The sequence below is a fragment of the Osmia bicornis genome, chromosome 10 (genome assembly GCF_907164935.1).
Source record: "Osmia bicornis bicornis chromosome 10, iOsmBic2.1, whole genome shotgun sequence".
Classification (NCBI taxonomy): Eukaryota; Metazoa; Arthropoda; class Insecta; order Hymenoptera; family Megachilidae; genus Osmia; species Osmia bicornis.
This window is the reverse complement of record NC_060225.1, coordinates 478,768-550,856: the sequence shown is the minus strand read 5'-3', so window position 1 is coordinate 550,856 and position 72,089 is coordinate 478,768. Positions and strand designations below refer to the sequence as shown.

Below are 72,089 nucleotides of genomic sequence, written 5' to 3'. Positions count from 1 at the left end.
CGCCTTCTTTCCTCTTTCCTTCTCGCCCCTCTACAGCTACTGCTCCCCTTCTAGCTTTCCCTCTCCCTTTTCCTGGGCCCCCTTCTCGCTCCTTTAATTCCTCTCTCCCCCCTACGGCCGTTTTTCATCTTCTCTACTTCCCTTTAGTTTTCGTCCCCTCTTCCCTTCCTTTGCTCCTCCACCTCTTTCATCCACGCTTCCCCCTCCCCTCCTCCTCCCAGCAGCTCTCTCACCTTGTCTTGTCATCCTTCTTCTTTCTCCCCCCCTGAGGCACACCTTTCCCATACATGCTCCCACGTCTCCTCCTCCCCTCCGCATACTCTGCAAACTCTTTTCTCCTCCTCTTCCCAGTATTTTGCCTCATTTCCCAGCCTGAATCTGGCTATCCTTCTCCATCTTTCCTCCTTCCATCCTTTCTCTAGATATCTCGGTATCCTTGGCTCCTTTACCACTTTATACCATTTATTGTATTTCGACTCCAGTATCTTTTCCCATCTCTGTTTCTCTTGTAATTGTTTATTTCTCTCTTCGATCTCTTCGTATCACATCTCACCGCTGCGCCTTTTATCTTTTAGTTTCACCATTTCTATTCCCCTTTCCGTGAAGAACTTTTCCCTTTCCTTTTCCCAGTTGTTTTCCCCTCACTCCTTGCCTCGCTTCTTATTATCTGCTCCCAGCAGTCTTTGGCCAGTTCCCCACCTCTCCCCTCCCATAATTTCCTCCCGTATTCCCAGGCCAACTTTCCTGCCTTTATTCTCATTTTCCATTTTTTGAACTCCTCTCTGAGCAAGTACCCTGGCGTGCGCCAGTCCGCCCCCAACGTCCATCTGAGGAACCTCTCCTGTAACCCTTCTATCGCCTTCCACTCCCTCCAACCCCACACTTCTGCCCCGTATGCTATGACCGTCCAGACTAGCCTGTCCCATAGCCATAACCTTTTATTCCAGTTTTTTCCAAATCTTCTGTTTCCAATCCCCCAGACTTGTCTCATCACTATACCGGCTTTTCTCACTCTATCCTTTACATGAGCTTCGCTCCCTTCATTTCTCTTAAAGACATATCCTAGATACTTGAACTGGTCTACTTCCTCTATTTTCTTTCCTTTCCATGACCAGTTCATTTTCTTCCATCTCCCTGCTCCTTTTGTAAACCTCATTATCTTGGACTTGTCTTGATTTAGATCGAGCCTCTTCCCATCTAGGTATCTTTCCAGCCTTCCTAACATCGCTCTCAGGTCTCCCTCCTCTTCCGCCAATATCACTACATCATCTGCATAAGCCAGCGTATATATTTTCCTCCCTCCGATTTTTACTCCTCCTATCCCTCCCTTTCTGAACAACTGTTCCATATCCGCCGTCAGCAGGTTATACAAAATCGGACTTAGTAGGCACCCCTGTCTCACTCCTCTCGCTGTCCAGAATGGCTCTGTTGTTCCTTCACTCGTTCTTACTCTACTTCTGGTCTCTCTTAGTATCTCTTTTATTCTTTTCCTTAGCCCCTCCCTTACCCCTCTTTGCCTTAGCGTTTCCACTAGTACTCCTCTATCCACTGAGTCAAAAGCTGCCCTTAGGTCAATGAAGGCTACAACCTTTCCTCTTGTACTCTTAACTTGTCTGTTCAACAAATAGTTCAGTACATAGATGTTGTCGGCCGTATCCATCCCTCTTCTGAAACCCGTCTGGTTTGGTGGCAGTAGCTTTTTCTCCTCTGTTTCCTCTCTCAGTCTTTCCGTCAAAACCGCTGCGTATATTTTGTAAAGCGTGGGCATTAGCGTTACCCCTCTATAATCACTGGCCCTTGTCCCATCTCCTTTCTTCTTAAGGAGTAACACCACTGTAAATTTTTCAAAAAATCGATTTTTTTTTTATTGGCTTAAAAGATGCTTTGAACCTTCTAGAATATGGGGCAAAAGCGTTATTACCTGAAAGAAATTTGTTTCCTTGAAATTTCGAGCTTTTTCCCAAGCGCGTCGAACTGCTTCGAAACGACTACCGGTGTCAAATTAATCCCTGTTGGGAAGGTACAACCTAATGTCCTACCTTTTGATTTCTAACTTCTCTAATAAACAATGGATGTCTTCAGAAAATAGCAACGAAAGCTTTAATGCTACCGTTTGGAATTTGGCTCCAGAATGTTATTCAAGCGGCAAAAAAGTCTTGAAAATAGCGACTGATATTGCTGTGTGCAATTTTAATGATGGCCTGGCAAACATTCTCCAAATTATGAAAGCTTTGGAGATGGATATTGGTGTCCAATCATACAATTTATGTCTGGAAGCCGACGCTAAGCGGATCAACACCGCCGAGCGCTCCTTGACAGATGCGGCAAAAGAGGCACACTCTACCTTACAATCTTCGAGGAAAGAGAATGAGGAAGAATATTTAAACATGGAAGGGCAGCTTTATGTTCCTAGGATAGCAGATTAATGATAAAAAATTTAAAACAGTCGAATTTTTCATTTCTTCATGTTCATAACACATTTCAAAACTTTAAACGCCTTTTTCTCGAAACATGATTTTTCAAAACGGCACGCAGCATAACTCGAACAATTTTCATTCTTTTCATTCGAATTTTTAACAATATCTTTAAAATAACATTTCAAAGAGAAATACGTACGGGATTTTCGATAAGTTAATTTAAATATTACTTATTAACAAATGATTGTCCTCTTTTTAGAGAAAATTGAACGCTTTTTATTCAAATACTCACCAATCACACAAAAATCATCTCACACAAAAATTCTCTAGCTATAAGCATGTAGATTAAGTGATATTTTTTTCTTTCTCATAGATTCAAATTTGCACCGGCTACACTGCGTGCCGCAGAGCGCTGAAAATTAAACATGCCTTGCTAGAATGGCTTCAGTGCCGCCATTTTTTAATATTTCTCAATTAAAATTTTTTTTTAATACCTCAATATATGCTTAATAACTGCCCCCAATATTATTATTCTATTACCTTTCCTTCCATCCAAGAAAAATTGCCAAAAAAACGCTTTTTTTCGGGCTGTTACAGTGGTGTTACCCCTTAATAGGGGCTATTATTCCTTCCCTCCATCCTTCCGGCCACCCCTCCCCTCTCCAGACTATATTACACATTTCCCAGGCCCATTCGCATACCTCCTCAACTCCATATTTCCATACCTCATTGGGTATCTCATCTCTTCCTGTCGCCTTCCTATCTTTTAACTTTGCTATGATTTTCCTTATCTCCTCTTTGCTTATTTCTGGTTCCTCGTCCCCTTCCCGTTCCCTTTCCCCTCCCAAAACTACCTTGTTCTCTGTTCCCCCTAGAAGATTCATGAAGTGTCTCCTCCATTCTTCCTCTTTTATTCCTGTTTTTACCCGCCCTCTTCTTTTTCTCTCCCTATTTATTATCTTCCACACTTCTCCTTCCGTTCTCGCTTCTTCTGCCCCTTTAGCGAATTTCTCATTTTATTTTTCCTTTTTTCCTCACACATTCTTCTGTACTCCCTTTTGGCCCTCCTGTAGCTCTCCCCCTCCAGTCTATTAGTACCTTCCTCGCTTCTCTCTTTTTCTCCATGCACTCCTCTTGCCTATCTTTATTTCTTCTCTTCCTTTCTCAAGCCCTTTTCTAAATTCTTCCATCATTAACTCCATATCCTCTTCTAGTTTTCCCCTCCTCATTTCCCTCCACGCGATCTCATTTCTAAATCTTTTCCTTCCCTGCTCCGACCAGTTTTCTCTTGACACTGGTCTTCTTTTCTCCTCTTCCTCTTTCCTCCCTCCTTCCTTTCCTTCCAGTTTCACTATCATCGGTTGGTGGTCTGAGTCAATTCTGTCCCCTATCTCCAGCCTCTTGATCCTCTCCTTCCCCGCTTCTTCCGCAATTATGTAGTCAATCACCGTGTTCCCTCTTGTCCCTGTGTACGTGAATTCTCCTTCTTCATCCCCGCTGATATTCCCGTTCAGTATCTCCCACCCTGTCTCTCTCAGTGCCTCTAACAGGACTCTTCCCTCTGCGTTTTGCTTTTTATCCTTTGAGTTTCTTTTCCTCTCGTCCTCTTCCTCCATTCCCTTCGCACCTTACCCTCCTTCCTCCTCTGTTCTCGCGTTAAAGTCCCCTCCTATTATCGTTATTCTTTCGTCCTCTATATCTTCCATTCTCCTTCTTAGCTCCTTCATCTTTTCCTCTATATCTCCGTTCACGTACACCTCCACTACCCTCCATTTCTCCTCTCCTCTCTTGAACTCCGCTGTCATCATCCCTCCCTTTCTACTATCTTCCCTTCTTTCTCCATTAGAGTATTCTTTCTCCTTCACTCCCATCAGCATTCCTCCCATTGCCCTTCCTTTTCTATTTTTCCTTTCCGCCAGCTGTGCTTCCCACCTGTATCCTTTTGGTAGGCGTTCTTCTACCTTCTCCCATCCCTTCTGTTCTAACTATGTCTCCATTAGGACTATCACGTCCCACTTCTTAATTGTCTTCCAGAAATCCTCGTCTTTATTTCTTATCCCGGCGCAGTTCCAGAATCCTATTGTCCACCCCTCGTCCACTTTCTTTCCATCGGTTTTCTTCTCTTCCCTCTCTCCGCCCTTCCTTTCCCCTATCTGTCTTCTTCTCGTTTTCTGTTTTCCTTTTCTCTCCTCCGGCTTTTCCCCTTTTTTTCTGCCCTCCCCATCTGTCAATCTTCCACTTACATCATCCCATTTCCACCATTTCCCTTCTATTCTTATTTTCCTCAGGTCTACCCATACATGTTTCCCTTTCTCTCTTTCCTCCCTCGCAATTCTTCTTAGGATCCATTGGGTTCTCCTCTCCGCCCATGTTAGATCCTCCTCAATTCTTGCCTCCCTTCCTTTTAGGGCCTTTTTACCCTCCATAATTCTTCTTTCAGGTCAACCGTTTTAATTTTTAACTGTACCATGTTGACCTCCTTTCCCACTTCTGTAGGCCCTACCGCTCTTACCTCCTCTATAGCTTCTTCTATTCCTATTATTTTTAGAGTTTCTTCCGTCTTTTCTTTCATCTCTTCCCTTGTGGTTTTGATATCTCTAATTATCACATCCTTTCTTCTCTCCTCTCTCTCTCCATTTTCTTCTCCATTTCTCTTCTTTGTTCCTCCCACTTGTCTTCTCTTCTTTTCATTTCCTCTTTCAGCTTCTCTATCTCGCCTCTTAGGTCCTTCCCCAGCGTCCTCATGTTTGCATCCATTGTCTCCATCTTCCCTCCCAGTTCTTTGCCCATTTCTTTTATTGACTCTATTATTTCTCCTGCTTCTCCTTTCGCTTCCTTTCTTTCTTTCTTCTTCTCGGGGGATCTCCCTGTCAAGCTGCTCTTACTGAACATCCATTTACTTGATCGGTTCTTCTCCCCCCCGTCTTTCTCTCTTTCCTCCTTCTCTCCACTTTCCACATCTCATTTTTTTCTATATCTTTTCCAGGTTTGACATGTGTCCTATAGACTGGCTTCTGTCCCTCCTCAATTCCTCCACATTCGACGGCCTACCTCTTTTCCTCCTTTTTCCGGTTTTCCGGGCTCATCCCTCGTTTCCGTTTCTTTTTTTTCTTTCGCTGAGTCTCCCATCCTTTTCTTCCGTTCCTGTTTTCTTGCTCCTATTTCTTCATTACCGGCCGTCCCGCTTTTCCTGTTCTCTTCTCTCTCACCTCACCCCAGGTGTCGCTCGTTTCTACCACTTCTTCCCGCTTTCCGCTCTTTCTTTGTTATCTCTCTCCTAACCTCACACCCGTTAGCTTTTTCTAGCCTCCTTTTTATCCCCTTCTGCTTTCCCCTTCCCTTCTCTTGGATTTTCCCGCCTTCGTCGGGCTTTTCCACCTTCTACCACACTATTCTAATCCTCGCCAAAGCCTTTGCTTTTTAATCTGCACCACTTATTATTTCACGAGCACCTGACACGTCTAACCGCGACCGTTTCCAATATGGAACTCCAAATTAAAAATAATAATTAAATAATTTTTAATAGATTAAACTACATTTTGCAGTATACCCACGCGGAAATGTAAAGAAATAAATAATTTAAATAGATATAACAATAATTGATTAATAAACAATTGTAAAATACAAAATAATAATTTAACAAATATCAGATAGAAATAGTTAAATGTAACCAGCCGCGGAACCGGTGAAGCGGAACGTCATGCTTGATTGGGCGCGCCGGTACAAGAGCGATCTGGAGAGAGGTTAAATCTAATCAGTCTTATCGCGACCACCGAAAGATACGGATCGAGCTGTCGAACATATACCAGTACGGGTTGACACCATGGATATTCGTGCATGGATTTAACAGTAGGCACAAGTTTAGAATATGGGATACGCCCCACAGCGGCATGTCCTATATCTTTTTGTAGTTTATCACATAAGGTGTCCATATATGTGGTTCATAAGTGTCACAAATTTTTTGTTAAGCGTCACAATACTTTTCTTTAAAAAGTAAAATTCCAGCCCTTTCTCATGTGCCCTGCTTAAGAAGGAGCGCCTCCTATTGTAAACAATAGAGGGGGTCATGGGGGACACATTGGTGGTGGTTTCACTTGTAGGAGGGGTGGGAGTCAGGCGTTATAGGGAGGTAAAATATCAGAACATTCGAAATTTATGAATGAAGCATTGATCTTTTTTAACATAATAAACAACCTTTCTTATATCTTTCTTGCAACTTTTTTTTTCTTACACAGTTTTGATGTCCTTCCATAATTGTTCACAAGGATAATTGGGTTAGGTTAAGGTATATCCTATGGGGTGGGGGTGCAAGGGGAGAGAGGCCTTCAGTTGCGCACAATATGATTGCGCGCTATCGCATTGCGCACAGCTCCTTTGGACACAGTATTATTGGGCACATTAAGAATTGGGCACAGCTCTATTGCGCACGTGCAGAATATCGGACAGCTCAGTTGTTTCTGAATCAATTATTGTTATATCTATTTAAATTATTTATTTCTTTACATTTCCGCGTGGGTATATTGCAAAATGTTGTTTAATCTATTAAAAATTATTTAATTATTATTTTTAATTTGGAGTTCCATATTGGAAACGGTCGCGGTTAGACGTGTCAGGTGCTCGTGAAATAATAAGTGGTGCAGATTAAAAAGCAAAGGCTTTGGCGAGGATTAGAATAGTGTGGTAGAAGGTGGAAAAGCCCGACGAAGGCGGGAAAATCCAAGAGAAGGGAAGGGGAAAGCAGAAGGGGATAAAAAGGAGGCTAGAAAAAGCTAACGGGTGTGAGGTTAGGAGAGAGATAACAAAGAAAGAGCGGAAAGCGGGAAGAAGTGGTAGAAACGAGCGACACCTGGGGTGAGGTGAGAGAGAAGAGAACAGGAAAAGCGGGACGGCCGGTAATGAAGAAATAGGAGCAAGAAAACAGGAACGGAAGAAAAGGATGGGAGACTGGGTAGTCTCCCCATATGGGTAGACCTGAGGAAAATAAGAATAGAAGGGAAATGGTGGAAATGGGATGATGTAAGTGGAAGATTGACAGATGTGGAGGGCAGAGAAAAAGGGGAAAAGCCGGAGGAGAGAAAAGGAAAACAGAAAACGAGAAGAAGACAGATAGAGGAAAGGAAGGGCGGAGAGAGGGAAGAGAAGAAAACCGATGGAAAGAAAGTGGACGAGGGGTGGACAATAGGATTCTGGAACTGCGCCGGGATAAGAAATAAAGACGAGGATTTCTGGAAGACAATTAAGAAGTGGGACGTGATAGTCCTAATGGAGACATAGTTAGAACAGAAGGGATGGGAGAAGGTAGAAGAACGCCTACCAAAAGGATACAGGTGGGAAGCACAGCTGGCGGAAAGGAAAAATAGAAAAGGAAGGGCAATGGGAGGAATGCTGATGGGAGTGAAGGAGAAAGAATACTCTAATGGAGAAAGAAGGGAAGATAGTAAAAGAGGAGGGAAAGGGAGGGATGATGACAGCGGAGTTCAAGAGAGGAGAGGAGAAATGGAGGGTAGTGGAGGGGTGTACGTGAACGGAGATATAGAGGAAAAGATGAAGGAGCTAAGAAGGAGAATGGAAGATATAGAGGACGAGAGAATAACGATAATAGGAAGGGACTTTAACGCGAGAACAGAGGAGGAAGGAGGGGAAGGTGCGAAGGGAAAGGCGGAAGAGGACGAGAGGAAAAGAAACTCAAAGGATAAAAAGCAAAACGCAGAGGGAAGAGTCCTGTTAAGCCGGGTATCCACCGGTATCAAACGCCCGTATCGTATCACCGTTCCGAACCCTTTTGAATAGGCAGGCGTTGCCTCGTTGCATGCAACGGCGTGCTGCGACTCGGACAACATTTCTTCGTTCCTTGATAGAAACGGTTAGGCAATAGGACTGGGCCACTACAGGCGAGGAGTTTCGTTTTGCTGCGTGCCGTTCCAAAGGAACGGAGGCAACGGACCCATCCGAAAAATTTGTCGATTCTTTGCCGTTCCATCGAAGGAAAGGTTCATGCGTTTGCACTTGACATAGCGTTTCGTGCCGTCACTTGGGTTTCAATTTATTTGAAATCTGGCAGAATTATTGGATTCATTTCAAAATCGATGAAATTATTTATGAACTTAATCTGATTTAATGTAGATAAATTTTATCGTCTAAATATATTGAAACAGATCAATTATCTTCGGTGATACGCTGTACATAAAACAGCAATGTTAATAATCACCTGTGTCATTATTGAAAAAGGACAATGTTAATTTTGCAGAGATTTTTCCGTTGCCGAGTATCGAAAGTTCTATTGAGCTGTGATACGAAGGTGAAAGAACGGGCCGATCTAAAAATTGTCGGTTTTTTGCCGTTCAAAGGATAGGTTCGGAGACCACTTGAAACGTAAAAACAACATACCCAGGCGAAGGCCCGAAATGCTATGTCAAGTGGAAACATGACACTTGAGGCACGAGATAATATGATTTGGAATTGGATATATCAGTGAGATAATACTAATGCAACGACTGAACTTTGTTATTTTCCTTTTTTTTCTTAAAAAACTGTTACCAAGATATTTGTGACGTTTTTCGGATTAAAATGATACCAAACACGATATGGTTTGGATAATTACACTAAAGAAACAGCATGCAGCAAATCGAAACTTCTCGCCTAGAGGAGTTTATTTCCAGACACGAAGAACTATTGTCCGAGCCGTATCACGCCGTGGCATGCAACGAGGCAACGCCTGCCTATTCAAAAGGGTTCGGAACGGTGATACGATACGGGCGTTTGATACCGGTGGGTACCCGGCTTTAGAGGCACTGAGAGAGAGAGGGTGGAAGATACTGAACGGGAATATCAGCGGGGATGAAGAAGGAGAATTCACGTACACAGGGGCAAGAGGGAACACGGTGATTGACTACATAATTGCGGAAGAAGCCGGGAAGGAGAGGATCAAGAGGCTGGAGATAGGTGACAGAATTGACTCAGCCCACCACCCGATGATAGTGAAATTGGAAGGAAAGGAAGGAGGGAGGAAAGTGGAAGAGGAGAAAAGAAGACCAGTGTCAAGAGAAAACTGGTCGGAGCAGGGAAGGGAAAGATTTAGAAATGAGATCGCGTGGAGGGAAATGAGGAGGGGAAAACTAGAAGAGGATATAGAGTTAATGATGGAAGAATTTAGAAAAGGGGAAATTTTACGAAATAATGCTAAAATATTTTTGTCCAGCTTTACAAGGCCAATGCAACAATAAAACTGTTGTACTTTTACCAATGTGTTAGCGATGGCTTATTTTTAAGGGTCGTCGAGGGCAATTAACCCGACTCTAGTTTGCTTCCGTACGCTTTATGATGGACACTTGGACTGCGTGAGGTCTTGAAAGAGGGTGAGTGAGACTAAACAGGCCTGGTGATCGAGGATGGCTGATGACCACCTTGGGTCTCTCAGCTATTAGGAATCAAAGGATTGCTTGTTTGAATGGAAACTGTTTTCAACAGGCAAGCGGCCCGCAGGAAAGTTCTTTCAGAATCGCCTGCAAAAACTGCTCAAGGCCGCAGGGTGAAATTACGATAGGTCTGGGCGCTGTGCTTTCGGAGTTAGAAAAATTGAAGTAGGCAAACGGTTGAGGGAGGCCATATGTATTTTGTCAGTGCGTTTCCCCTTCAAGGGAAAGTACTCAATCGAGCGTGGTGCCGTAAACAAAAGAGTATATATACTGTCGAAGACGTCCTCACGATCGAGGATTTTTGGGACAGCAGAATATCATTGTGTACGGTCGTCGTGTACGATTGTGCGAATAAAAGTTGAACATTTTATACGCCCACTATTATTTAGTCACCCGCTCGGTTAGTCTTACAATAATGTACTTCATATAGTTTGAATTATATTTATTTATTTATTTATTCAGAATATGCTGCGAAACTATTGACTGGAAATTAGGTGCTTTATGATGTTAGGAAAAGCCCGTGATTTACATGAAACCGGACAGTTTCTTCCTATTGAAAAATAAAGTAATTTACAAACTAACAATAATAATAGAATAAACAACATTGAATCGACTCCTCGGCTGCATGTAAATGATGTGTACGGACGCAGAATCGACACCTCGGCTGGATAAATGTAACCTTTGAAAACACAGAGCCGATACCACGGCTGGTTTTGATTTCGATCTCTCTGGCTTTTCGCCAACTTGTAACATCAATTTTAGCAAGTAATTACAATTCAAACTATATCGTGCTTGGAATCATTTTAATCAGAAAAATCTCTCCAATGCGCTAGTAAAAATTTCAATGAGAAAAAGTCAAAAATAAAAAAGTTTTATAATTGAATTCGTATTACTAACACCGAAACGTTTCCGCTCCTCGCTTTGAATCCTTGGATCTCTCGCTCCTCCACTGTCTGTCCCTTTCTACGTTCACGCTTGGCTTGCGCCGCATGTAAACACAGAATCGACACCTAGGCTGGAATGCAACCACTGTGTCCCAATCTCGGTTGCATTTACTCAGCCGAAAAAATCATTTATAAGCCTGATTTTTTTTTATGGAAAAGGAAATACGTTTACGTACGCCCAAGACTAAGGGAAAGCTCGGGCAGTGTGGGGCTCATACCACCCAGAAGGGGTGATATACTACCCACTAAAACCTCTTCCCCTGCACTATCTTATTACTACCTTATTCTATCGAGAAGGGCGACAGTCTATTATTTTCAATAATATTTACGAAGTGATATCTCAGCCGCTGTATGTCATGGGAATAGTTTTCTAAGCAAGGGTTTCCACCCAAAACTATAGTAGTGATGTATGCCGCCGCGTATACACCACAACTGTAACAATCCGGTTGCGCCTGAACTCTTTCAAAAAGTATATCCTTTTTGCGAATATGGGGAAATCGTAACGCAATATATTTTTTTTCTTCCTCTACGAGCTTCTCATATGCACTGCCAGGTAAACTATCGTATACATGGAGTTTGCGGCCGTTGAAATAGATACTTCGCCAGTGATCAGAACAGTTACCTCCAATTATTTATACGCTTTTGTCACTGCGACAGGGATTGATACATTTTGTAAACTGTAAGTATAGGACACTTTGAGTTTCAAAAGGAGTAGTTTCTCTAACCACACGTAAAAATCGATCTAACGATTTATCGTTTAATTTACTTCGCACAGGTAGTACATTTTTCTTTACGTCAATTAGGGAACAAACAGCAGTCTCTAATATATAGTATAGTACAGCATCGTCTGTGCAGTTTTCTTCCTGGACTGAATGACTGACAATGACACAGTCGCTATTTACTGTTTCAACGGTCATATTTGATGCTTCAACACTGTTCTGTGTCATGTTTTCATATTTATGCTTTTTTGCGATTTTTCTGTTAGATTTTTGAATAGATGCGTCTTCTTTTGCGTCTTCTATTGTGGCGGCTGTCCAGTATTTCCGGAAGCATGCATTCTTCGTAGAAACGCGTTAGGAAAGGTTCCATATGATTTGCCCAAAACGCGTCGTCCCTATTTACGCGGATCATATGTATGCTTTTAGGTGTCCAAATAGCGAAAATGCAGTACTTCCGTTGCGTTACATGCAACTGACCTTGTACTTGGTAGAAATACTGGTGCTTGCTATTCATTTCTTGTATATCTCTCTTATCGAAGATGTTTCGTAAGTGACGTATTGTTTCTATTGCGTCTATCGCTGTCAAATTCTCAGCAGATTGTGGGCATTTCAGTTCCAGTAAACCGTCATCTTCGATAAGTCCATCAGGAGATGCACCCAAGTATGGAATGTCGCGATCAATGAACAATCCACAAGTTCGAATTCTTGTTTTCATTGCGTTCGCCACGTCTTTTCTTGCAATGTGTTCTTTATCGCGGCCGTATTTCATAGCAGCGGTATCGACAGATGGGGGATATAAAATGTTTTTTACCATTGCTACGCAGGACGTTGTTTGTCTCATGCGACACACTGCTCCAAAATTCGAAGCAGTTAGCATTTCCTCCTTCAAAGTTCTCCATAAATCTGAATCGTTTTTATCCGACTTCGAAAAGGAGGAGGATACTCAATTCGATCAGTATATTTGTTGGCAAGCATGAACACACCTCCTGGATATCGACGAGAGCGCCCCCATGCGGTACAGAAAAATCGGCAATGAAAGAAGGAGATCGTACACGTTTACTTTTCTTAATTTAATGTATCTTTCAAATTACGTTCAATATATATTATAAAATGAAATACAAGTGTATCAACGCTCATTCAATCCTATCAATCTGATAGCAGACCGTGGTTGTAGAATTTAAGGATCGAATGAGGTAAGGTGCGATTAGAAAAAAATAAAAGGAAAAACTAGAGGTTAGCGTGCATAGAACGTACTAGAACAATTAGACAAGATGGCTGAAAGCAGCGTCGTTCCAATTAATAAAATAGAACTTCTCACAAATAATAATTATTATGTATGGGCTTTGAAAATGAAGGCAGTATTGAGAAGTAGGAAACTATATAAAGAAATAATAGAAACCGAAGAACCGCCAATAGTTGCTGACCCAGAATCAGCTCCTGGAAAAATTAGAACGGCGTGGGAAGCCAAAAACGATGAAGCGTTCAGCCTTATAATATTAATCTTGTCAGAAGAACAAGCGGGTCAATTTCTCAATGAAACATTGGCCAAAAATGTGTGGGAAAGGTTAAGACAGAGGTTCTCAGGAAATGCAGAAGACCGAAGAATAGATGTGGGCCTTGAATTGAAGAACATAAAAATGACCAGTCAGGAAACGGTACAAGAGTATATCACCCGTGCAAAAAACATTGCATCCAGAAGTGCAGCTCTGGGGCAAGTAATATCTGATAGAGAACTCACCTTTCACGTAGTTAGGGGGATACACCCAAAAATGGAAAAGACAGCTAGTGTGTTGAGAACACAAAGGTCACTAACACTTGAAGAAATAGAACAGGCTCTATCAGAGGAAGAGACACGGAGTCCAATGCAGAATGGCTCTGTGAATACATGGAAGGGTGAAAAGGCATATCGAACCACTGAACGCCACAGTTCAGGATGTTTTATATGTGGTAGAAGAAATCATAAAGCTAAACAATGCTATTATCGACAAGAGAAACCTAATGTGGTTACTGAGAGAAATAATGATTCAGGGAATCAAAGAAATACATACAACAGGCGTGGTAACCAAGGTAAAAGAAATGTGAACCGTAAAGAGCAAGCACATGTAGTGACTAGGGGTGAAGTAGAATTCTCATTTAACGCATGTAGTGTGGGACAAGCGAACGAGAGAAATGTAGAATTAAATGAAGATTGGACTATAGATTCAGGGTCGACAGCTCATATGACCCCACATAAAGAATGGATGATAAATGTTACCCCGTATGACACTGAGATAAACCTAACAGAAGAAAATAGATCAATACATTCCAAAGCCAAGGGTGATGTTAAAGTGAAGACTTTGACTAAAGAAGGTGAGAGACATATTAATATAGAAAACGTTTTATATGTGCCTTGCTTAAGAACCAACTTATTGTCGGTGAGCCAACTAGTGAGCTCAGGAAATAGAGTAGAATTCAACACAAATGGAGTCAAAATAACTAGCAGGGAAGGAATATTGCTTAGTGAGGCCAGAGAGATCAGTGGTATATATGTGTTACCTACTATTGGAAAAACAAAATGTTACTTAATGAGAAAAATGGATAGCTTAGAAGAAGAGCAACCTAGAAATGAAGAACGCAGTCACAATAGCAAGGAATGTACTGTGAATGGGAAAATGCTGTGGCACAAGAGGCTAGGGCATGTTTGTGAAGCTTACATGGACACGATGAAAAGGAAAGAAGCTGTAAGGAATCTGACATACTTACCAGGGAAACTTGAAGACTGTGAGGCATGCACAATGGGAAAATTGGTACAATATCCTCACAGAGCACTGAAAAACACAACTTCAAACGAACCATTGGCATTGCTACATATGGATGTGTGTGGCCCATTGCCGGTTCCATCATTGGGTGGAAGCAGGTACATTTATGTTATAGTGGACGACTATAGTAGGTACACAAGCGTTTATTTTCTTAGAACAAAAGATGAAGTGTTTGACAATTTTATGGAATACATGAATAGATGTGAAACTGAACTAAATAGAAAGATTAAAGGAGTGAGATCAGATAATGGAACTGAATTTATAAATCAGAGGTTTGAGAATTTGTTTAAGGAAAAAGGCATACAGCATCAAAGAACAGTGCCCTACAACCCAGAAAGCAATGGCGTGGCTGAGAGAACGAATCGGACGTTACTAGAAAAGGCAAGAACGATGTTATACGATGCGAAATTACCATTGAAATTCTGGGCTGAGGCAATAAGAGCGGCAGTGTACTTGAAGAATGTGACACTGACCAAAGGAGGGATGGATCTAACTCCAATGGAAGGATGGAGTGGTAAGAAACCTTCAGTTATATATCTCAAGGTATTTGGATGTCTAGCATTTTACTACGTTCCAAAGAATCATAGAAATAAGTTAGGAGTTAAGGCCAGGAAAGGCATATTCGTTGGGTATTCAACCAGTACTAGATCGTATAGAATATATGACCCTACAGATGGGAAAATTTATGCTTCAAGGACAGTTAAGTTCAAGGAACAGATACTAGGATCTACACTCTTAGAGAATCAACACGAATCCGATAATGATATTGCCAAGTTTAGATATGAAGCAGATGGTATCAGCAATATAGAAGAAGACGACGAGTGTGACGAACTCGTAGTACGTAATGAAAATATAGATCAAGATGACAATAATGGAAGCGATTATGAACAAGAAGATCAAAGTGAATTACCAGCGCAGACGCATCAGATTGAGGATGGGCAAGCGGAAAACCCAGCAAGTAAAGGAAGACCTGGCAGGAAACCGGGAAGTACAAAGGAAGAAATACAGTTACGACGTCAAACCGAAGCACTGGAGGAAGAAGAGAGACTACGAAAGGAAGGTGTCAGATGCTCAGAAAGGATAAAGAATAGATGTATGCAAGCAAATATAGAAAATTACAGAACATCTGCTGTTATACCAAAGGACTATCAAGAAGCTATGGAATCTGAGAAGGTTGAGAACTGGAGGGATGCAATGCAGGATGAAATGGAATTGATACATGGCCATCAAGTATGGAAACTGGTACCAAAAGAGAAGAACATGAAGGTGGTAAAGAGCAAATGGATCTATACAGTAAAGGAAAATCTGGATGGTAGTATTCAAAAATATAAAGCCAGACTGGTGGCGGTGGGTTGCTCACAAAAGGAGAGTATCGATTACGATCAATCGTTTGCCCCTGTAGTCAAGTTAGAATCATTTAGATGCTTAATTACCATGGCAAGTATTAAAAAGTTTCAAATAAGACAGTACGATGTCAAGACGGCGTATTTATACGGTACATTGGAAAAACCGGTGTATTTAGAACAACCCAAAGGATTCATTGATGCAAGACGTCCAGATTATGTGTGTCAGCTGCAGAGGAGTTTGTATGGGCTACCACAATCAGGCAGATCGTGGAACGAAAGGTTCGACAAAACTCTCAGGAATATAGGATTAGAACCGATACCAGAGGATCCCTGTATCTACAAGCTAGAAACTGGAGGTAAAACGATAATATTAGGAATTTACGTAGATGATTGTATTGTCATTGGTACAGATAATTTGATTATAAATGAGGTAATGTCGGAGTTAGGGAAAGAGTTCAAACTAACTGAAACCAGAGATGAAATAAAATTCCTAAATATCAAAGTAGAGAATAGAAAGATGGGGTTCAGCTTATCACAAGAAGGGTATATTGAAAAGATGTTAAGAAAGTATGGATTAGAAGAATGCAACATAGCAAGAACTCCGTTGGATGCACAGCAAAATCTCGATGACTTCCAAGGATCACCACTAGCGGACAAAACTCAGTATCAGGAGATGCTGGGATCATTGATGTATTTGTCAGTGGGTACTAGACCGGACATTTCGTTTGCAGTATCGAGATTGTCCCAATATAGCCGTGAACCAAGGAAGATGCATTTGATGGCTCTTAAACGAGTATACAGATATGTAAAGGGAACCAAAGATTACAAACTATTTTATGATGGCAAGGAATCAGAATTGACTATAAGCACGGACGCCAGTTGGAGCACGACAGCAACGGCAAAATCTTTTGGTGCATATTTGGTAAAAATAGGCAATGCAATAGTCGGCTGGAAAAGTCAAAAACAAAGATTAGTCGCTTTGTCTACGTGTGAGGCAGAATTAATAGCAATATGCGAAGGAGTAAAAGAAATAAGGTGGATGTATTCATTACTAGACAGTTTGGGAATGAAGGAGGCCTGTAAGATCCCAGTGGTCTTGAAGACAGATAGCCAATCCGCCAGAGATTGGATTAAGAAGAACAATGTTACCAATCGGACCAAGCATATGAATAGAAAGTACTATTTTGTAAGGGATGAAGTGAAGAAGGGGAATGTTAAAATCGAACTGGTTCCCACCAAAGAAATGGAAGCAGATATCCTAACGAAGGGCTTAACTTGTGAGAAACATTTATCATGTATTAAGGTGATGTTTGCAGATATACCAGGGACGTGTGTCCAAAGGAGGGGATTGTTGGCAAGCATGAACACACCTCCCGGATATCGACGAGAGCGCCCCCATGCGGTACAGAAAAATCGGCAATGAAAGAAGGAGATCGTACACGTTTACTTTTCTTAATTTAATGTATCTTTCAAATTACGTTCAATATATATTATAAAATGAAATACAAGTGTGTCAACGCTCATTCAATCCTATCAATATTTTTTTTTTTTTAATTATTATTATTTTTTTTTTCCTGGCTTTGTTCACCGATTACTCCGAGATGAATGGACCAATCGGGATGAAATATTTGGCGTCTTGTAGGATGTCTTCCGATTGGTCCCGTTATAAAAATATTTTGCATTTTTTTATTCCTAACGACTTTTTTTCCTAAATGTAAGTTTGCTGATTACTCCGAGACGGATGGACCAATCGGAACGAAACCTTTTGCTTCTGGTAGAGTATGTCTCCCGATTGGTCCCGTTATAAAAACATTTCGCATTTTTTTATTTCGAACGGTTTTTATTGCAAAAAAACGGGAAGTTTCTAATCTCAACATAGAATGATTTCAATGATCCTTTATTATATTGTCGGGGGGATGATTCTGAGCATCTTTTTCATTATGCATAATTAACGGAAACCTTTAGTTTTCGAGATATTCGTGAAAAACTATTGTTATTTTTTCTGCCTTCGTTCGCCGATTATTCCGAGACGGATGGACCAATTGGAACGAAACATTTTGCATCTTCTAAAGTATGTCTCCCGATTGATCCCGTTAAAAAAACATTCTATAATTTTTCATTCCGAACGGTTTTTTTTGCAAAAAAACGTACTATTTCATGTACGTGCGGTGTATGTTCACCGATTATTCTGAGGCCGATGGACCAATCGGAATGAAACTGTTTACATCTTGTACAGTACAACTCCCCATTGGTCCCGTAAAAAAAATATTTTGCAATTTTTTTATTCCTAACGACTTTTTTCTCTAAATGTACGTTCGCTGATTACTCCGAGACGGATGGACCAATCGGAATGAAATCTTTTGCGTCTTGTAGGATATGTCTTCCGATTGGTCCCGTTATAAAAACATTTCGCATTTTTTTATTCCGAACGGTATTCATTACTTCAAAATACATTCTGGTTCATGTAATGCACCGATTGCGATGAGAGTTTTCACATTTCGTAGATCATTCCACGATGATTCCATTTCCCAAAATTTATGTAACTTCTTATTGTTAATAACTATTGTTATTATAATAAAATGCCTATTCTTTAGGGTTACGCTCCAAGGAATATACCGATCGCGATTTTTCAAAGTTGTGCCTGCAAGTAAACTTCGTTTCTTTACCAATTGGTTGCTAATACGGTATCCTTCGAATACTGCTCGTTCCACTAAAAAGTGTGAAATAAAATAATTTTTAACAAAAAAAAATCCGACTTCGAAATGCACTAAAAAGTATAAAATAATTTCTATTTCATTTATATCTGTATTCCACAGCTATTAATACAATCTACTTAATCGTTAAATAGGATACTAAATATATTTCAAAGTTTTCGAAGGCGGCGCAAAATTAAAAATACCCGAACAAACGGTGCTGCCAATAACGATTTGATTGTGGTATGGCAAACTTGGTAATTAATAAATCGTAAGAGAAAAATTATAGGTCCGGCTGAAAACATTTGTAATTGTAACGATTGTATCAGAAATTGGCAGCACTCCTGATGTACATGCACTATACTGCAGTTCACGAGAGACCATACTTAACTCGCGCCGCTCACCAGGTCTAGAGAGATTTTTAATAACGTGTGTTATTCCCTTCTCCAGTTTGCTTCTTATTGTACTTTGCGATCATATAAATGGTGGGCAGAAATATATGACGTACGATAACTGAAAACCGGTGATGGTATTGTAAAGTTTCACAATGCAATGAAAATTCTATTATTTTCCGGAAAAAAATGATGTGAACGCAAAGTAAGAAGCAAGCTGTAAAGGGGAATCACACGCACTATTAAAAATCTCCCTAGACCTCAGTAGGTCACTAGCGGAGCGAGTTAAGTGCGGTCACTCGTGAACTGCAGTATAGTTAATTCGCAATAGGTATATTGATTCCCATTGAATACTGTTTACTTGAAATTATCAAATGGATCATTTGTCACTGGTTGCCGACACCTGAACTAGGATCTTCCTAGTAGAGGAAAAGTTTTTAATTTTGCGCCGCCTCCGAAAACTTTGAAATATATTTAGTATCCTATTTAACGATTAAGTAGATTGTATGAATAGCTGTGGAATACAGATGTAAATGAAATAGAAATTATTTTATACTTTTTAGTGCATTTCGAAGTCGGATTTTTTTTTGTTAAAAATTATTTTATTATCCGACTTCGAAAAGGAGGAGGATACTCAATTCGATCAGTATATTTTTTTTTTTTTTTTCTCTATCTTAAGAGGCCAAGGCAATTGGTTAAATATTGTATATTTCTTCAGCTACACTCCCAAATGATTGAAAATTGTATTAGGAATCGTAATGGTATTAAGAAAAAAACGCGTTTACACATTTCAATATTACCCTTTTTATGAAACTATGTTAGATTCATATAAAAATTCTTCAGGGCTACCTGAACAACACGAACTGACCAGTCACACTTATAAATACATTTAGCATTCATTCCATTGAAATTCGTTCCATTTAACAATGCGTTCGAATAAATAATACGTTCGTTTTGTACGTTATAAAGATACCTTAAAGACATGAATTTGAGATGTCTTTACAACGTTCGTTTCGTACCTTGTAAAGATGCCTTAACGACATGAATTTCAGATGTCTTTACAACATTCGTTTCGTACCCTGTAAAGATGTCTTAAAGACATGAATTTCAGTTGTCTTTACAACGTTCGTTTCGTACCCTGTAAAGATGTCTTAAGCCAGGTATCCACCAGTATCAAACGCCCGTATCGTATCACCGTTCCGAACCCTTTTGAATAGGCAGGCGTTGCCTCGTTGCATGCCACGGCGTGATACGGCTCGGACAATAGTTCTTCGTGTCTTGAAATAAACTCCTATAGGCGAGAAGTTTCGATTTGCTGCATGCTGTTTCTTTAGTGTAATTATCCAAACCATATCGTGTTTGGTATCATTTTAATCAGAAAAACGTCACAAATATCTTGGTAACAGTTTTTTAAGAAAAAAATGAAAAATAACAAAGTTCAGTCGTTGCATTAGTATTATCTCACTGATATATCCAATTCCAAATCATATTATCTCGTGCCTCAAGTGTCATGTTTCCACTTGACATAGCATTTCGGGCCTTCGCCTGGGTATGTTGTTTTTACGTTTCAAGTGGTCTCCGAACCTATCCTTTGAACGGCAAAAAACCGACAATTTTTAGATCGGCCCGTTCTTTCACCTTCGTATCACAGCTCAATAGAACTTTCGATACTCGGCAACGGAAAAATCTCTGCAAAATTAACATTGTCCTTTTTCAATAATGACACAGGTGATTATTAACATTGCTGTTTTATGTACAGCGTATCACCGAAGATAATTGATCTGTTTCAATATATTTAGACGATAAAATTTATCTACATTAAATCAGATTAAGTTCATAAATAATTTCATCGATTTTGAAATGAATCCAATAATTCTGCCAGATTTCAAATAAATTGAAACCCAAGTGACGGCACGAAACGCTATGTCAAGTGCAAACGCATGAACCTTTCCTTCGATGGAACGGCAAAGAATCGACAAATTTTTCGGATGGGTCCGTTGCCTCCGTTCCTTTGGAACGGCACGCAGCGAAACGAAACTCCTCGCCTGTAGTGGCCCAGTCCTTTTGCCTAACCGTTTCTATCAAGAAACGAAGAAATGTTGTCCGAGCCGTGTCACGCCGTGGCATGCAACGAGGCAACGCCTGCCTATTCAAAAGGGTTCGGAACGGTGATACGATACGGGCGTTTGATACCGGTGGTTACCCGGCTTTAGAAAGAAGTGGATGGCAACGCAGGTCATGCACTGGGACCATGGGCCATTCCCCCACCACGCTACGCACGAAACAAAACTGAAACGCCAACGCTGTGGCGTTTTCCAATTCCACTGGCAGCGACAGTTCACTGAGTGCATCGAACCAGTGAAGATGAACAAAATTCCAGTGGAGTACCGAACTCCCAGTAAGTGTTTTCTTTTCATCTTTACTTCGTGATTGTCATTGACAACTACATTCTGTGAGCATTTGTAACAAAAATATTTTTTTCGACATTTGCTTTGTTTCATATATCGGATCATCGGAATTGTCACATTTTCAAATTGAAATAAAACGCAAAGTATTTGAATTTTGTGTCGTTACTTCATTTTAATACAAAGTCTATTTTATGACAAATTATAAAAAACAATATCATTAAACGGTCCTTCTTCATCAGTCGCTATTGATGAAATTGAAATCCACTTGTGTCAAAATATAATGAAAAATTGAGTGAAACGCATCCGGCTCGTGACAAAAGCTGAGGAGGACATTATAATATTGTCTTTGATAATGTCATAGTTTGGATAACTGCATATATTCGTGCGATAACTTGTGCAGAGAAAATTTTTGTCTTCCGGATTATTTTTCCATGATACATTGACACGGTCCACTTTTCTGTCAACTAATTTATTCGTATTTTGTAATTCAACTCAGTTCAATACATGTAATTGTCAATGAACATTCATAATTTGTGGATAAATACATTTGAAATTTCTCTGCAGTATTATTTATGTTTTACAATCTTTTTTTAGAGGTCAAAACAGGTCCGAAAGAACAGGAGGCTCCGAAAGAACCGGAGGATCCGCAACAACCGGAACCTCAGCGGCCGGAGCCTCAGCGGACGGAGCCTCAGCGGACGGAGCCTCAGCGGACGGAGCCTCAGCGGACGGAGCCTCAGCGGGCGGAGCCTCAGCGGGCGGAGCCTCAGCGGGCGGAGCCTCAGCGGACGGAGCCTCAGCGGACGGAGCCTCAGCGGCCGGAGCCACAACGGGCAGAACCGCAGGTGTTGCAATTGCAACAACAACTGCAGCAGCGTGTAGTGCAGCTGGAGCTGCAGCAAATGCGGGGGCATCAAGTGCACCATACCGTAAGTCGTATTTTTACTTCCCTGTTCGTATATTATTTGTCCTATTCATTATTTTTATACATAATAACATAATATTTATTTTTTCAGCCGCAACGATCGCAGTCGCACCGGCCGCTACGACGGCAGCCGCACCAGCCACAGTATATCGTAAGTCGTATTTTTACTTTCCTGTTCGTACGTTATTTGTGCTATTCATTTTTGTTATACACAATAATATAATATTTATTTTTCCAGCCTTACCAGCCGCAGCCGTACCACTCGCAGCCGTACCACCCGCATCCGAATCCGCATGGTGATGTAAGTCGTTTTTTTTACTTTCCTGTTCGTACGATCTTTCCGGTATTCATTGTTTATGAATAATAACATAATATTTATTTTTCCAGTCACAAAGGGCCAAGCAGTTGATGATCAGAAATTACAGGCGCAAAATTAATCGCCTGCGAAGAGAAATGACGCCACGGCCACCGACGAGATACTGTTAAAGACTGCCAACCCCTGTGTTAAAGTTCGGCACGCCAAGTGGGCCCAGTGGGCCTGGAGTACGATCGGTAAATAGGAATGATGGATAATGTAGAATAGTGAGTTACCCATTGTACCCCCGAAAAAAACTGTTATACCACCAACGAGATGATTTAGCTTTGTCACAGTACAATAATTATCTCGTCGGTGCTGCTTGGGAAACAATTATATTTTACCTTATAATTGTATTACATTCTAATTGTAATACAATAATACAATTATTGTAATAATCGATACTAAATAAATAAATGAAAAATAAAAATATTTGATATCTAACATTCTGAAAAAATACAAGAACTGAATAAAAAATAATTCGAAAATTACTGTTATATTTATAAAATAATGATTCTTAAACGAAAAATATCATTTAACTGTTAACAGAGACTCGTCTCTTAGCAGACTGTTAACAGGTGGGCATTTTTACCTTTTTCACAGGTAGCGGAAGTAGGCATTTTTAACAGAGAATGACATACTAAGCGCTTAGTATATTCCCTTATTCTGCCATGTGGTGAACAGAGTCGAACGTCCCAAACGTTTGAAAGTTCGCGTCCTTGCATACCCCGCGCTGACACTGGCGCACTCAAGGAGGGGCCAAGAGGCTCTAGCACCCCCCAAAGAAAAAGGAAGGGGAACAACAGAAAATTTTCCAAAATCTGTTCCAAATTAAATTAATATTACTGTTTATGTTACATATTAATAACACTGTTTTTTGTATTAAAAATATTTTTATTCGTTCAACTTAGCTATTTCCAAGAACAAATTCTGAGTGCGTCATTGCCCGCACATACCCCATCATGACCCATCATTGACTGTCCTTTCTTTTTCAAAGTTTTATGGCAAGACTTTATAACAGAAAACAGACCCCGAATATTCTGAAAGGTCGCAGACTGTGTCAAGCAGTGGACAAATTTGTATATGCTATTGTGGTAATTTTAGATATTTATTTTTTCGTGGAATACAAATCTAACACAGAAAATACCGTGACTTAGTTACTTTTACAATTTTTGCTAATAGCCGGATTGCTAATAGAAATAATAATAGCATCGACCAGATAAAATATCATCTCATGTCTCATGATACAGTTCAGCACCGAACCTCGTCGTTGGTAAACTCACTGATTCTGGTTCTGTTTCTTACTGCGGCCGCAATATATTCTAGAGGGCGTTCGAAAACGTCGACTTTTTTCGCCGCCGCGAACTCCCATAAGGCTGGCAGTCTTTAACCCCTTGCACTATGCGGAAACTCGGAAAAAGCCAGGCCAAACATGGGGCGCCCGAATGGTGGGGATAGCAGCCGAGCGGCGCAGACAGAGTGTCAGATTGCGAGTGCGAGAGAGACTAATTCGTAATCTCGATCACAAGTTAGACTCGTGATATTCAAGTTTGACCTAAAATTTTCATCAAGAGTCAGACTCGTCAAAATAGTGCAAGGGGTTAACAGTATCTCGTCGGTGCCACGGCCCAGCCGCGGCCGCGATCGCGGTAATATCAATGGAGATGGTCGTGGTCGCGGTCGCGGCTCTAATGGTCGTAATATCTCTTTTTATTTATAATGTTTTTATTTTTAAGAGTATTATTATTTTTATGTATATTCTATGTTGTTATTATTATTATTATTATTATTATTATTATTATTAGTTTATTTGATATTTTTTAATTATATTTTTTTCTACATATTTTTTCCCATTATATAATATTTTCCGCTACTTATGTTGTAGTCATTTATTCCCTTATTCCTTATCCTGTGTACTGCCGTCAGTCAAATAAAATATTTTATTTTTTATTATATATTTTGTTTACAGTTAATTTAGTACCCGTCCCTTTCCTATATCCCCCAAAAAAGGAAAAGTGTGAATTATGTATATATACATTCATTTTTCACAATCGTGACAAATGTTTATGGTATCTTTTATTTTTTTTATTGAATAAAGTAAATGCATTATCAATTTTGCAGAATTTTATTTTATAATTTATCATTTTCTTTTTATTTCGTTCATAGTATTACAATTCATGTTATTCAAAAACAAATATACTGCGTTCCTATCACATTTATATAGTTCTTATTCCTACACATTCGTACTTCGGAAAAACATTTGATACCACTTATATACATATATCGGAGTACCATATCGGGACATATTATTTAAAAAAAAAAAACTAACCTTAGGCATTCGATTTGTAGGAATATTCTTCCCTTGGTTATGTTATATTACAAGAAATGTATATATAATATTTGGGTGAAGGAGTTATGTTATTCATACATTTCCTAGGTGATGTATGCAGTATCGTATTGTATGCTTTGGCGGTGGCGTACATAATATAGCTATCGTAGCATCCGTGTGTCATTTAGATGTATGCGAAAAGTGATGTAGAATAGCATGCCGTTAGTTGGATGCAATAACTGAGGTGGCGCTTAAATCAGTTTCTGTTCGGCCTAATTTTCGATGAAACGTTGACTGTTTTACCGACGCGGAATTCAAAGTTCGGCCTCGACGCTCGCATCACCTTAAGGGGGTAGACACGGCACGTGACCTCTCCGATTCGAGACGTCGGTATTACAGTAGTGTAATAGTATTTATCTAGCCTAACCTAACCTACGTATAAATCAAATGTGTCTAATTCCTTGAGAATTAGTAATAAAATATAAAACATAACGCAGTGTAACTAAAAAAATGGATTTTACATGGTATACCCTATAGAAACGGAAGACGATATTGCTACGGTGTGAACGGCTGTTCGATACTTTACGATGACGGTTGCTACAGCGAAGACAGTAGTGTTAGTTACGTCTGTATATGAAAAATTCTATGTATTGTACGAAAGTTTTTAATTAATATCTCGGAAACTAATAGGAAGCCGAAGATACCACTTTATATTTAGGGTCGTCTACCTGCTCCCAACCAACCCTCCAAATTTCATCTTGATCGGCGACCGGTCGTATTCGGAACTACAGCCATTATAACTAGTAGTATTATTCTTGAGACTGATTAATTTTAAATAAAAGACTGGAATTTCGGTTTGTGTGTAATCAAGCTGTGTAAAAACGTTATTTTTCCTGAAGACCGTGTATCATCTGTTGGTACTGTAGAGGCCACGTTTTACTACATTCCGCGAAAGCCCCTACAACCTCTCCGATTCGAGACGTCGGTATTACAGTAGTTTTTTCGTTGGGCCTGGAATGGAGCCACTTGCGTGGACTGTTACGAATTTGAAAGGTTTAATTCTCAGCTAGTGTGCGCGCAACACGATCTAGGAAGGCAACAGCGTCTCAAGTATTTTTACAAACACATTCAAACGCTCATCTCGCCAGAGGCATCGCGACAATACGGCTGAAGAACAAAAACGAAACATTGGCGCGTGTTTAGAGTGAGATGTACGGTGATCGTGCTATTCTTCTTTGAACCTAAATGATAGAATTGTCCTGCTCCGGTAAATTCTGACTGACTGAACGCGTAGATTTTATATAGCACACCATAGCACGCCTCGCTGCTGAAAAATATATGCCTACTCTGAAGAACCGAAGGAACGTGTAATCTGAGAATTTTTGTAGAAAAAGTTATTAGCTTATTTAAATAAATGTTATTTAATTCATAAAAGCATACATGGTGCGTCGCGCAATTGGGACTGGTTATATCCTGAATTTGGTAAGAGATATGAAAAAGCTGTTCGTGTAAAAGTTCAATGGTATGATAATGTTTATTTTTCTATGACTGTATTTTCTTCGTGAATGCAACGATGCACTAAAAAAATGCAGATGCACTTTTTATTTAAATAGAACTGCATCAACTCCTTGGAACATTCTACATAAAAAAGTACTATTAGAATAAATGGAGAAGCCACGGCTCCTTCTCTCCTTCTCTCCCCTCGATACTATTTCCTCTCACTATTTCGCTGACGCGCCTATATCTAACAGTACAATGTTTAAAAAACTAATATTTCGTGAGATATCTCATACTTTTCATATATCTTACCATTCAACTTTTACATCAATAGCTTTTTCCTATCTCTTACCAAATTTAAGATACAACTCGTCTCAATTGCGTGACGCTTGTATTTCGAGAAACCTATAGTAACTTTGTTTTTACGAAACTAATAAAAAATACAAAGGAGTCAATATTCTGAGTGAATGCAAATAATTTAAATAAATAAATATCTCATATACAACTTATATAAACGTTTGCAGAATTATTGCAAAGAGGAGGTATATTCTTCTCTTGTTATACCTCCTCTTTGAGCGAGATTTGTTATGGGGCGCTGTGAAAATTCCAGGCGGTCGTCAGTCAAAACCTAGCGAAAAGGGACAATCTCAACATTCAGAATGAGAGAAGGACAGCATGACTGCAATGCGTCTCACTCAGCGTTCGGGCGTTGTTGCCTTTTTCGCTTGCCTTCGCGTGTTCGCAGCACAGCTCGAGTGACGTAATCAAGCTAACGCCTGATTCTGACTACTATTCCAAATCGGCAGCCTTTTTACTTAGGCGCCACCTTATAACTACTAGCTGAACTAAATTTGTCACATGACTTGCTCTGTATTATCCAGATAATGGCGGAACTCGTCTGTGGGAATGCAATCACGGGAATCGGTTATTCGTCTTTATATGAGAAGATCTTGAGCTGAATAAGGGTTCATTCGAAAGAGGAAGGTTCAATGCAGGGCGGTCTGGTCATGGTTCAACGAGATTGTGTCGATATTTAATAATATGAGTGTCCAAAGTAGAGGAAGAATCGACAAAATACATCCGCAGATTCGAAGTATTTTTTAGGCCACTAAAACAGTTCTGTGACTCAAACGGTGACCAGACCGCCTTGCATTGAACCTTCCTCTTTCGAATGAACCCTTATTTAGATCAAAATCTTCTCATATACTAATACTGGTAGTACTGATTTACTAATACATATCTTTTCAAAGTATAGAAATTACAGCAATTATTTTTAATTATTCCTCTTATTATTATTCTTTTTTATTCTACCGACTATTGTATAAAACATATAGTAAGCGTATATGTATCTATATAAATATGCGTATGTATGTATGCTTTTTAAAAGTGAAAAGTTTAAACTCAAAAGAAGGGTGGGCTGAAGAACGATAAAAAACACTTTATTCTTTATTTTATTTCATTTTATTTTATTTTTATTATATGCGATTAAAATTAAAAGTAGCCTGGGCCATGCAAGCTCCTCTTCCTCCTCTTCCTCCTCTTCCTTCTCTTCCTCCCCTTCCTCCTCTTCCACCTCTTCCTTCTCTTCCTACTCTTCCTCCTCTTCCTTCTCTTCCTCCCCTTCCTCCTCTTCCACCTCTTCCTTCTCTTCCTACTGTTCCTCCTCTTCCTCCTCTTCCTCCTCTTCCTACTGTTCCTCTTCCTCCTCCTGCCCCATATTTTAAAAGCTTCATCGCATACATTGAAACAGTATACTCATACCAATAAAGACCTACGCTAATCGATCGTAACAGTACATACCTGCTTTTTATACTTGAAGGCGACCCCCCGATATAATTTGTACTCCTTCCACCACGTGGTGGATGATTCGCTAGGGTCTCTCTTTGGAGACGAACTTCAGGATCCTTCTCGAGACGAACTGGGTGTCCGTCTTCGAGACGGACGCCGTGTCCCTCTTCGGGACGGAGACCGTGTCTTTTCGATTCCCGACGACATCCCGGCAGTCGGTATGCTGCTTTCCCTGTTACTCCCCTAAAAACAAGTCAAAGAAATAATGAAACTATAAAATGGATTTGAAATTGCAGTAGAAGAGTATACGTTTATCAAGGTTGTACATTCGGGTATAATATAGGCTGCCTTCGGCCAAGATTTACCGCAAGAGGGGAATATTCACATTTATAAACGCTGGAATTTCTAAGTTCAAAGGCTTTGAAATGCAAACATTTCCAAAATTTGTAATTGTTACATTATCACATTTCAAAATATCTGTATTTTCAAATGTCTAACTTTTGTGATTTTAAAATTCAACTACATTTCAACTAAAGGAAACCTATATTGCACCCGAATGTATATATTTTTTCTAGACATTTTGCAGGTGAATTATAAAATAACTTTATTATTCTACGTGAGAACGAATACACGAATCTGTGATTGTAAATAAACCCCGGACACTCAAACAGTCACAGTTGGCACAATACATTTCGCACACAAAATTATAACAATACTGTAACGATAATGAAACTTCACTCGCAATATGTCTAAATACCGTCTTAGGTTGAAAGTAAAATGTAGATGTGTATCGGTTATTATGAAAGTGGCGCCAATCGACATTAAAAAAAGAAATAAATTGAACTTTATGTTTATTATGTATCATGTTCATGTAATACGTAATAAATTCGCTAAATCAACAATGTGTATCCATCACCCAATTCATGATACGATAAAAGATAAAATAATTTTTAACAAGAAATGCAACCGATTTCAAAATGCACTAAAATGATGAAAAAAATAAGTGAAATGTAATAAACGGAAAATTTTGAATTAGACCACTTTCATATTACCGGCACATATAGTGAAAAAGACAGGAGTAGTAAGCAAGAAAGTACTTACGATGTTCACTTCTTGACGGTCACTTTTTTTCTGACGATCGAGCTTTTGCTACCCTCAAAAGTGGACAAGGCCCAAACTATCTTTCTCACTCACTCAATATTTTGTATTTCACTTGCACCAAGGACAGAGGGATACGTCAGCGGCCCGCGTGAAATTTCGGATGCGCAAAGATTTGAAAACGTGCGGCGTGCCCGCGCATACTTGCGGGGTGTTCCTTCGCCGTTAGGGAAGTGGGAAAGGATAACTGTAGAACGAAATATGAATTGTTCCCTAATAAAGTCCTTGATACGTCAAAAGTATACGCACAGGGTAATTGCAATAGTTTTTTTCAGCACACAAAAATCTATAAGAATCACTCAATAAAAATTACAAAATCAAATAACTATTGCAATTTATCAAACGTTGTTGTAGGTGGACGATTTTCACTGTGACGTTCATTTCGGACATGATTCTATTTGCAATGCCATATCTAGATTATTATTCCACAGAATCTTTTGCTTTTACATTATATTATGTAGTTATTTATGTAGAATAATTTCATATGCGCAATCGTTGTATTTTATTTGTATTTATTATTTTATTTATACTAATATACACGACGATTTTCACTGTGAGTGACTGTATCTGTCCTTTTCTCCTTATCTTTCGTTCAGCCTCTCAAGATCTACATCTAATGCAGTGAGAACGAAAGCTGATCAGTTTTTCGTCGTTCGCACTACGGCAAAGACGCAGAAGGCAATCGAGTTTTTATATATGGAACATTCATAATTTGTGATTTGTTTCATTTCTGCGTAATTTGTAAGAACTGTGTGATAAGTGTGTGCGACGTGCGATAATTCCATTGGTATGGAAGAAAAAGGAAGGCGCAGATACAGACAAACGGTTTTTGAAAGGCAATACAAAAAGGAATAAGCCTAATTTATGTACAAAACGTTTGTCCAAAAATAAGAAGTGGCGACAAAGGTAAGTTATGTTTTAGGTACACATATTCTATGCTATGCGTACCGCAATACATGTCATTACTTGAGCACTATTGCTTCAGTCATTGTTTTCCCATTTGTAACGACCCAGAGTGAGTACGTCACTGCACCGACTTGTAGGGAGAGCGGTTCCCTTAGAAGGCGACTCGTATTCTATGTGTTAGGGATTATAGGTTCGTGTGGTGTGCGGTTAAGGAGTGAAATCCAAACACTAATGTGCTAGAAACCGAATGAAAATATGTTTATTCAAAAATAAAAGGTAAGTGAGTTGAAATATAATATAAAAGATAAAATAATTTTTAACAAAAAAAACATCCGACTTCGAAATGCACTAAAAAGTATAAAATAATTTCTATTTCATTTATACCAATATTCCATAGCTATTAATAATATCTACTTAATCGTTAAATAGGATACCAATTACATTTCAAAGTTTTCGGAGGCGGCGCAAAATAATCGATAGCGCTAACGCGAATGCGGCGTGGTCTTCCTGTACAGTCAATACTCTGTTTGTTTTCAACAATGATTATGGAAACTAAATTCCAGAGGTTTGTGCTAGACCGCTAAAATCCAGTTAACCTTTCCTATGGGTCGCAATCGGTTTCTGGTTATACCAGAGCTGTGTTAATTGCAGGCCGTTCAAGGAGCTCCGCTCCTCGCTGGCTCTTTACACTTAAACGTAGGCTTAGCGTAACACCAGGGTAACACGTTGCGAACCGCGGATAGGAGGTCCACTGATCTGCGGTACTGCACGCCACCAGTGGAAGAGTAGGAAATAGCTGTAGCTCGCGCTCTATCGCTGCCTAAACAGTTCAGCGCAAGCTTTTCTCTACTGCTCAGAGTATTGTCTGCTTCAGGTCGAGGCCTGAGAAGATCTGCAATGAAACTGTGCGGAACGCCTCTATTTATACTCAGATCTTGCTGAGTCGGCACTTTGTTTCCGCATAGAGTTTTTGGGGTAGCTGGGTTTTTCCCATCACGTGGTAGTCCAGCATCCCCACTCTAGAATACTACCCCACCGTATGCTTACTGAGGCACGTCGCAACAACCCTGAGGAGTCGAGTGAGGGAGGAGCACCGTTCAATAAGTTGCAGGAGGAAAGGATGTTGTTCCACGGTGGCAACGTGGGTAACCTTAGGTCTTTCTTCTAAGGCTGCGTCTGGATGAGGAGTTGATTGCCCCGTCGGCCACTCGTGAGGAGGCGCCCTTAACCAGTCCGGTCCAGTCCACCAGAGGGTATGAGCCTTCAATTGGGTCGGTGTCAGACCTCGAGATGCGCAGTCCGCGGGGTTGTCGCGCCCTGAGATGAATTTCCAGCGAGCGCCGGGTAAGGCGTCTTGAATTGCCCCGACTCTATTCCGCACAAACTCCTTCCATCTCGAGGGATGATGACTGATCCAAGTCAGCGCGACAGCAGAGTCCATCCAGAGGTGCACCGGTGCCGAGGAAAGCTCGAGGGTATTCCGTACATACTGTGCGAGCCTTGCGAGCAGGAGAGCGGCCGTCAACTCTAACCGAGGGATGGTAAGTCTCTTGAGGGGCGCCACCTTGGTCTTGGCGCAGACTAGCGACAGGGTTGCCGACGATGTGGAGGACGAAATCCGAAGGTATACAACTGCAGCCAGCGCATGTTTTGAGGCGTCCGAGAATCCGTGAATCTCAACTCGACCCTCCGGGGTGAGATTGAGCCACCGAGGAATGTGGAGATCTGCGAGGTCCTGTAGCTCTGTCCTGAAGGTTGTCCAGCGGAGAGCCGTTGTGGTAGGGAGTGGTTTATCCCATCCAAGCTGTTCCAGCCACAGCTCCTGGAGGAGAATCTTCGCCCGTATCGTAAGGGGTGCGAGGAAGCCGATCGGATCAAACAGGCGTGCGACTTCCGAGAGGATGGTTCGTTTCGTCACTGCATCTCGAAAGGTGCGTGCAGCGGAAAACCAGAAGTGATCCGCTAGAGGTTGCCAAGATAAGCCCAGAATCCTTGTGGGGAGATCGGAGAAATCCATGGTCGAGCTTGAGGTGTCGCCGTCTCCGGAGATAACCTTGAGGAGCTCTGGACAATTGCTGGACCATTTTTGAAGAGGAAACCCGCCCGCCCTGCAGAGCTGAGTCAGCTGAACCGCGACTTCCTCGGCTTCCTTGGCTGTGTCGCCTCCTCCGAGAATGTCATCCACATAGCGACCCTTGAGAAGTGGAGGCACAGCGAGGGGGTACCGGTGACCTTCATCGTGCACGAGTTGCTGCAGCGCCCTTGCCGCCAAGAAAAGAGCTGATCGCGTACCGTAGGTGACCGTGGTCAATTGGTAGCTGACCGTCTTCCCTTGAGGGCCCGACCAGAGGATACGTTGAAGGTCCCAATCAGCTGGATGTACAGCGACCTGCCGAAACATCTTTACGATGTCCGTGGTGAACACATACCGGAACCGTCTAAACCGCAAGAGGACGTCCGAAATATCTAATTGCAGTTTCGCACCTGTATGCATGAGGTCGTTGAGAGAAGTCCCGGATGAGGTGGCACTGGAGCCGTTGAATACGACCCTCAGTTTCGGCTGCGAACCCTTAGAGGTTAAAACCCCGTGATGTGGGAGGTAAAAGATCGTGGAGGTGCCCAAGGAGGATTCCGAGGCTGGTTGCATATGTCCGAGGTCTTCGTACTCCTGCAGAAACTCCTTGTAGAGGCGTCCGTACGCCTGATTGGCCGTGCAGCGCCGTTGAATCCGTCTAAGACCTCGAAGAGCCGTCTCGTAAGAGTCCCCGAGGTTAGTCCGAGGTCCCAGGAGAGGGAGTCGCACCACGTAGCGACCGGAGGAGTCTCGAGAATGGGTGCGAGAGAAGTGTGCCTCGCATTCTTGCTCTGCCGGAGTGAGGGCTAGCGAGGGTTTCGAAGGAACCTCTTCTTGCATCCAAAATTTAGTGAGGAGTTCGTGGAGCTCATGATCAGCTGCTCCGTGGAGAGCTACCTTCTCTCCGTGAGGCGGTCCGGCAACGAGGGGTCCGAGAACTACCCATCCGAAGATTGTAGCGAGGGCGATCGGCGAGGTCTGGTCAGCCTTGACCATTTCCGGCAAGAGGAGCCGGCCGAACACATCGGCTCCCAGGATGATATCGATGGGACCGGGAATGAGGAACTCCGGATCAGAAAGTTGCAATCCTGAAAGATGAGGTAACCGGGTTGAGGAGGCCTGTACCGACGGAAGCGTGGCGGTGACCCGAGGCAGAACGTGAGCCTCGACGGGGAGTGAATTGTCCGAATGGAGAGCCCGTAGGATGATGGATACCACTCCTCGCGTCCGTCCTGAACTCCGCCCTCCGATGCCCAGGAGGGGTAACTGAGGTGGTCTCTTACATAGTTGAAGGAGAGAAACTAACCTTTCAGAGATGAACGAGAGTTCCGAACCGGAGTCCAGGAGCATTCTAACCGGATGCGTCCGTCCATGAGGTGCGACGAGGAGAGCTCTGGAGGTGGCGAGGAGTGCCGATGGCGGTTGTTCGTCCTGGGGGAGTCATTCAGAGTGCGGTGGGGAGGCGTCATCCAGGTGGTGATCCGCCGAGGAGCCTGGATCTTCAACTGAGGCTTCCTTCACTGCGGTGTCCACGGCAGCTTGGTTGACGGCAGCGTGGTGGGCCGCGGCCCGAGGGACAGCCGGAACAGGGGTACCTGAGGGAAACCCTGGCCACCCACTGTCCTTTGGACGGTCTTCCATAGGGTGAGCCGGGACGTGGATAAGGGTGTGGTGCTTGTTGCCACACGTGCGGCACCGTCGTTCACTGCGGCAGTTCAGAGCACCGTGCCGGCCGAGACAGTTATAACAGAGGCGATATTGAACGGCCACCTTGCGGCGTTCCATCACCGGGAGGCCGAGGAAGTCCGGGCAGTCCGTTATATAATGCCGCTTCCCACACATGTCGCACAATCCATCCTTGTAGTTAGGAGGGAGCTCGGAGATGTGAAGAGCCCTGACTGCTGGAGCGGCAGGTGGGCGTGAGGGAGTCCGTGCGGAGGCAAGAGGGGGCCTGGAGGCGGCCGGCTGACGTCCTGAGGTGATAGGCGCCTTCGAGGTTGGCGCTTCTTCCCTGGAGAGCTCGAGGTTCTCCCGTGCTCGGGCTCGTCTCATGAGGAACTCCTGGAGGTCCTTCCAGGAGGGATGCTCAGGCTGGTGGCCGAGGTGGTTTTCCCAAGCCTCGCGGGTAATGGTATCCAGGCGGCGCACAACGAGGTGAACCAGAATAACGTCCCAATTTTCGAGGGGAACGGCGAGACCCTTGAGGGCCTCCAAGGACTCCATAACCTCGGAGAGGAGACCGTTCAGAGCCTGCGACGAGCGAGGAGGGAGAGGGGTGCTGTTGACCAGCCGGTCCACCTGTGCCGAGATGAGGAGAAGGCCTCACTGCTCACTGGGATATTGGCCACGAGGCCCGCCGCTTCTCCGGAGAGGCTGGCCTTGAGGTAATACATCTTCTCCACCGGGTCGATGTCCGGGCACTCACCCACCATCGACGAGAAGAGATCCGAGTAGGGCCGCCATTCCTTGTAACTTCCCGAAAACGTCGGCAGCTGGATCTTTGGGAGGGAGCGCCGCGCCCCTCCTGAGGAGAGCATGAGGGAGCTCCGGCCGAGGCGATCCGCTTTATGAGGGGAACTCTCCTCCCGTTTTTCCCGTAAGGTGGTGATGATGGACTTGGCGGCGGCGTAGGCTTCGACGGCGGCCACATATGTCTGCTCCTTAAAGTAGGGGTAGTCCGTGAGGCCCTCAACCTTCGCTTCACAAAGCCGCTCGTGAAGCGTCTCGAATTTTGCGAGGTAGCCGTCAAGGAATTCCTCCTTCTGAATTAAAGCGGAGAGGCAATAGTCTTCGTAGGCGCCTTCCCGGGCGGCCTTTGCCATTGATTTGATCACATTGAACCGCGACACTTGCAAGTCGAACTTTCCCTCGAGGTTAGAGGTGGCCATTTTCACTTTTCGACACGAGGGCTCACTCACGTACAAACCGTTATCACCGAATCCGGCTCGAAGGACCAGTTTGTTTCGAGGGGAACGAGGGGGGCCGGACACAGAAAATTAAACACAAAAAAAATGCACGAGGTTGTCGAATTGTTGTCAGTTTATTAAAATGTAGAGTCTCGAGGTAAACAAAAAAAACACAGGAGGTGTGCGGAGGCCGTTACACCGTGCGAGGATCGCGCGATCACTAAATTGTACAATAATAGGTTTCGGCCACTCACACGAGGTACCCACACAATTATTCCGTTTCGAACCGAGGAGACCGACAAGTTTGAGGAGTCCGATGGTCGCAAAACCGTGGCGTCCGTTAGCCCTGTGCGAACACGTGGCGTTGTCGACGAAGCCGGTGAGAAAACCGCCGTTATTCACGCAACACCGACTTTTCCGAGGAATCCGTTTTTCAAAACACAAGAGGTATCGAGGAAAACCAAACTGTATCTACAATAGCACCAATTCTCTTGCAAACCCACAAAACCTTTGAATTCTGTACGGAGCTCTCGGTTCGCGTGGTGGTTACAAAAGACAATATGGCTACGCGGGACTTGACGTTCGCACGAGGAATCTAGCACCCGAAAAAGAACGCGAGGCGGCAGCACCTCCCCGCGTGACGAGGAGACCCTTTATACGCGCGTTCACGCAACAGTACCGATGAAACGAAATGTAGAAATTTAAAATTTCATTATATGTTATACATTTCTGAATACTTGTTTCTCTTTTCTTCTTTACATATATTTAGACAATACTAATGTAGCATTTTGTTTTCATTTGAAAAACGGCAGAAAATTTATTTCAAACTCTATACGTTTTGCGTCAGGATTGGTTGCTATCCGCTGGCCACTTATCCGCTGTTTAGAAATAAGGATCGGGGGAACGTAAAGGCTCCGTTCACAACTGCATATACAAGACTCCAAGAAAAACTCAATTACAAATGAATATTATTAATGTATTAGCTTAGGTTATATATTTAAATTCCACTATCGTAAGGCGGATGGCATTCACTAGTTCATGATATTTACTAATTGAATTATAACAGACATTTCGTGCAGCCTCGCATATGCAGTTGTGTATGGAACCTTTATTCTCGCTCTACTACCCGCCGGCTTTATTTCTCGGCTGCTACGGGCCTCGTTGTATCCTTCTCTTTTACGATCCATTGACAGCGACAAAGTAACCGCGAGGATCGAAGAATACTGTTCGCTGAACCTACGTCGTACAAATTAGATTTCAAACCGAGAGACGATGATAAAATTTACTAAATAGGTGTAACACTGTCCCCTTTTTAATCTTTTATTATTTACGAATTATTGCAACAAGTGAAAATTGTTTAATATATTTCTGTTTGATAATAGTACGTTTCTTTATGAATGAGGTAGTAGAAGCGATGTCAAGGTCAAGTCAGTTTTTTGTAAGAATACCGCGCGACGAATTATATAGCTATACATATCCTACAATCCTATTCACAATTTGAATATTTTCCAATTTCGAAGTATATTTTTTTATTGAGGTGTCACAGGATGGTATTTCAATTTGTCGCTATTGTTCTGAATCCGGGGAAATGAAAGTTCAAATTCCCGTAATTGTTTTATAACATTTATTATTACTCGGTTCCGTATATACTTTGGATAGTTCGCGGCTGCTCGCTCGTAGGTCTGGGATATCTCCACCGATGTGTACGGTTGACTTCGTCTAAAATAAATAAACGTAACCGAGATCTTGATCACATTGAATGGGAAAAAAGAACGTGCACGTCGTCATAGAACGTTCGATCCCGTTTCGTAGCAACATCGATCGTCAAATCTATCATGCATTCCTGCGTACCAGAAATATCTATCCGGACGTAAGAAAAGTAATTATATTTTTTATCCGACTTCGAAAAGGAGGAGGATACTCAATTCGATCAGTATATATATATATATATATATATATATATTTTTTTTTCTATACTACATCATATTTCCTAAACATGTTTCATAAAAATATTGTTTCACTAACAAAATACTATAGTGTCATCATAATATTGTCCGAAACGTTCCCATGACCCCTAAACACGTGTACGAAACTGACTAGTCAATTGTGAATAGTTCGAAAAACTGCTTAGAAAATGTTTCTGACAATTGAATAGGTCTGCTTTCTGTCAATAATGTTGTAGAATTGACAGGTGATCAGTCATTAATTATTATACATTGTACACAACATTATTATAAACAAGTGAAAGGACGCAAGCGCAGGAGAGTAATTTGTAATTTTAAAATAAGCGCTATAACCGGGACATGGTTTGCGCAAAGCGTTATAAATATTACCGTAAGTTGTCGATTAATATGCTATGTCATAATGATGAATTGCCCTCGGACAAAGATTTCTGGAAAAGGAGCTGAATATTTCATCATGCACAGCAGTTGATTGGGTGAACTTTGCCGAAAGGTAATTAATTTATTTCCTAATGATTTTATTCGTAAATCTACATATATAATATTTGAATACAACAATGTGGCATTTTAACTCATGAATAAATGGTTGATGTGCAAATAAAATCCAATTGGTGGAAATGGAATCATCGTCGAAATTGATGAAGCTACATTCGGACGTCGAAAATACCATCGTGGACGATTGATCACAGGACAATGGCTCTTTGGTGATATACAACGGGGCACGAAAAATATGTTTGTCGTGTCAGTTGTATCTCGTAGTGCAGAAGTGCTACTACCCTTAATCGAAAAATACATTGCTCCTGGGTCGATAATCTACAGCGATTGTTGGAAAGCTTATAAGAAAATCGACAAAAACATATAGCAACATAGCGTAGTCAACCATTCTGAAAATTTTGTTGATCCAAATTCGGATATCCATACCCAAAACATAGAACGCTTATGGAGAGATATTCGCGGAGCTATTCCACAATATGGTCGTAAAGAATACCATTTTCACCATTATTTAGCAAAATTTATATTTAAAAAAGCATACGAACGGTTGGATGCATTTTTTGAAATAATGTCTACTATGTACCCTTTAACGGAAAATATAAATGAATAAACGTTATAGTAATTATTATCGTTGGTAAACAATTAGATTAACGTACCCACCTCCAATCGCCTCGGGTTGAGGAGGAGATAAAATATTAAATTTATTATTATTATTGAAACCATACATAGATGTGATAGGTTAGGTTATATATTTAAATCTGGCCGCCGCAGGACGGCCGGCAACGCTTTCTCCGAATGATAGTGTTGTTTAAATAATAACGAAAGAGTTGCCAGCCGCCTTACGGCGGCCGGATTTAAGTATATAACCTGACCTAACCTAATACATCAATAATATTCACTTCTAATTGAGTTTTAATGGACATTTCCACCTTAATTCTTACAAATCTGTTTTGGTTAATAACTTTTTAATAAAAAACAAGCGACGGCTCAGGAGGGTGACCTTAACAACATATGTCAAGGTCAAGGTCATCAGAGGGTGGTCCGTATCTCTAAATAATTACCTCGCATTCAATCCTGAGCAAAATGCAGTAATTCAGATTTTACTGTATCTTCTTTTACTATGCCTGCTTTTCTTCTCTACTGCATGTTTTTCTTATTATTATGTACAGTAAAAGCACAATAAATGCAAGAGAGATTTGCGATCCAAACATTGCAGCCGAGGTGTCGATTCTATGTTTACATGCGGTTCCAGCCAAACGTGAACATAGAAAGGGACGGACACTAGAGGAGAGAGAGAGAGATCCAAGAATTCAAAGCGAGCAGCCGATACGTATCGGTGTGACTAATACTAATTGAACTATAAAACTTTTTTATTTTTGACTTTTTTGTACTGAAATTTTTACTAACGCATTGGTGAAATTTTTCTGATTAAAATGATACCAAACACGATATAGTTTGAATTATAATTACTTGCTAAAATTGATGTTAAAAGTTGGCGAAAAGCAACAGAGATCGAAATCAAAACCAGTCGCGGTGTCGGCTCTGGTTTCAAAGGTTTCATTTATCCAGGCAAGGTGGCGATTCTGGGCATTTAATGTTGCATTCATCCAAGCTAGGTGTCGATTCTGGGCATTTAATTTTGCTTTTATCCAAGCGAGGTGTCGATTCTGGGCATTTAATGTTGCATTTATCCAAGCGAGATGTCGATTCTGCGTCCGTACACATGTTTTGTATTCAGCCGACATGCCGATTCTGTGTCCGTACACATCTTTTGTATTCAGCCGACATCATTTATATTCAGTCGTGGTGTCAATTCTATGTTGTTTATTGTATTACTATTGTTTATAAATATAATTCAAACTATATCGTGTTTGGTGTCATTTTAATCTGAAAAATCTCACAAATGCGTTAATAAAAGTTTCATTAAGAAAAAGTTAAAAATAAAAAAGTTTTATCGTTCAATTAGTATTAGTCACACCGATATTACGGTCAGATCATATTAAGCCGGGTATCCACCAGTATCAAACGCCCGTATCGTATCACCGTTCCGAACCCTTTTGAATAGGCAGACGTTGCCTCGTTGCATACCACGGCGTGCTACGGCTCGGACAATAGTTCTTCGTGTCTTGAAATAAACTCCTATAGGCGAGAAGTTTCGATTTGCTGCATGCTGTTTCTTTAGTGTAATTATCCAAACCATATCGTGTTTGGTATCATTTTAATCAGAAAAACATCACAAATATCTTGGTAACAGTTTTTTAAGAAAAAAGTGAAAAATAACAAAGTTCAGTCGTTGCATTAGTATTATCTCACTGATGTATCCAATTCCAAATCATATTATCTCGTGCCTCAAGTGTCATGTTTCCACTTGACATAGCATTTCGGGCCTTCGCCTGGGTATGTTGTTTTTACGTTTCAAGTGGTTTCCGAACCAATCCTTTGAACGACAAGAAACCGACAATTTTCGGATCGGCCCGTTCCTTCGCCTCCGTACCACAGACCAATAGAACTTTCGATACTCGGCAACGGAAAAATCTCTGGAAAATTAACATTGTCCTTTTTCAATAATCACACAGGTGATTATTAACATTGCTCTTTTATGTACAGCGTAGCACCGAAGATAATTGATCTGTTTAAATATATTTAGACGATAAAATTTGTCTAAATTAAATTAGATTAAATTCATAAATAATTTCATCGCTTTTGAAATGAATCCAATAATACCGCAAGATTTCAAATAAATTGAAACTCAAGTGACGGCACGAAACGCTATGTCAAGTGCCAACGCATGAACCTTTCCTTCGATGCAACAGCAAAGAATCGACAAATTTTTCAGATGGATCCGTTGCCTCCGTTCCTTTGGAACGCCACGCAGCAAAACGAAACTCCTCGCCTGTAGTGGCCCAGTCCTATTGCCTAACCGTTTATATCAAGAAACGAAGAAATGTTGTCCGCGCCGCAGCATGCCGTTGCATGCAACGAGGCAACGTCTGCCTATTCAAAAGGGTTCGGAACGGTGATACGATACGGGCGTTTGATACTGGTGGATACCCGGCTTTACACGGTTTCCTCGTCGAGCGGCTCGGTTCGCCTAGGGGGATCCCCCCAAGTGGAGGGGATAGCGATGTTGCACTTATCCAAGCATTCTTTCGTTGCATTTATCCAGGTTTTACTGTAACCCGTAACCCTTCCATTACCTTACCCCTTTCCCCAGCCCACCGGTGTCGGGCCGATGGAAGCGGCGGACGGAAAACGAGGACCACCCTCAAAAGGAGCTCCGAGGCCGGCGACAGACCTTCACCCCTTCCAGAGGGAAAAGCAACGCGGGACTTCGGAAAAATAGGCGAAACCGCCCAGAAGACAGCAAACGCCCACCCAGGAGCCATCTGTCGCCGAGCCCGAAGACCTCAGCCCACCCGTCACCGCCGGATGTCCGTCAGCCCCATCGACCCCGAACACCGGCAGATCGACAATCGATAATCGATCTATCCCGTTGCCGGAAGAGGCCCCCTTCCTATTCCCAATCCCCTCCCCAAATCATCCCGCGACGGTCCCGTCGTCGCAGCGCCGACGACGAGCCGTCACTGAGCACTAGGCTAAACTAGCGAACGTATAGAGAGCACGAAACGGTTATATAGAGCGACTTGGAAGTAAGAGTGAGTGAGAGTGTGAAGTTCTGGTGAATCCCTTGGGATATTTATAGAATTGTGTAACAACGTAATTGAGTTTCGGCAACGGATATCTTGTCCGACCGCGTATTATTCAATATTACTACGAATTCCCGTCTTCCAAAGTACCCCCCTTTTTTGAAATCCCGATTTCAGTTATCTCCTCCTACGCGTAACGTAGAAGAACCTTCCAGTGAACCCTTCCCCGACCCTAGAGATTTCCCTTCCCCCGAAAATCCTCCCAGCGTGCTCCCCCGTGAAATCTTGTAAGGACGTAAGTGCCACAAGCACAGCCGACTCTAGTACTAGCCATGCTGAACAACGTGGCAACACCGCTCACGTGACAATCGGGAGTCCTATTTTCAAAAACAGAGTCCTGTGCTCGGAATTGTAATTACCGTCTTTTTTAATTAAAAGCTGTAGTAATATACGCTATTTTGTATTAATTATGTATAAACAATACATAAACGTTGCAACTATGGCAAGTAGAAGTGATGTGGTAGTATAAAATTGTTATAAATGTGATATAAATTTTGTGTACTCTCGAAGTAGTTTGGTGTTGTGAAGCATGATATTTGAAATATTTACAGTGGTTTCAAGAAAATTTAGGTATGAAGCAAAATGAGACCATCTTTTGATCAAATTCAAACATTTAAGAATTGATAAACGTGTATATAAGTGAATAAAAACCTTGAAACAAGCGAAATTATTGGAACGAAACCAAAGAGGTTATGTGAAGTCCAGAGAGTAGCCGAGAGTCCGACGACGTTGATTGGCTGGGAGTCTGGGAGTCCGGGAGGCAGATAGAGTAGGGTTAGATGTTGATATATTCAGACCGGACTCCCGCGGTGTTGCCATTTTTACTTCAGCACGGCTAGTACTAGAGTCGGCTGTGCCACGAGACCCGTCTATTGTATACACCCCCTTATCCCTTTCCCTTTTTCGATTTTGATCGCCACGAAAAGTGGCTGGCGCCCAACGAATTATAATCGCGACTTGTAGTTGAGTTTGTAATTGTATAGAGAGTGCACCCACGAGTGGCGGGTCACAGCTTTTATGAATTAAAAAATTAAAGAAGCTAATAGCTTTTTCTAAAAAAATTCTCAGATTGCACGTTCCTTCGGTTCTTCAGAGCAGGCATATATTTATTAGTAGCGAGGCGTGCTACGGTGCGCTATATAAAATCCACGCGTTCAGTCAGTCAGAATTTACCGGAGCCGGACAATTCTATCATTTAGGTTCAAAGAAGGATAGCATGATCACCGTACATCTCACTCTAAACACGCGCCAATGTTTCATTTTTGTTCTTCAGCCGTATTGTCGCGATGCCTCTGGCGAGATGAGCGTTTGAATGTGTTTGTAAAAATACTTGAAGCGCTGTTGCCTTCCTAGATCGTGTTGCGCGCACGCTAGCTGAAAATTAAACCTATCAAATTCGTAACAGACCACGCAAATGGCTCCACCAGACCCAACGAAAAAACTGCTGTAATACCGACGTCTCGAATCGGAGAGATCACGTGCCGTGTCTACCCCCTTAAGATTAATTTTGTATGATGTAAATGTATTAAAAATTTTATTTAAACAATGATTTTTTCAAACTATTCTAAAATATGTGTTTTGAATTTTCATATTTAAATTAAATAAAATAAATTCCAGATTTAATTTAAATTTTTGCTTATTAATGTATATAAATGAAAAATATATAAAGCACTGCTATGCTATCATATAATTCATATAATAATTCATATAATTTTATAAATTTTATTTTTTAACTACTTGAATAACGTCTTCATCGTGCATAATATGCTGTAATCCTACCCGTTGAGGTGAATACTTGGTACTTGTACCCTGAAAAAAAAGAAATAACACATTTTAAATGTTATTCAATATTTTCATTTATTTTTAAAAATTATACAGAGTGATTCTCTCGGGACGCAACACAATAGCCGCCCCGCACAATGGAACCATGCTGTGTTTGCGGGTAAAAAGACCCAGGGGCCATATCGCCGGACCCGAAACTGCTTTGTGTGTGTTTATGGCTGAGACGAAGACAAGAAACGGAACAGCAGGGGTTCCATTATGCGGCACGGCTTTTGTGTTGCGTCCCGAGAGAATCACTCTGTAGAAAATAAATTAAAACATAAGTAAATAAAATAATATAAAAAAACTAAAAAATTTCAAAATTCAAAAGTTTGAAAATAATATAATTATTAAAATTTGAAGATTCGAGAATTCTAAAGTCTGAAGACTGTCATAATGTATTATACATAATCTCATGTAAATAATTCTATAATTGTAAAAAAAAAGTGAAATTATTTCATGATAATTTGAATTCACTAAAAGTGTTTGACAGCTTTTAAAGCAGTTGAAGAAAATATTTATACCCTTTTTTTAAATGAAACTCTACACTTTTAAGTATTTATTAATTAATGAATATTTTTTATCTCTAATGGTTTTGAAACTAAAATTTATATGATATTTCGCATATTAAACATAATTCTTACCCATACGAGAGCATATTTAAATTGTTGAGCAAGTGTGCGATGAATTGCATGACATACATGTTCGACGGTAACACCTTTCCGTAATATTAAACCATCGTCAAAATCTGGTGGTTGACCAGGTTTCTTTGTATAAACTCTTATTAACGATAAGTATTCCCATAACGTTTCAAGCAGAAAGTCCAAATTTAATTTCATATTACAACTGTAAGAAAGATAGTATGAATCATTTGACAATTATTATATAATTTTTATTTTAAATATGTAAACAATTTTTATAGAAATATTTTGAACAATTACTCATCAACTGTTATCGACAAAAGATACACAGAAGAATTTTACCTAACTACTACACTGTTAGGTTGCCTAGCAATTCTGTCCACCTCTTCTATCGATATTTGATCTATTTTATTGTGAACATATAGACATGGTAAATATACTCTATTGGCATTAATTACATCGATCAATTCATCCGCACTGCAATCTTCACGAAACAAAACTTCAGCATTAAAAATTTTATATTCATGTAGAATCATTTGAACTAATTTTTCATCTACTTTTGTCAATGGACACGTGGAATTGAAAGCCAAGCCACCTCCTTTTTTAACTTTAAAATATATGTTTGGCTTCCTTTTATTAAGTCTTATACCAACTGATTCTAATTCCTTTTCTAAAAGTTGTCTTTGTACATCTTGTTTAGTAGCATCTAACATCATAAGAACTAAATCTGCTGTTCTTGCAACAGCTATAACTTGTCTTCCTCTTCCTTTACCCTGAAATATTTATATATAACAAATAGAGATTTGATACATTTATTATCACAAACTTATAGTTACCTGTGCAGCACCTTCAATTATACCAGGAAGATCGAGAAGCTGAATGTTAGCACCTTTATATTCAATAACACCAGGAATGCAAGTTAACGTGGTAAATTCATACGATGCTGCTTCAGATTCTGTATGTGTTAATGTACTTAATAAGGTAGATTTTCCTACAGAAGGAAAACCTATCAATGCTACCCTTGCATCTCCTGACTTTAAAACATCAAAACCTTCTCCTTTTTCAGATTTTTTCGGTGGTTCTAAAAGTTGTGATCTGTATTTTGCAAGTTTTGCTTTTAACAGTCCCAAATGATATTCCGTCGCTAAAAATAAACACATAAAATGAATTAAATAATCAATCTTTGTATGAAAATTCTTTGTATATGTTAATGAAACTATGTATGAACGTAAAACTACTTGAAAGTTAGGTTAGAAAAAATGATAAACTTAAAATAAGACAAACCTTTATTCTTTTGTGTTCGAGCAATTTCTTTTTCAATTTCAGATATCTTTTCTAATATACCCATTTTGTATTTAGGACATGTAAAAGAAATTTACATTTACAAACAACACGTACACAGTTACGTGTGATATATATATATATATATATATATATGTTTAATGATATTTATCATGAACTATGAGATAAAGAGAAATACGTTTGAATTGTTCGTTTTCGATTACGCTCCATCTAGCGGTTCAATACTATTGTCAAATATTTTCCTTGTAAAAGTAAATTCTGCCTTATGATATTTCCTGATTTCCTAATCGTATGTATACCATGGTATACCATTTTGTTAAGGTGAAAGGAGTTCGCAGAGTTTTTTGGTTAGTTTGAATTTTATTCAAGATACAAGTTACGCCGACTTTTTCTACGTGAATTCAATTAAATTAATCACCATGTACGAGGATTATAATGAGGTAAATGTTCAATAGGAAATAATATTGTATTGTGTTAGAAGTTAGATTAAAACAACAATATGGAATTAACGGTTAGGTTAAGAAAAATTAATATTTACACATTTTTTAGTATGATACATACGACGATTATGGGCCAGCAGATGTTCATAACGATCAATATGATAGATTGAGCTATCGTCAGGTACCAGAAGTTGTAAGAAATTTTCTGGTATTTTTACGAAATTGCATAAATGAAGGAATGATTTTTGATATACAAAATTTATACGAAACTTCATTTCCAAAAATTTCGGAACAGCTATTCGATAAATCTTCCTGGCCGGATGCTCAAACGATTGCGCACATAGTTGATAATGATCCAGTATTCCTGACTTTGTATAAAGAACTGTATTACCGTCACATTTATGCTCGAATGCAAGGGCCAACATTGGAGCAACGTATTGGTTCTTTTTATAATTATTGTGACCTGTTTAATTACATTTTACATCCAAATACACCTGTACAACTAGAATTACCTGATCAGTGGTTGTGGGAACTTATCGATGAATTTGTCTACCAATTTCAATCTTTTGCACAATATCGTGCCATCTTGTCGAATAAAACTCCAGAAGAAACTGAAAATTTGAATGCTCATAATAAAATATGGGATGTACTTTGTGTTTTAAATGTGTTACATTATTTGGTAGATAAATCAAAAATTAAGAGTCAATTAGAAGTATATGCAAGTGGTGGAGATCCAGATTCTGTAGCTGGCGTATTTGGAAGACATTCTTTATATAAAATGTTGGGATATTTTTCTCTTGTAGGATTATTACGTTTACATTCCCTTTTGGGAGATTATTATCAAGCTATTAAGGTATTAGAAAATGTTGAACTTTATAAAAAAAGTGCATATTCTCATGTTCCTGGCTGCCAAATATCAACAGCATATTATGTTGGTTTTGCTTATATGATGATGCGTAGATATGCAGATGCAATCAGAACATTTTCTGGTATTCTATTATATATTCAGAGAACGAAGCAATTATTTGCAACAAGAAGCTTTCAAAATGATCAAATCAATAAGCAGACTGAACAAATGTATCATTTATTAGCAATTTGTCTTGTTCTTCATCCACAATGTATAGACGAAGGATTACAACAAGCATTACGAGATAAAAATTATCATGAAAAAATGTATAAAATGCAATATGGAGATCTTGGTGAATTTGAATCGTGCTTTTTATTTGCATGCCCAAAATTTTTATCTCTTACACCACCAAACCCTGACAATCCAAATGAGGATTATGTTCGAGAAGCAATCAAGCATCAAACGCAAGTCTTTATGGATGAAGTTGTACAACAGAAAATGTTACCAACAATTCGTTCATATTTAAAATTATATACTACTTTACCATTAAGCAAGCTAGCTACCTTTATGTGTAGCAATACCAGGCCTGATGAAAGTTGGGATTTGGATAAAGAAGTCAGCGCATTAACTATTCATTTATTGTGTTTTAAGCATAAGATGAAAAATATTGTCTGGACAAAAGGTGCGTCGGGTTTAGATGGTAAATTTCAATCTGGTTCCGAGGTAATTTACCCTTGTTTAATTTATGCAATTTTATATTAACTGTGAATAAATAATAATAACTTTGTAATGTTTATTGTTATAGTTGGATTTTTATATCGATCATGATATGATTCATATTGCGGATACAAAGGTGGCACATCGTTACGGTGATTTCTTTATTCGAAAAATTTTGAAGTTCGAGGAATTGAATCGTAAATTACATCATATTAAAATTTAATTATCATTTTATAATATATGAAGGAAAATAAAAACATTGATTGATGAAATATACGTACATATATGTATATGTTTTATTTTACATAATTATAAAATTTTAAGGCATATGCAATACAATGTTACATTAATGTTGCACAATATTTTAGAAACAGAACAAAATTGTATCAAATGTTTTGTTTATTGAAATAAGATCAGTTTGTTTTAATTATTTACAGTAGCAGCACATGTTTACACGCATTACTCACACACGTATGTATATTCGTATAGTTGGCAGATGTCAAATGAATTGTGAAAAATGCATACATACCCAGTGGCATAACTAGGATTTTCAGAATTTTAAAATGTTTGTATTGTTGCGAACCTCGCTTGTATGTATGTGTGTGATATCATGTGAATTTAGCCACAAGTTTGTAATCACTAGCGCTGAATGAAATGTAATATGGCGACGATGCCATAAGAGTATGACTGCAGCATGTCTGCATTATGTTATATCAATGCTCATAAATTAGGAGCCAAAATTCAAAGGAATATACAAACAATAGATAAGATACTGTAAAACTTTCAACACGGGTGATCGTGCTGGGAGAGAGCTGGAAATCCGGAGAAATAAGACTGTCATACTTGAAATTTCTAAAGAACTAATTTATTGCGGGCCGTATCTAATTCGTTACTCGTAACGAAAATCATGTTGGTTCTTGAAACTGTCGAAGTCTCTTCGACATCCTGTTTATTTACAGAGGGTCGTAAATTCTCTTAAGGGTTGCCTTGGCTCGCTAGCGCGAGACCTTTTGTTATTCTTCGTTTTCTCTGGATCCCACGCTTTCTCTTAGTACGTGTGCACAGAATCGTTCTCCAGTCTTGGCGGAGCACCACCATCTTCCGCTCGCCCAAGGGTGGACTGAAGCCAGGGAAAGGGACCGCCTCCGGACAAGGATGGGCCAGTGATGCCAGAACCGTGGGACGTGGGACAAATTTTTACCCTCTCCACGACGTCCCAGTGACTCCCCTACCGCCGTTGTTTCATCTAACACAAGCGCGTTGTCCCACGTGTCCGTGTGTGCTCTGCGGGTTTGACAGAGTTCGGCTGCTCTCGTCATTTCTACCTTCTCGGCTCGATGCTGAAACCGCTAAAGCACGTGGCAGCAGCATCGACGAATCGACAAAATAATATAATTTCGTCCATGGCAATATGGCTGAATTAAGAAGCCAGGAGAATCAGTTCGAATCCCGATTTTACGGTTTCAGTTCTGATTCTTAATGCATTAACGTTTTTTTAATACATAAAAATACATTTTTAATACATTAACACTTTGACGTACATTAACTTGGGAAGCAGTTAAAATAAGGAGTTGAACCGCTTCCTTTATTTATATTTTTTTTAATATTTAAGTTTTATATATATACATATGTATGTACGTGATACAAAAGTGATTTCTTCAATTAGATATTACTGTTATTCTATTTATTACAATACGTAAATGCGAAGACATACGAGGAAAATTGGTTGAGATAGAATGTAAGGATATAAAGAAATTTCAATCTTTTACGGTTTGTTAGTTTTATTTTTTATTCGTAACAACTATTATCATTTTATTCTGTGAATAGTCATTAAAATGAAAGACAGAAAAGTACAGTTTAATTTTTTAGTTAATTTGTACTACATACAATTTCATCAGGTGTCCGGCAACTGTTGCAGCTGGTCCACGCTTATACGATGCTGAATATTTTACCTTTCTATAATATATTTAGGAAACAAATAAAAATATAGTTTAGTAATTGTTATAATACAGTATCAACTGTTAACCTTATTAAAAACTTATCTTATTTTGCGTAATTATTCTGCATTTTCGCTTCCTTGCTTTGTAATGACGAATGACAGATTTTTTTTTCAATGAAACTTTTACTAGTGTATTTGTGAGATCTTTCGATTAAAACAAGATCAAACATGGTATAATTTGAATTATAATTTTTATTTACTTATTTATATCTAAATAAGTAAAAATAATGCAAATTATGCCGTGTTTGGTCTTATTTCAATCAGAAGAACCTTACAATTACATTGGTAAAAGTTTCATTTAGCAAAAATGAAAAATAAAAAAGTTATGGTTGAATTAATATTGTCTCACTCAAATGTTTTTTTTCGGGCTCTTTAATTCTCGGACCTCTTTCTCTTTCGCTATTCATCCTTTTCTACGTTTGTCAGCATTCAAGAACTCGTTCGAGCTGTGTCGTTCTGCCAGCGTCAGACACTTTCAGGAGAATCGGGAAAATCCAGCAACATAACACATTCTATGCTGAAAGAATATACTATCCCACAAAAAGTACATTACATGCAAAAAAAAGGTAACGCCAAGTAGATTAGGCACTATATGGTACATATTTTGCGAATTTTCTAAAAAAGTGATGGATATCATGCAAAACCAGCCAAGTATTGAGTTATATATATTTTTCAAAATATTTATACTTGGCATTTGGCTGCCTCGTTGCGATTCAACAAAATTTGTTGAACCATGACCAGAGCGCCCTGCATTGGACCTTCCTCTTTCGAACGAACCATCACCCAGCCCCAAATCTTCTCATATAAGGACGAAAAGTGTATTCCCGTAAACCCCTTTTTAAGCCCATTTTTGCCGGTAATGTCACCTGTCTGCATTACCTGCGTCTACCCCCTTAACATGGGTATCGGTTTCTGTAACCATTCTTCAAGGACACCACCGATTTCTGATTTTATTCTATATAAACACTCATAGTGACCACTGTGATCAGCTTGCAAAGAATGGTCAAAATTGATAATCCAGTTTTTGAGTTGAAATGTCACAAAAAATGCCTATCAGTCGTTTAATAGAGGAGCTTCGCTCCAATAAAGTCGTTAATGTATTCACAAGTTTTGAATAACGTACAACAAATTTTGTTGAATCGCAACGAGGCAGCCAAACGCCAAGTATAAATATTTTGAAAAATATATATAACTCAATACTTGGCTGGTTTTGCATGATATCCATTACTTTTTTTAAATTCACAAAATATGTACCATAGAGTGCCTAATCTACTTGGAGTTACCTTTTTTGTACATGTAATGTACTTTTTGTGGGTTAATATTTATTTTTTAAATTACTTTATATGTGTGAAATATAGTTAGAATTAATCTCTGGTGCATTGAGTGTCATGTATTTTTGTAGCCAAAGAACATCATGTATACATCTTTTACACCTCTTGGCCACTGTTTCTTATATTGAATTGTGTCATCATCAATGTATACGAACGTCTTTTTTGAATGCTTTATATAGCATGTGTAATGTTTCTTGCCTTTACTATTACTATCAATATACAATACAGCGCTTGTTGCCCTATATGTATTTTGGGCAACGTGAATGCTTTCTGCATGCGCGGCTGCGATGTTAGATCTTTTAATGTCCACAATTTTACCATTTTTATTGTGAAATAGCGGTAATTGTATTATGAAAACATTTTCAGCTGTCGTAATATCACTTTTTGAAAGTATACCCTTCTGTCCACAATGAGTACATACAGCATCATCCACTGTGTTCCATTCCGAATAGGTGTTAATGATATCCTGGAATGTTATTCTTTTTCCTTCCACCTGAGATAAGGGTAGTCTTAAAATTATATTGTCCTCTATGTTAACAGACGTTTGATGACAACATTTACAACGTATTGTGTGAGTTAACTCATGTTTCACAATCGCTCGGATATCAGTATAACTATTTATAATATGCAAGAAAAATTCAGATGCGTCCTGTGGAATTTCTTGTACGAAAGTACCACCCGCATGTTGTCTAACAGCAAAATGGTTAAGTATCTGTACATCAGTACCTAGGTAAGCTTGGGCTACAGCTCTCATAGCATCTGAACTTTTACGTGTCAATAACTTTCAGCGCATACTATCACAGCAAAGTATACATTGCAATATAACATTAGCATATCCAGAGACGTGGTCAGCATTAATGAATCCTTTAACCGAGACATCTGCATGGATTGTTGTCGCATTATCTGTCGCAGTATCCACTGGTACAAAGAATGGACGAGTTTTGGAAATTGAAGTCCATTGTACATCATGAATTTTCTGTCTTCGTACCGGCTTACATTTCAGTGCAACTAAATCTGGCCTATAAATATTTCTCAATCTGTTATATTCTTGTATAACCAATGTATTTGCCTTTACCATGCACGGATTGAAATTAATTATATGCAACCTGTTTAAAGTCGTTACTCGAGATAAAGCCACGTAAGCCTGACCGCAACTGAAAATACTATTACCTATATCGACTACAGCTGTCTTTACGCTTAATCCCTAGCATTTGTGAATGGTGATTCCATAACTGAGAGATATTGGAAATTGATATCGAAGGACATAAGCTTTATCCATTATTTCAAACTTGGAAGTAATTCTTTGTAACGAATGCACAGTACCCGTTGATAATCGAAACTGCACTGTGCTGATGTCTTCACTATCCGGTGCTCGTAAGAATCCAACAATTTCTCCAATAGTACCGTTTACGAGGCCCAATGTAACATCTATATTACGCCTTAACATCACCTTGGCACCAAGTTTGACAGTGATAATTCTATGTAAGCCAGCTGTTTGCGAATTATCCTCCTCGTATTTATCTAAGAGTTTGTGCACACGTTTCTTTAAATATTCAACACAATCAAGAGTGTCGCGTGACACTAGTTTCACTTCTTCGCTGTTAATTGTTGTAAGCATGGCTGTATTAAATACGTCACACATATAACGCGTAGGAAATATAGAAATTGCGTCAAACGGCAATTTTGGACATAATTGTATAATTCATTTAATCTGTGTTCACTACGTTCAGAGTGAAAAGGAATTGTCCTCGATTGTAGTGTGGCAATACCTTGTTCCGTAAAAACACCAAAACGAACTCTCGATAAAAGCTCGCGGTAAACATTGTCTTCTCTTTGCCGCATATTTATGCATAGTTCGTCATAGTGAAGTATGATGGTGTATGGGTCAGAATGCAATCGCCTGTCTCTACAGTTTCTATACACATATCGCGTCGACCAGAAACCAGTTTACAGGTAAGTCTCGATTAATGCTAGTTCACATAGTGCGATATTCGGTTTAGTGCGAATTTTAAAATGATACCAGGTCGCATTTAATGTGAACAAAAATTCAGTTAATGCGAGGTTTGCGAGGCTTTTTTTCGATTCAGACATGGATCGAAGCATGCAAGTTAACAGAAACTTGAATAAAATACTGCGGGTTTATCATCACATATACGGAGATATGAAAAAGCAGAAGAAAGTGCAATCAACACTGTTAAAATACTAAACATGTTTATGCTATTATAATTTAATAATGTACGTATGATAAGGACCAATTCCTATATTCCAAATATTCGAATAGTACGAATTCAAATAATGCGAACAATTTCTGGGAATTATTACATACTCGCACTAATCGAGACCTACCTGTACATATATAATAACTATTGTTATTGCAAACTTCTATTCTTTAGCGCTACCCTGCAAGGAATGTACCGATCGCTATGATCGGAGATATTTTCGTGATGAACCCAATTATAAAAATTTGTGGAATTTGTAATTGTTAATAACTATTGTTATAGCAAGAATCCTATTCGCTGGTGTTACTCTGCAAGGAATGTACCGTTCGCGATGAAAGTTTTCCAACCTAATTAGAGATATTTTCGTGATGAGCTGGCTTTCAAAAATGTATGGAATTTATTATTGTTAATAACTATTGTTTTAGCAAAAAGCTTATTTCTTGGTGTTACTTTGCAAGGAATGAACCAATCGCGATGAAATCGTTTGTAACGGGCAATGTGTTTAACGTGGGCCTTTTGTAAAATGACCCGGTATTGTGTAGAAAAGACACTGTGTAAAATGTCCGTAACAAGTTTCGATCAATCTATAAAATGTCCGATCATTATACAGAATATCTAGAGGGTGGTGATCAATGTATCGAAACGCTCTTGTTACATAGATGTGGTAGGTTAAATTAGGCTACATATATAAATCCGGTCGCCGTGGCCGCAGCGCGCCGTAAGACGGCCGGCAACACTTTCCTAAGACAATAGTGTTGTTTCAATAATATCAAAAGCGATACCGGCCGCTTCGCGGCGGCCGGATTTAGGTGTGGCCCATCCTAACCTATCACACCTATGTATGGTTTTAATAATATTAATAATAATAATAATAAGTTTAATGTCAACAAACCGTGGGTATTATATAAAATGTCCAGGCCATTTGTGAAATACCTGTCCATTATATACATTGCCCAGAAGAATGTGCAACCTACACAATGTCTGGTCATTTTACAAAATGCCCACGTTGAACACATTGCCCGTAACACCTTTCACATCTAATAGGAGATATTTCTACGATGATCCCACTTGCAAACATTTGTGGTATTCGTTATTGTTAATCACTATTGTTGTTGTAATTATCCAATAAGAACGGTACACCACCTTACGGCATGCTACAAATACTTCTTTCTCCGCGACGTCTACATCGTCGATTACCATGACAGCCATTCCAGCCACGTGTTATTGAAATTTTTTTCATCTGAAATATAATAATGAATTTTAATATAATTGTACCTGCATATACAGGGTGTCCCAGTCTAAGTGTGACAGAATTATATTAAAATTTATTATTCATTTCTTTATTTCTTATTCCCTTCTTAAAATTATTATGTCAGGTAGTTTTCATTCCTATGGTCACGTACTTACGTTATGTGTATTATTTCATTCATTCTACCTCTACCAGCACCACGAATCCGTCGTTCTTTGATGTTTCCGAACATAGAAAAGGATAGCGCAAGAAGGATAAATAAAGAGAGAAAGACTGGCAAGCACAACATTTAACCCAATATTATGCTACTAAATGTTGACCGATTTATATTGTGTTTAGCTTCATTTTAATGAGAAAAATCTTCTCCACATGATAGTGAAATTTTTATTAACCAAAAGTACCAAATAAAAAACTTTGTTCTGTGCATTAATATGGTCACATTGACACGGGACATTTAAATGAAGGCAATAAAACCCGGCTTCAGTCCCTCTTTCGTCTTTAGCTACTGACTCTTTCTAATCAGTGTTTACTGACTAGACAATCAAATTTGAAAAATGATTCTCCTATTCCATAACAGTTGCGGAGTGGACCGGCAATAGTTATGTACATTTATCGTGTTTTCACTGTATATGGTGCAAGTTTTATAATTCATTTTTCTGGCATACCATTTCAAGTATTCTATCTGTCATTTAATTAATAAAAAAAACATGATTATAAATATGAATAAAAAAGTTTGATGGTTGCACACATTAGTATGTACATGTATTGTTTCATTCTCGGACCTCTTTCTCTCTCGAGCGCCCTATTCTTTTCTATGTCTGACAGGAATCAAAATCGGCTCGAGCCTGTTGCAATTGTAACAGATGTGGCAACAGCGTGACAGAAGTCTTAATACGTTGCGGCAACTATGCCATATTTGTGACTATATTCGCGTAGCCGTTTGTGGTGTCAAATTAGAATTTACATTTATCGACTGATTTGTGTTTTTATCGACCCCGATGATAACGTGGTCAAATATACCATCAATGCCTCTGACGGAGAATCAGTGAACTATTCTTACGTCTATTTTACGTCTGATGCGTGCAAATCGTAAATTTCGTTTTACGTCTTCCAGAAGTGATAAATTGTGAAAAATCGAATTTCAGTGACATTATGCTAATTCAAGGAAGGGTGGTCTGGTGTGCTATGGGTGAAAAAAACCATTAAATCGTCCAATATTTGCTAAAATGCAGTCGAACGCAGCATTCAGCAGCCATGTTGTTTGCTTACAACAGCGTCTGTCTCAATCTTACAGTGTAGAAAATACAATTTTTCTCAACGTATGGTGTTTAATAGCGTTCAAACGGACCAGACCACCCTGTGGTGAAGTCTACTCGTGGGTGCTCTACCCGCGAAAATTTCATTTCTGCAATTATCGAGACGAAAAACGAAATTTACGAAATCGAGTGTCTCTCTCACGCATGGCGTATACGTGCATGCTTTTCGTTGATTGTGTGAGTGCACGCATACAGGTCATGGCGCAAGGAGTCTGTGCCCTTAAAGACATCCATTTTACGACCATTTTAGGTCTGAACGTCTTACGACCTTACCTGGACATCTTTACGATATTTTGTCCCGAACGTCGTTAAGACATCTGAAATTCATGTCTTTAAAGCATCTTTATAGGGTACGAAGCGAACGTTGTAAAGACATCTGAAATTCATGTCTTTAAGGCATCTTTACAGGGTACGAAACGAACGTTGTAAAGACATCTGAAATTCATGTCTTTAAAGCCGGGTATCCACCAGTATCAAACGCCCGTATCGTATCACCGTTCCGAACCCTTTTGAATAGGCAGACGTTGCCTCGTTGCATGCAACGGCGCGGACAACATTTCTTCGTTTCTTGATATAAACGGTTATGCAATAGGACTGAGCCACTACAGGCGAGGAGTTTCGTTTTGCTGCGTGCCGTTCCAAAGGAACGGAGGCAACGGACTCATCCGAAAAATTTGTCGATTCTTTGCCGTTCCATCGAAGGAAAAGTTCATGCGTTTGCACTTGACATAGCGTTTCGTGCCGTCACTTGGGTTTCAATTTATTTGAAATCTTGCAGTATTATTGGATTCATTTCAAAATCGATGATATTATTTATGAACTTAATCTGATTTAATGTAGATAAATTTTATCGTCTAAATATATTGAAACAGATCAATTATCTTCGGTGATACGCTGTACATAAAACAGCAACGTTAATAATCACCTGTGTCATTATTGAAAAAGGACAATGTTAATTTTGCAGAGATTTTTCCGTTGCCGAGTATCGAAAGTTCTATTGAGCTGTGATACGAAGGTGAAAGAACGGGCCGATCCAAAAATTGTCGGTTTTTTGCCGTTCAAAGGATAGGTTCGGAGACCACTTGAAACGTAAAAACAACATACCCAGGCGAAGGCCCGAAATGCTATGTCAAGTGGAAACATGACACTTGAGGCACGAGATAATATCATTTGGAATTGGATATATCAGTGAGATAATACTAATGCAACGACTGAACTTTGTTATTTTTCATTTTTTTCTTAAAAAACTGTTACCAAGATATTTGTGACGTTTTTCTGATTAAAATGATACCAAATACGATATGGTTTGGATAATTACACTAAAGAAACAGCATGCAGCAAATCGAAACTTCTCGCCTATAGGAGTTTATTTCAAGACACGAAGAACTATTGTCCGAGCCGTATCACGCCGTGGCATGCAACGAGGCAACGCCTGCCTATTCAAAAGGGTTCGGAACGGTGATACGATACGGGCGTTTGATACTGGTGGATACCTGGCTTAAGACATCTTTACAGGGTACGAAACGAACGTTGTAAAGACAACTGAAATTCATGTCTTTAAGACATCTTTACAGGGTACGAAACGAATGTTGTAAAGACATCTGAAATTCATGTCGTTAAGGCATCTTTACAAGGTACGAAACGAACGTTGTAAAGACATCTGAAATTCATGTCTTTAAGGTATCTTTATAACGTACAAAACGAACGTATTATTTATTCGAACGCATTGTTAAATGGAACGAATTTCAATGGAATGAATGCTAAATGTATTTATAAGTGTGACTGGTCAGTTCGTGTTGTTCAGGTAGCCCTGAAGAATTTTTATATGAATCTAACATAGTTTCATAAAAAGGGTAATATTGAAATGTGTAAACGCGTTTTTTTCTTAATACCATTACGATTCCTAATACAATTTTCAATCATTTGGGAGTGTAGCTGAAGAAATATACAATATTTAACCAATTGCCTTGGCCTCTTAAGATAGAGAAAAAAAAAAAAATATATACTGATCGAATTGAGTATCCTCCTCCTTTTCGAAGTCGGATAATAAAATAATTTTTAACAAAAAAAAAAATCCGACTTCGAAATGCACTAAAAAATATAAAATAATTTCTATTTCATTTACATCTGTATTCCACAGCTATTCATACAATCTACTTAATCGTTAAATAGGATACTAAATATATTTCAAAGTTTTCGGAGGCGGCGCAAAATTAAAAACTTTTCCTCTACTAGGAAGATCCTAGATCAGGTGTCAGGTATAGTGACCTACTGAGGTCTAAGGAGATTTTTAATAGTGTGTGTGATTCCCCTTTACAGCTTGCTTCTTATTCTGCGTTCACATAGTTTTTTTTGCGACAAATAATAGGAATTTCATTGTATCGTGAAACTTTACAATATCATCACCGGTTATCAGTTATCGTACGTCATATATTTCTGCCCACCATTTATATGATCACAAAGTATAATAAGAAGCAAGATGGAGAGGGGAATAACACACGTTAGTAAAAATCTCTCTAGTCCTGGTGAGCGGCGCGGGTTAAGTATGGTCTCTCGTGAACTGCAGTATAGTGCATGTACATCAGGAGTGCTGCCAATTTCTGATACAATCGTTGCAATTACAAATGTTTTCAGCTAGACCTATAATATTTCTCTTACGACTTATTAATTACCAAGTTTGCCATACCACAATCAAATCGTTATTGGCAGCACCGTTTGTTCGGGTATTTGTAATTTTGCGCCGCCTCCGAAAACTTTGAAATATATTTAGTATCCTATTTAACGATTAAGTAGATTGTATGAATAGCTGTGGAATACAGATGTAAATGAAATAGAAATTATTTTATACTTTTTAGTGCATTTCGAAGTCGGATTTTTTTTTTGTTAAAAATTATTTTATTTCACACTTTTTAGTGGAACGAGCAGTATTTGAAGGATAGCGTATTAGCAACCAATTGGTAAAGAAACTGACGAAGTTTACTTGCAGGGACAATTTTTAAAAATCGCGGTCGGTATATTCCTTGGAGGGTAACCCTAAAGAATAGGCTTTTTATTATAATAACAATAGTTATTAACAATAAGAAGTTACATAAATTTTGGGAAATGGAATCATCGTGGAATGATCTACGAAATGTGAAAACTTTCATCCCAATCGGTGCATTCCTTGAACCAGAATGTATTTTGCAATAATGAATATCGTTCGGAATAAAAAAATGCGAAATGTTTTTATAACGGGACCAATGGGGAGTTGTACTGTACAAGATGCAAAAAGTTTCATTCCGATTGGTCCATCCGTCTCGGAGTAATCAGCGAACGTACATTTAGAAAAAAAAAGTCGTTAGGAATAAAAAAATGCAAAATATGTTTTTACGGGACCAATGAGGAGTTGTACTGTACAAGATGCAAAATGTTTCATTCCGATTGGTCCATCCCTCTCAGAATAATCGGTGAACATACACCGCACGTACATGAAATAGTACGGTTTTTGCAATAAAAACCGTTCGGAATACAAAAATGCGAAATGTTTTTATAACGGGACCAATCGGAAGACATACTTTAGAAGATGCAAACGGTTTCGTTGCAATTGGTCCATCCGTCTCGGAATAATCGGCGAACTAAGGCAGAAAAAATAACAATAGTTTTTCACGAATATCTCGAAAACTAAAGGTTTCCGTTAATTATGCATAATGAAAAAGATGCTCAGAATCATGCCCCCGACAATATATTAAAGGATCATTGAAGTCATTGTATGTTGAGATTAGAAACTTCCCGTTTTTTTGCAATAAAAACCGTTCGGAATACAAAAATGCGAAATGTTTTTATAACGGGACTAATCGGAAGACATATCCTACAAGACGCAAAAGATTTCATTCCGATTGGTCCATCCGTCTCGGAGTAATCGGTGAACAAAGCCAGAAAAAAAGAAGAAAAAAAAAAGCAGGATTCGCTATGCTTATCCGGCTAGACCCTTTTGGACAATGTTTTGAGGCGGTTCATATGCGTTCTGTCAGCACGTTTCCCCTTCTTAAGGAAAGGTCCTCCAAGTCGGGGTGTTATAAAGAAGACGGTCAGTACAAGTCAGATCAGTTTCCTGCGAGTCGTTGAAGTTTGTATTTCGCTTTGTGTGTCGTGCAGTATTAGCTATTTGCTGTTTGTTGGATTTTGATTATTCAAAAAGAGCGTAAGTAAATAAAGTGATTATTATTTCGTTGTTATTATTTTTTAATATATTTTCATTATTTTCTGAAAATCTTTCATAGAATATTGATTCTTTTATTTAATAATTTAGATTCCGTTTCTGTTTATAACGTTTCCAATGTTGATTTCTGTATAATTGAACATGTACAAATTCTTATTTTAGCTGCTGCTAAAACGGCAAACCTTGCCGATAATGAAAGGACAACGGAGGTGTTAATCCAAAATTGGTTAAGAAGAGCTTTCGATAGAAAAAATGTAATTGCGAAACAATTTTGAATGAATATTTTGTATATTTTGAATAAAATATTATTATACTAAAAACGATTGTATTTTAATTAAACAGCATTTATAAGACATCTGTAGGATATGTGTAAGATATCTTTAGGGTATTCATAAGACAACTTTAAAACGTCTGTAAGACATCTGTCGGATATCGGTAGGACATGTTTAAGACATCCCGTTTTCTAACATAGGATATTTAGTTCAGGCATTCGTAGGACTTTTCAGATATTCGTAAGATATCCTCAATATCTGGAACAGATATCTTTAAGATGTTTTAACGACATCTCTGTGACGTTTGTACGACATCTTTAAGGGGGTAGACACGGCACGTGACCTGTCCGATTTGGCCGGTCGGTATTACAGCAGATTTTTCTGCACAAAAATGGGAATACCATAGACATACGGGTGGCCGATGAAAACGAGAGGGCGCTTTTTACTAATTCTGTATTCTATTCTGAATGTAAAAGAAATAGTCAGCTGTCGCATTGTACTTGACAAAATTTTAACGCAAAATTTGGTTGATAGTGCAAGTGTAGAAAATTTATTATACTTTTAATTAATTAAAATATGCTTATGCTACAATATGTTACGTTGGAGTGAGGAACTATAATTGAGAATGAAAAATAAATGATGGGAAATCCCAGAAAAATAAAGTTTCTTAGGTTACATCTTTTTTTATATAAAAATACTAAACGGTTAGGTTATTATTAGATTAGTAAATAAATAGCGAATGAATATTTAAACAAAAAGGGATTAAAATACTACCCATGAAAGAACAAGCCTTTTTTATTAATAAAATAATACAGTAGAACATGAACTCTATACACTTATAAGATAATTGAAAGCAATTATTGAACAAACATTATGTATACAATTTGGTTGAGACGATTCCGGATCGCTTGTACTATCATGCTGTACACCCTTGATCTGTAAAAATAAATAAGTTAATAACAATTTCCTTTTGATTTTATACTATTTGAATGTAAAAACTGTTACTTACACTTCCTGATGAATCCACTATTAGGAAAGTAAAAATTAATCCGTTTCCAGTTGTCTCAAGGCATTTGCCTCGTTCTCTCTTCCGTATTCAAGGGAACGCAAATATTGAATTTGCGGGTACATTATACTCTTTATCGTATTTCCTCTTGGTGTATTCTTTCTTAATCGGCATACCTTGCCGAAATGTGATGCAGTTAATAATTTTTTACGGTAGGCTATCCATTTTTCGCTCTTTGCCTGATCCCGAGTTTCTGCTTCAATGTTATCTCGCATCGTTTGCCACTGAAGGAGTGTAAGCATGTGCCTCTCACACTCAGAAGAGAATACTGCTTCTTCCATATCTGGTTTTTCTGCTGTGGGACCGTAATCTTTGTCGCACGATTGCTTTTCGTATCGAGAAGATTTGGCTTTTTGCTTATATTTCGCTGCCATTTCCGATGCATGCTTACGTCGTTGTTCCATATTTTGTACGATGGTTGTCGGTTCCTTATTGATAGTAGTACTCAATCGGCTGAACGACTCTCTTGAATTGAAATGAAGGACAGCAGCAGAGACTCTACCCTGATACGAGCCCTTGCGTCCAAAGTTTATTCTTTTACCTCCGATGAATTTCGCAATTACGTTATTGAAACTTTCCACTGCATTATTATTTAAACCATATAACAAGCTTTCAGCTTGTGGAAAGAGCGGTTGCATCGCTTCTTCAATGCTTTGATAAATACTGCATTCTTTCAATTGTGGAACATAGTTCACTCTGTTCGGGTCAGAGTATTTCTTGCAGAAGTATGCTAATCTTTGACACTCCTGATGTTCACCGAAAACATGGCTCGCTACATTTTTCATGTCTGTTTTTAAATTTATTTGATCAGCGAGTGTTACTTTCTCTTTGAATCCGTATTCTGCTGCTTTTTTTACACCAGTGTGTAGGCGAAGGGCATTCTCTTTTACAATAGCTCGTAGTTCCTTGAACCGACCTTTTGTGGCGATCTCATTTATTTTTCTACTAAAGTTGCGTAGCAGGTGATTGGTGCATTCAATTTTGCGTACATGTACCATATACTCTTTGTATGGATCATTGTCCAATAACTTTTTATACACACTGCTATCTCCATCGGCAACTAATATTGAATATATCAGACCGTGCATTTCTATGCTGGATTTAAATCCGTCTACAATAGCAGCACTTTCCATACCAGTTGAATTCTGGTTACGACCCCAATTTTTGAAGCAACGATGCTGCCGTGCCTGTTCCTTCTTCTTGGCTGCGGTTTGGCAAATTATACAGAATTTATTCTTGACATTGATGTAGAGCACCTTTTTAGTGTGGTATCCCACGATGGCTCCTACACCAGAAAGAGAGTTGTAATCACCTCCACGGTATGATCTCCTCATCCAGCTGTCATCTGCGACAACTGGAATCCATGGTATATTACAACCTGGTAGTATATCGCCTCTTGCTATGGCTAGCTCTTTTTCTACTTTCCCTGCGTCTTCTATTTCCCGTTGCGCAGCCAATTCGAACGCATCGATTATTTCATCTTGGCATTTTTCGTAAATTCTCTTGCTCATGCACGACACGTTCATGCCAGAAAGTATTTCCTCCAGTTGATTGTATCCGCCGCCTGTCATCATTGTACCGGAAACAGCGCTGCGGTTGATATCCATTGTGTTATCACTGTTCTGAAGGCACGATACGCAGTCAACGTGATTACACATTTGGCATTTTACTTTGTACTTTTTTTCCAGTCCGTTTTGTTGACATCCAATTATTTGGAAGTGTTCGACGCCGCAGCCGATACTTGAATGTTTTCCAAGCTGTATTATTTGCTTGAAAACATGTTGAAAATCGACGAAATCTATCCCGTTAGAAACTGGTTTTTCTTCTAACTGCGGTGGTTCTGCTGTTTCTATCAATGCGTAATCTTCTAAATCAGATTCAATTTCTTCCACATTTTGTTCATACGCTTCAATGTCTTCCACGTTTTCTTCATACGCTTCAATGTCTTCCACGTTTTCTTCATACGCTTCAATTTCTTCCACGTTTTCTTCATACGTTTCAATTACTTCCACGTTTTCTTCATACGCTTCCACGGTAGAAAAATCATTCGCAGCAGGCGAGTGTGGCAGCATCTCATAAGAGGTGGAAGGTTCTTCAATCACAGAAAAATCGTCCGCAGCAGGCGAATGTTGCAGCATTTCGGAAGAGCTGGTACCTGCATCGTCTACGGTACAGGTGCTCTGACCTACCGCGAGGTACGCTGCTTTCTTCAAACGTCGCCTAAGTAGAAATAACACACACACACATGCAGGTACCAAATACAAACAATTATCCAGTCATACGGGATTGCCTCGAAATAAGCAAGTGGCTCGGGACAGAACAGTTGCTTATTTCGAAGCAGGTATGCTATTCGGCTTGACTTTGTTCTCGAAACGGGACGATAGAGAACGCGAGAAACGAGTGAGAGATCCGAGGTAGCGGCAAATCATAAAGTGATCGGCCTAGCAGCGATGTTATTGTTTTAACAAGGATAGAATATAGCATGCCCTCTCATTCTCGCACTATGCGTTTCCGAAGGCATGTAGAAGCACATGAACGAAACATGCTCCAATTTACTAATTGCGTGTTACACTCCCTCTTATTGACGATTATTAGTGCACATCTGTGTACGAATGTTATATAATTATTGCTAGGTTTTAAATAATACACAGGACATGTAATTACAAATATTCAAAATGTTCCCGAAATTATTGATATACATAAATGGATATATAATATACGAAAAGATGTTTTAAATGCCACTCTTGAAGAAATAAAGAAAATTTCATTGTAAAACTCTTTTTCACTGGTGCATCGACAAGGAGTTTTGTATATTTTGTATATTGTTGTTACTCGCAGTATAGTAATTCCTCCGAGATTGCGACTGTGGTTGGAGTAGAAATGTTGCAGTGACAGTAGAGGAAACTCGAAATTCTATGGCTGGGCGGCAAGACTCTGTCGCCGCGGCTCGCCTTTGTAGTAAAAGAGGGTCGTAAAAGAGAAGGATAGCATGAGAGGCTCGGAACACATCAGAATAGCTAATACTAGAATGAGAAAGCATATTCCATCGTTCTTCTACTAATTGCCGTCACACAAATAAAACATCGGCTTCTCGCTTTCACAGACCTCTCACTCATTTTTCGGACCTCTTTTCTAAAGGAGAAGGATGGAGTTTTGAGCCGGAGCAGCGAATTGCCAATGTATCAATGGATCAAGGCCGTGCTGTTGAAATTTTTCACGTGACAATTCAGTCGAAACACGATATACGTCGGATTATTTATAACAGAGCACGGTAGGATTTGCACTTTTCAGCTGATTTTCAGCTGGCTCCGCGTACCGCTATTCCCATTGCGGCGACGTTCAGCACGCAACCCACGATCCGTTCGAGGCTCAGGAGCGTATCACTCATAAACGCACGCTGTCAATAGCTTTCCACCTCACCCACGAGGTACTATTGTCGATGCGTTTTTTTTAGTGGTTGCCAGCATACGTTTACGAGTGAGGCTCTTGAGCCTCGAATGATTCGCAGGCTGCGCGCTGAACGTCGCGGCAAGGGGAATAGCGGTTGGCGGAGCAAGCTGAAAATAGGCTGAAAAGTGGAAATCTTGCTAAGCTCTGATTTATAACAATCCGAGTTTGTAAGAAACGATAATTTATAACAGACATTGTAACCGTAACAATGATAAAAAAACGTGGGCATCGCGGGACGGCCGATTTGAATGAAGCTCAAGTCATAATGCGTAAATTTACAGTTTACAATTGATTTAATAATTTCATGGTATAATATTGAAAATGAAAATAAAATTATCAATATTAGAGAAATGATATTTCTTAGTATAAATATATACGGCGAGATCGTCTTTTGTCGCGATTGTTCTCGTACGCACGATCGACGCGAAATTTCGCTGGATGTCCGCTTTCAAAATATGCGAATGGGAGACAAATAGCGGAGAGGGGCCCGAGAATTGGAGTCGATGGTACGCGCCATCATGGTAGGCGCCGAACGCGCAAAGGAGAGCTCTAATATAAAAAATGAAAGAAGGGAGAGAAGGGAATATGTAATATTGTATTACATATGTATTATAAAATACCATGATATTACTGCATCGAAAAATAATGACTTCATGCAAATCTATAATATAAAACATAACTTACCTTTCTTGCCGTTTTTTATTTTTAGATACACGCTTTGCAAATATGGTATAACTCCGATTTTTCTTATTCCCTTTCAAATGCATTCTGCTCCTTGCATTTTCACTTTCTTCTTTTCGTTCCATATTCACACAATTAGCACAATAATTTATAAAAATGAAATAGTTCAAAAGTTATAAATAATACACAACAAATGAAAACTCTATTGAAAACTCTATTGCTTTCTTGCGCGTGTTCACCGTTGTGCGGAAAAAAAAGAAAATCAGAGAGAGGATTAGAAATCCACCGTTGTGCGAGAAAAAAAAGAAAATCAGAAATCCAAGATGGTAAGTAGCTTCCAGACGCACATACATTCGTGTCTTTCTTATTTTATGAAATAAGAAGTTTTTATTATTTACTGTGTTCATTTTTAGGACAAAATGGATTGCAGTCCAGCAACAACACAGGGGCCAGAAAATACGACGGATGGGACGAATGTAAGTACCTTTACGCTCAATATCTCTATCACTTTTATTCTTCTATGTGTTGTGTGAACTGCGATTACTTATGTTCTCATTTCAGTAAATTATTTTTCATGTTTACTTACAGAAAAATCCGGGGAACACCGAAAAAGAAGCACCAAAAAATGCAGACAAACCTGCGAACAATGATTACGAAAAAATAATCGAAACATATAAGAAAGAAGTAAGTATATACAAAATATGTATATATTATATATTATATTATAATTGCGATTTCTCAGCGTGGAATCAACACCCACATGATTATACTACAATAATTATGTTTATGTCTTAGAGATAGCACATCTCAAAAGAGAAGTGAAGAAATTCAAACATAGCAGGGGCAGAAGCGGTGGGAGAGGCAGAGGAGAAGGTGGAGGAGGAAGAGGCAGAGGAGAAGGTAGAGGAGGAAGAGGCAGAGGAGGAAGAGGAAAATGAGGAGGATATGGGAAAAATAATACAACAATAATTTTTAAATAAAAAAAAAATAAAAATACTAATTAAATAAAAAAATACTATGGTTTGTTTATTGTACATTCTACCCATACCCTAATTATAAGTAAATATAATATTATTAGAACATAATTTTTTAATACATAGGTGTATTTAATAAAAAACATAAAGGAAAATAAGTAAAATAAGTAAAATAAATACATATTCCAAACAAATCTTTTTTTTAAATTGGCAAATTCTACCCCTTAAGGGGGTAGGCTAGGGTGATGCAGCGAGGTGACATTACCGGCAAAAATGGGCATAAACATGGGTTTATGAGAAGATTTGGGGCTGGGTGAGGGCTCATTCGAAAGAGGAAGGTCCAATGCAGGGCGGTCTGGTCATGGTTCAACGAGATTGTGTCGATATTTAATAATATGAGTGCCTAAGTAGAGGAAGAATCGACAAAATACATCCGCAGATTCCAAGTATTTTTTAGGTCACTAAAACAGTTCTGTGACTCAAACGGTGACCAGACCGCCCTGCATTGAACCTTCCTCTTTCGAATGAATCCTTATTTAGATCAAAATCTTCTCATATAAGGACGAAAAGTGTATTCCCGTAAAAGCATTTCCAAAGACGAGTTCCGCCATTATCTGGATACTACAGAGCAAGTTACGTGACAAATTTAGTTCAGCTAGTAGTTATAAGGTGGCGTCTAAGTAGAAAGGCTGCCGATCTGGAATCGTAGCCAGAATCAAGCGTCAGCTTGATTACGTCACTCGAACTGTGCTGCGAAGGCAAGCGAAAAAGGCATCATCGCCCGAACGCCGAGTGAGACGCACTACAGTCATGCTATCCTTCTCTCATTCTGAATGTTGAGATTGTCCCTTTTCGCTAAGATTTGACTGCCGCCCGCCTGGATTTTTCACAGCGCCCCATAAACCTCGCCCCATTCAAACTATATCGTATTTGGTATCATTTTAATCAGGAAAATTTATCCAATACGCTAGTAAAAGTTTCACTAAAAAAAAGTCAAAAATAAAAAAGTTTTTTGATTCAATTAGTATTAGTCACACCGATACGTTTCGGCTCTTTCCTTTGATCATCGGACCTCTCTCTTTCCGCCACTGTCTATCCCTTTCTACGTTCACGCTTGGCTGGTCGTCGCGTGTAACCCGTGATTCGACACCTCGCTTAGGTAAATGCAACCACTGGGTCCCAATGTTGGTTGAATTTATCCAGGTTTTACTGTATTCAGCTTTTACTGTATAGACGCGAGGTCCCTCCATTTATTAGTTCTAATAGTACCACATTACTTTTTTATGCAGAATGTTTCAAGGAGTTGACACAAGTAAAAAAAAAATGCAATTCTACTTACATAAAAAATGGATTTGCATTTTTTGAGTGCATCGTTGCATTCACGAAGAAAATGAAATCGCAGAAAAATATACATTATCATACCATTGAACTTTTACATAAACAGCTTTTTCCTATCTCTTACCAAATTCAAGATATAACCCGTCCCAATTGCATGACGTATCCTGTATACTTTTATTAATTAAAAAACATTTATTTAAAAAAGTTAATAACTTCTTCTAAAAATAATTCTCAGATTGCCCGTTCCTTCGGAGCAGGCATATATTTTTCAGCACCGAGGAGTGCTACGGTGTGCTATATAAAATCCACGCGTTCGGTCAGTCAGAATTTATCGGAGCGGGACAATTCTATCATTTGGGTTGAAAGAAGGATAGCATGATCACCGTACATCTCACTCTAAACGCGCGCCAATGTTTCGCTTTCGTTTTTCAGGCGTATCGTGGCGATGCCTCTGGCGAGATGAGCGTTTGAATGTGTTTATAAAAATACTTGAGGCGCTGTTGCCTTCCTAGATCGTATTGCGCGCACGCTAGCTGAGAATTAAACCTTTCAAGTTCGTAACAAAACACGCAAGTGGCTCCACCAGGCCCAACGAAAAAACTACTGTAATACCGACGTTCCGAATCGGTGACGTCACGTACTGTGTCTACCCCCTTAAGACATCCCGTTTTCTAACATAGGATATTTACAGGACGTATTTCAGGCATTCGCAGGACCTTTCAGATATTCATAAGATATCCTCAATATCTTGAACAGATATCTTTAAGATGTTTTAACGATGTTTCTGTGGTATCTGGGATAGTTGTCTTGATTTAACTTTTCGATGTTTCCGAAACCTTGTGCACCGGCCATCTTTTCTTCCTTTTTCCTTTCCTTACTTTTAATTTGTCGGACAAGAATGATTTTTGACCGCACAATAAATATTACGAGCCTGGGCCCATAACCTGATGGGTTATATTAATTAATTTGATGGTGCGTAGCTTTATAATACGTTTTAATATGAGAAAAATAAGAATATACATGTTTCGCGTGACGCATGTCTTGGCAACTACTCACTGCTACGGAATATAAAAACAAAAGAAAACTCATAAAGAGCGCCACACATAAAAACGTAGCTGCCCAAAATTAATTGTCGATAATCTATCGATAACGGAGGCATCCGTATATATCGATTATCTATCACGAATAAAAAATAAAACTAACAAACCGTAAAAGATTGAAATTTCTTTATATCCTTACATTCTATCCCAACCAATTTTCCTCGTATATGTTCGCATTTACGTATTGTAATAAATAGAATAACAGTAATATCTAATTGAAGAAATCACTTTTGTATCACGTACATACATATATATATATATATATATATATATATATAAAACTTAAATATTAAAATAAATATAAATAAAGGAAGGAGTTCAACTCCTTTTTTTAACTGCTTCCCAAGTTAATGTACGTCAAAGTGTTAATGTATTAAAAAAACGTTAATGCATTAAGAATCAGAACTGAAACCGTAAAATCGGGATTCGAACTGATTCTCCTAGTTTCTTAATTCAGCCATATTGCCATGGACGAAATTATATTATTTTGTCGATTCGTCGATGCTGCTGCCACGTGCTTTAGCGGTTTCAGCATCGAGCCGATAACGTAGAAATGACGAGAGCAGCCGAACTCTGCCAAACCCGCAGAGCTCACACGGACACGTGGGACAACGCGCTTGTGAGCCAGGAACGTCTATTCTAGTATACATATATCAGGTATAACTCATAAATATTCAATCATGTTTATTGGTTGTCACTTACCTTCTGTTTAGAAACGAGGACCGTGGGACCGTAAAGGCTGCGTTCACAAGTTTCCGAGATATTGTTACTAGGGATGAGCAATATCACAGCCGACTCTATACTCCGTTCAACGAGACGAGTCACCAAGACAAAACAAACAACTCCCTCGCTTTTCACGTGATCGGTTCTGCGACTGCTGTCATTGGCTGTCACGTGTTACAATTCAGGGCTAAGTTATGGTGGTCCCTTGCCTGGGGGCTCTTGCATGCAAGGTCAGGCTTATCTTACAATGCGATTTGGGGATCCGGAATCCGTAAGTCGGCCCTGCCCTGCTCACGTGCACGTGTTTATACTTGGTGACTTGTCTCGTTGAACGGAGTATAGTACTAGCCATGCTGAACAACGTGGTAATACCGCTCACGTGACAATCGGGAGTCCTATTTTCAAAAACAGAGTCCTGTGCTCGGAATTGTAATTAACGTCTTTTTTAATTAAAAGCTGTAGTAATATACACTATTTTGTATTAATTATGTATAAACAATATATAAATGTTGCAACTATGGCAAATAGAAGTGATGTGGTAGTATAAAATTGTTATAAATGTGATATATATTTTGTGTACTCTCGAAGTAGTTTGGTGTTGTGAAGCATGATATTTGAAATATTGACAGTGGTTTCAAGAAAATTTAGGTATGAAGCAAAATAAAACCATCTTTGGATCAAATTGAAACATTTAAGAATTGATAAACGTGTATATAAGTTAATAAAAACCTTGAAACAAGTGAAATTATTGGAACAAAACCAAAGAGGTTATGTGAAGTTCAGAGAGTAGCCGAGAGTTTGACGACGTTGATTGGCTGGGAGTCTGGGAGTCCGGGAGACAGATAGAGTAGGGTAGATGTTGATATATTCAGACCGGACTCCCGCGGTGTTGCCATTTTTACTTCAGCACGGCTAGTACTACAGGGTGATCCTCTCGCTAGGGGACACAAAGGAACACTGGTGACAATGGACCCCTTGACCGCACCATAAAGAGGTCCGTATTGTCACGTGCCAGCGGGGACCTACCCGGGCCGAGACGACTCTGTGTGTCTTTATGGTGCGGTCAAGGGATTCATTGTCGCCAGTTCCTTTGTGTCCCCTAGCGAGAGGATCACCCTGTAGAGTCGGCTGTGCTATGGCAATATGTTTCGATTAATTAAATATCGATAGTTTTTTTCCTAATAATCGATTATTTTTGTCAATGTTTCTGCAAATCAATTAATCGATTATCGATACTTTTTTACATAACATTGATATTTTTTATCTCTGTGAGAAAACTGAACAACATGATATGACAACGCGACGCGCACTCTTCAATAAGCGTGTAATTTTCGAGAAATGTTGTATGCTCATTGGGTATAAGTCATGTTCCGAAATTCATTGCCAGCACTGAAAATCTGTACATAATACGTAATTAGATTCCTGCACTGGCAGTGAATTTCGGAACGCGACTAAATAAGAACGCCATACGCATTTGTGTTATTATATTCGTGTGACTCTTATTAATTGTTCTTCATTCTTATTCTGTGATCTTAGATTTAAAAAATTATCTTATCCAAATGCTCCATCTATAATTTTCTTTATCATCTCAATCCTTTTACATCTGTTCTGCTATTGCAGGTACAGTGACTTTTTATAATGTACACATAATATTTTGATGTTTATGCTGCTTATGCATATCTATTCTTAGTATATCTCATTCCCTATAGATTTAATAAAAACATTTTTTCTGGTCACGAAGTCAACCCTGTTGCACTTACAGGTCAAGAACCTCAAAATACTATTACTACTTGGGGGAAATTCATTAATATTCTTCGAAGTTAACATTGAATGTACGATTCTGATTTAACTATATTTTTTAGTAAAACTTATTACTTATTAATATTATTAAAAACTTATTACTTATTAATATTATTAAAAACTTATTACTTATTAATATTTGTTGTTTACCTGTATATGCATTTTCTAAGCTACACTCTAGGAAATGTGCTCAGGGTGATGTTTCCAAAATCAGCTCTAGTAAAAAAGAATTCGATACTTCGATTATTGATGTTCAATTATCGATTTTTTAACTAATCGATTATTTTAACATGGATATTTTTTTCGAACATCGCCCATCCCTAATTGTTACTGTAACGCGTAATGTTATCGCGTGAATTGGTTAAAGTAATATGGCGACATTGTCATGGGAATATTTACAGCCTGTCTATATTTTGCTGTATCGATGGTCATAAATTAAGAGCGAAATTCAAATCATCTGAGCGAGCGTTCCTGTTGTCGAGTAACCTTTAAAGATAATCATCTTTAGGGACTTCCCTTATTTTCCCGAATTCAGAGAAAGAGCCCATATAACTTTTCCAACCCCTGTCACATCACTCTCAGTCCCGGAATTCGGACATCGGATCATTATCGATCCTACCCTAAAATCCAAAAACCTTGTAACCGCAAAATTTACGACTTCCTTTAAGAATTCAGCCACCGGACCCGTACGTGACTCCGGCTCGCGCTTTTCCCGCCTAAAAACGCCCCCAATGCCAAATATAAAGGTAAGCTCTCTGGAAGAGCAAAGTTAGTCTTATTGTTAGTTCAACGTTAAGAGTACGAGAAACGTCTGTAGAGTGAAGAATAAACTCTCAACCAAATAACCCAGTCTTGTTATTTGCGATCCGACGACACTGTAAAATAGACAAAACCTACATTGTAAATCTTTCAACGTGGGCGATCGAGTTTGGAGAAGGTTAGAAAATCCAGAGAACAAAGCTTACGTCGCTTGAAAACTTCTTAAAGACTAATTTATGACGAACCGTAGTAATGTTACGTCCCATCTTGCGGGCGTTTATTCTACGGTAAATACGTTACACGGGTTCTGCCGCTTAAAGCGCTAAAGCGTACCTTGACCTACCTTTCGAGTGATACGGGATATAGGATGGGAGTTCAATGATCAGAGTACGCGTGTATTTTCGCCTTGCACACGTCGGTCACTTACACTTGAGCTCTCGCTTTACACTTACGTCGCGGATCGGACGGAACACTAGACTCGCGGCGCGTGGCTACGACTCGACCGTGTCCTGCATAGCACACGGATGCACTCCTGGAGCTTGTCCTATTATGGGCCTGGAACCTCAGACCTCGGGGATACACTCATGTTGATCCGTCGGCCGAGCACGTCGTTGAT

At 39.4% G+C, this 72,089-nt stretch overlaps 4 protein-coding genes across 4 annotated transcripts; 2 read left to right on the top strand and 2 right to left on the bottom strand.

Annotated features, from left to right (window-relative positions):
- The first annotated feature begins 21,088 nt into the window (after nt 1-21,088).
- LOC123988225 (gamma-gliadin-like) lies at nt 21,089-22,543 on the top strand. The gene is made up of 5 exons (XM_046287463.1): nt 21,089-21,122; nt 21,727-22,061; nt 22,149-22,208; nt 22,296-22,358; nt 22,445-22,543. The coding sequence occupies exons 1-5, from the start codon at nt 21,089-21,091 to the stop codon at nt 22,541-22,543; spliced, it is 591 nt and encodes a 196-aa protein (XP_046143419.1).
- An 8,574-nt stretch (nt 22,544-31,117) lies between these two features.
- LOC123988224 lies at nt 31,118-33,160 on the bottom strand. Its single transcript, XM_046287462.1, has one exon. It carries the CDS (start codon nt 33,158-33,160, stop codon nt 31,118-31,120), a length of 2,043 nt encoding a protein of 680 aa, XP_046143418.1.
- A 9,730-nt stretch (nt 33,161-42,890) lies between these two features.
- LOC114881886 (developmentally-regulated GTP-binding protein 2) lies at nt 42,891-45,130 on the bottom strand. Its single transcript, XM_029198771.2, has 5 exons — nt 44,977-45,130; nt 44,529-44,836; nt 44,035-44,465; nt 43,696-43,897; nt 42,891-43,039 (listed from the first exon to the last, which is right to left on the bottom strand). The coding sequence occupies exons 1-5, from the start codon at nt 45,038-45,040 to the stop codon at nt 42,953-42,955; spliced, it is 1,092 nt and encodes a 363-aa protein (XP_029054604.1). The 5' UTR covers nt 45,041-45,130; the 3' UTR covers nt 42,891-42,952.
- Nucleotides 45,131-45,253: 123 nt separating this feature from the next.
- LOC114881885 (eukaryotic translation initiation factor 3 subunit L) lies at nt 45,254-47,274 on the top strand. The gene is made up of 3 exons (XM_029198770.2): nt 45,254-45,434; nt 45,544-47,004; nt 47,087-47,274. Exons 1-3 carry the CDS (start codon nt 45,414-45,416, stop codon nt 47,219-47,221), a joined length of 1,617 nt encoding a protein of 538 aa, XP_029054603.1. The 5' UTR covers nt 45,254-45,413; the 3' UTR covers nt 47,222-47,274.
- Nucleotides 47,275-72,089: the final 24,815 nt, after the last annotated feature.

Coding starts and splice junctions, on each gene's coding strand:
- LOC123988225 (XM_046287463.1), top strand. CDS start 21,089: ATGAACAAAATTCCAGTGGAGTACCGAACTCCCA. Junction 21,123..21,726: donor AGTGGAGTACCGAACTCCCA/GTAAGTGTTTTC, acceptor ATCTTTTTTTAG/AGGTCAAAACAGGTCCGAAA. Junction 22,359..22,444: donor ATCCGAATCCGCATGGTGAT/GTAAGTCGTTTT, acceptor TTATTTTTCCAG/TCACAAAGGGCCAAGCAGTT.
- LOC123988224 (XM_046287462.1), bottom strand. CDS start 33,160: ATGGTCAAGGCTGACCAGACCTCGCCGATCGCCCTCGCTACAATCTTC.
- LOC114881886 (XM_029198771.2), bottom strand. CDS start 45,040: ATGGGTATATTAGAAAAGATATCTGAAATTGAAAAAGAAATTGCTCGA. Junction 44,466..44,528: donor TAATTGAAGGTGCTGCACAG/GTAACTATAAGT, acceptor TAAATATTTCAG/GGTAAAGGAAGAGGAAGACA. Junction 43,898..44,034: donor CCTAACAGTGTAGTAGTTAG/GTAAAATTCTTC, acceptor TCTTTCTTACAG/TTGTAATATGAAATTAAATT.
- LOC114881885 (XM_029198770.2), top strand. CDS start 45,414: ATGTACGAGGATTATAATGAG. Junction 45,435..45,543: donor TGTACGAGGATTATAATGAG/GTAAATGTTCAA, acceptor CACATTTTTTAG/TATGATACATACGACGATTA. Junction 47,005..47,086: donor AATTTCAATCTGGTTCCGAG/GTAATTTACCCT, acceptor TTATTGTTATAG/TTGGATTTTTATATCGATCA.